Raw genomic sequence first — 72,089 nt, forward strand, 5'->3', positions numbered from 1 at the left:
GTGATTTTTGAAGATATGTGTTGAAGAAGAGAAGTGTTCAACCCAAGAACACTTGAAGAATCACTTGAAAATTCGAAGATCTAACACAATTATGAGAGAGTTTGTGTAAGATATCCATGATTCGAGTAGAAAGAAGTGAAATAATCATAAGGAGAAGGGATTATTCTTACCAAATGTGGAGGAAAATCCCAAGATCAGCCCTTGAATCTCGAGTTCTAGAGAGGGAAAATGAGAGAGGAAAGAGTTTGCTCTTTTTGGTGAAAAGAGAGAAAATGAGAGAAATGAGGAGAGAGGAGGCTTTTCTAGCCTTTGACCAATTGTGGGGTTGGAAAAAGGTGGGAAAAGTACAATGAAGTGACTAGGTAAGGGCTGATGGGGAATAGTGACATGGAGTGGGTGATGGAGGTTGCTTGTGTCATAAAATAAAGGAAAGTCAACACTCCATCTTTGTACTTCACCTACTCTCTTTTGGATAAGGTTTTATCCTTAAAATGTGATAATTTAATAATTATGGGTCCTTATATGTTAAAATAAAGTTTTGGGTGAAAATCCCGTGTTAAAACAATTAAAAACGGGCTTAAAACGCAAATTTAATCGAAAACCGGGAGAAAAAGCATTCCCAGCGAGGCCTCTTGGTCCTAGGCCGAGGTTCGGTCCTTGTTGGTGCCGAGTCGGAAGCGAGAGGTGCGAACCAGAGGCGAGAAGCGAAGGGCGAGGGTCAGTCCGAAGGCTCGGGCCGAAGCAAGTCAGAAGCGAACTAGCCGAGGGAACCTTGACCCGAAATGGACCGAAGGTTCGGGTTCGGGTGTGGCATGCGAGGTTCGGGCCCGAGAGGACCTTTCGGGTTCGGTTCAGCAGCCTTCGGCTCAGAAGGGTTCGGGTCTAAGAGGACTTTCGGGTCCTAAGAGGACTTTCGGGTCCTAAGAGGGGTTTCGGCTCCTTAAGTCCGTTTTTCGCGTAGACTTCCGTTTTTGGGCTGTTTTCGCCAAATTCGAGGGTCGGGATGCCCCGAATGATTATAGACAGTTGGGAGAGATTTTGAGAGAGATTTGAGAGAGATTCCACATACTTAGAGAGATTTGGGAGAGATTTGACATACTTGGAGAGATTTCACATACAAAGAGATATTTAGGAGAGATTTCACATACGTAGAGAGATTTGGGAGAGATTTGACATTCTTGGAGAGATTTCTCATACTTAGAGAGATTTGGGAGAGATTTCACATACTTAGAGATATTTAGGAGAGATTTCACATACTTAGAGAGATTTGGGAGAGATTTGACATTCTTGGAGAGATTTCTCATACTTAGAGAGATTTGGGAGAGATTTCACATACTTAGAGAGATTTGGGAGAGATTTCACATACTTAGAGAGATTTGGGAGAGATTTGACATTCTTGGAGAGATTTCTCATACTTAGAGAGATTTGGGAGAGATTTCACATACTTAGAGAGATTTGGGAGAGATTCTCGATAAGAAGAGATAGAGTGAAAACGATTAAGAGAGGTTTCTTTTGTGATCTTTTTGAGTGTCTGGCTTCGTAATGCAGGGTCCGTAAACCCCGTTAAGCCTTGTTTAAGGATCTTGCATACTCCCGATGAGTATGTAACATTGTTTTGTCGGTTTGGCTCGCCACGTACCACAGATTTAGGTTAAGGAGATCTAGATGTACGTACTTTTCGATTTATGATCTCTCCTTAGAATAGCGAGTTGTTTAGTAATTACATAATGTAAGCCATAGTACACAAGGGTTAGTTGAGTTGACCGGTTTGACTTGTTGACTTTATTTGACTTTGAATTGACCAGAATTTGACGGTTGTCACATCATCCCCCCGTTAGAGGGAATTTCGTCCCGAAATTTGAAATCAGGCAAGGAGTTTGTGAGTGACTAGGGTCGGCTCTACATTATTTTGATTCTGACTAAGAGATGAGTTATTATACATGAAAACTTAGCTTATACACATTATGATATAACCAATACTGGGCGGATAGTAAAATGTGTGATTCTGCTTCAGTTTCACATCCCAACGAGGAAAAGAAACTAAGTCAGAATTCTCACATTCTATTGTCTATCAGGTATCCGTTATATATAACTGGGGAATGTATAAGTGAGGAAATCATAACAAATAACATTCTTAGTAATCCTACTTAATGAACTAGAGTTCCTAGTCAGGGCTATCATTGAACCTAGATGTATTTCGACCGTTCACCTATAGAGTAGAAGTATGTCCTCGAAAGTTTGACCTACATCCCTATGATGCAGTCCTATTACGGGGTAGAAGTAAGTTCGTAAAATGGTCTCATGACGTTTGTCGTTCAAACCGGGTTCCATTGGTTGGTGAATAACATGATCCAACCTTTGAAAGAGAATTGGGAATGATCCTGAAGCTAAACTACTCAAGTCCAACAACTTGACTAAAGTGGGTTTCAGATAGACTCCTATGGAAGTATTTGAACAAAGTGTGTCACAGAATTTATCCGACTGACAACGTCATTGATGTTTAAGATGTAACAAATTAGGGAAAATTGACCTTGTAGAGGGTCTTACATCACACCCAGAGCAGGAGAGTTTTGGCCGACTAAAGGCCTAACTAAAAGTACTTACAATACAAGAAATTTGATTATGGTAAGGAATAACCCGCCTGATGCCACATGACGGCCTTTGAATTTCTTATTGTTTACGCTCTCGGTTTAATCCTTGGCATTTCTACTATGTATGCTTTAATCGATGCTAAATTTAATCATATAAAGAAATTTGGAATTTAAACGTCGATGTTAGAAACACGTACTGATATTTGCGGGCAGTTCCGGGGTGGTCTCTCCTTCGGTGATCGCAAGCACCCTTCCACCACCACTGGCATCTCTTGCACTTGGGCAGTTCCTTTTAAAGTGTCCTGTTTCTCCACACTTGTAACAGGCTGGGCTTACTCCAAAGCCGGGGAACTGGTTGATGGGTCGTACCGGTGCCCTACAGAAACGGGTAGTGTGCCCCTTCCTATTGCAGTTCATGCAATGCAATTCTCTACAAGCCCCAGTGTGATGGAAGCTACACTTGTTACATTTCGGAAGGGTTCCAGCGTATTGTTTCCTGGGGGTTGGCATGGTGAGGGTTGTGGCAGCATGAACAGCAAAAATTGGCGTGGTTGTCGTAGTGTCATGGCTGGCACGATGGTCGATGAGTTGTTGTGCCAACTCCTTGGCACTGTCGAAGGTAGTTGGTCTTGAGGCCAATACACTATCATGAATCTGGGATGATAGCCCCCAAAGGTATCGTTCTACCTTTTTCTCCTCTGGGGTGACCATTGCAGGACAGAGGAGTGCTAGGTCATTGAATCGGGCGGTATAAGCTTCGAGATCCGTCCCCGACATTTTGAGGTTCCAGAGTTCCTCTTCCAGTTTTTGCACTTCGCCTCTTGGGCAATATTCTTTCAGCATTAAAGTTTTTAAATCTTCCCAGCTTATAGAGTTAGCCACTGTAGGAGTAAGCGACTTAACTCTGTCGTTCCACCAAGTAAGAGCTTTTCTTGTGAAGGTGAATGCCGCATACTTGACCTTGCTTGCTTCGGGACAAGCACAAATTTCGAAGACTGCTTCGGTCCTTTCGAACCATTGCATCAACGCGATGACGCCCCCGCTTCCGTCGAAAGGATCGGGTTTGCCATTTGTGAAGTTTTTGTAAGAACACTCCTTAGTACGCCCTGTGCTGTCCCCCTGATTCGAGTTAGTATTCCCGAATTCGAAGCCGCCGGAACCATCTGTACCCATTTGCGACATTGCTGCCGCCACGGCTGTTGTTACGGCAGCTTGAAACATTATGGGATCAAACTGCGGAGGTGGTGGCGGAGGGGGCGGTGCTGTGCTTCCGGAGGGTCTGGACTTTTTCTTTGGCAGCATAGTCCTGTCATAAGTTGGTAGAGATGAACAAATGATAAGTTTCTAATAGTAGTGACAAGTCAGATGTTATCAAGCCAGACTTGTATGTATTATGTTCTGACTTAAAAGTATTTTGTATGTAATTCATAACAAAGCCCCTATGAATGAATTTTAGTGGTAGTGACTCAAATGCAACTTGTGATTTGTTTCGTGCCTGATCCCCTCCTAAAATCACTTGGTATATATTAAGAATTTCTTGGAGTTACCATATGTAAATTGTTTGTAATATAGGGTTCGAGGAAAATAGGTCTACATCTCATTAACGTAAGGAAAATCTTGGGCAATGCTACGGTTCCCTTGAATAGTGTAGTCTCCGGATTCTAAAGGATTCGAATGTCTCCATTTAACAGCCTAGGTTGGTCGTGTTCTTCGCTCCAGGTTTCCAAGCACTCTACCCAAGGAGGCGTCGGGCCTTGAAAAAAAACCGGGCGAGGGTTAGGATTCGGAACAAGGGTCATTGGGGTAGGTTCTCCACTTCAGGGTCGGAGTCAGAACCAACAGCAAGGCCTTCAGCTTGGTGACCATCCACAGGGATTGGGTAATCATTCTCTGGCTCCTCTCCGAGCCATTCAGTATTGCCGTGGTTAGGGTAGTACGGGTCGTCGTGGGAATGAAATCCAGCCATGATATCTTCGCGAGAAAAAGGGAATATAAGAAGTAATTAAGTAGACGTACTATTTAGATAATTATAAGATGATCTTTATCAGGTACTTCAATACATTGTTTAGTGCATACTAGTCACATGTATTTGGGACAGGATAGGCCTTCGAATAAGCGACCCTAACTCTAAATCCCCAATCCAACGAGAACAGGAAGTAAAGCAAAGATTCACAGATTCTAAGTCTATGACGTCCTGGATACATATAATTTTAATGTATCCACTAAGCAATTATTGACCTATTGATAAAAATCTATTTAGTTCTCAGATAAGTAATTATAATAACACCTAATACCCCTATGGTATTTCATTGTGGTAGTGTTGGTAAGTTTTTAGACTTGTTGCAACACCTACGACCACTCCTAGGCATATGCTAATCACTTCTGAGTGAGACATAGTTGATCAGGCTATGTCATTCCCAGACTTGACTATACATCCCCAAGCCTACTCGTATTGTTCAACAATCACCACTTTTGTCCTATCCCACCATGATACTGACCCTAGTGTGTGTGCATATGCTCCTACTTTTACCGAGAAATTATTTGTTTCTAAAGTATAGTTGCTTTGAAAACTTTAAATCAGAGACTTTCAGTCCCAATGTATTTATAGTTTGTATATCTTATGTGCTTCGATATACTGAGTTCACTATAAACAATGCTCTGATACCAATCTGTCACACCCCCAAACCAAGGATGGCGGAAACGTCCGTGGGTGGAGGACTTCATGTACAGTATCACAACAACGTGTATAATAGTGCTCAAAGTAAATACAACCATCATAAATATAATTGAAAAAGTTACACCAAAGTATATGTTTACATGTTTCAAAATCAATTACATTATGATGACAAAAATAAATTGTTGACGGTTTAACGTCCCATCCTCAAAGCGCTGAAGTTTTCCTGTTTCACTGATTTCCTGAGAATACAAGTAGTTTTGAAAGAGTGTCAACAATTAAGTTGGTGAGTTCATAAGAGTTTTGTTTGGAGTAGAAACCGTTTTCCTTATAAAATCGATAGAGTTGATTTCCAGAAAATCCAATATTTTCTTAGTTAAGTGTGAATAGAATATTCCTATATAATACATTAATGAACCCTAGAATGACCCGTAGACTTCTCCTATAATCGTCCAGCGTATATAAGTTATATAAGATTTAAGTTGATAAAACGTTGAATATAATGGGTCTGCCCTAGGTCCACAACCAAACAAGGAACAAGAGATGAGGCGGGCCCACCAATTCTAAGCCAATCACGACTAAATTCTATATAACTCTAGCATATACACTTAGAAATTATAGCTGAAAACTAACAATGCGAAAGTGAATGTGGACTTAAACCCAATAACCGGAACCAATCCTAGTGTAGTGTACGAAATAGTAATAGTGACTGTGAACATAAACTATACATATCATAGTTCATCGGATAGTGATAGTGACTAGTGAACATGAACTATGCATATTATAGTTTACCAAAAGTGGTGGTGATGGTGAATATAACCTATACATATCATAGTTCATCAAATAGTGATAGTGGTAGTGAACATGAACTATGCATATTATAGCTTATCAAAAGTGGTGGTGATGGTGAATTCCTTTCTTGTAATTAAGTTCATAGTGTAGAGGAAACATAAACTATACATATTATAGTTTATCACTTTGTTTGTAATATATATATGCCATAACTATATCGATTATAACTAGCGTGTTCGTTTGTGGGGGTAAAATGGCTTAACTATACTTATTATAGTTTATCATAATTATCCATAGTGGTAATAACTCTTTTGTATGTGTAAAACCTTTAATAATGTGTTTGTTATGTAAAATAACCCTAAACTATACCTATTATAGTTTATTAAATATTTGTGTGGGTAGTGAGCATAAGCCTTACTTGTCATAATTTACCAATGTTTGTATTTTAATGGATATAGCCTTGTAATATCATTTATATATTTACCATACTTGTGGAGGTAAAAATCCATTTGTTTTCTGATGTATGTCTATATAAGAATACAAAATTGTCATATATTGCAACAACACATAATCACATAATGATGTATACCTTGCTCAACATGTTACAAGGTGAAATGAAATTTAGAGTGTTTTTCTGTTAATAACATTTTCTGTAACTGTTATTGGAAAATTTGTAGAAAAATCATAAAATGTCCAAATCAAGTTCTGTAACTTCTGAGAGTTTGGAAAATGAGTCTAGTTTGTTCATAATTTTTATTATAATTTTTAATGACCTCTTACTTGTGTGAAAAAATCCATAATCACAGACTGGTCCGGATTGATGTTTGAAATGATAGGCAGTTTTGTAAAAATCACCATAAATTGTAGAAAAATCGTATGGAGATGTGCAAGTAGTCATTTTAAAGCTAAGAAGGGGAACTATATGAACCTAAAAAAGTTTTGAAAAATAAAATGTTTAAGTTGTCCAAAACAGTCCGTGAATGGAGTTGAACTTTTCTGATGAAGGCTGTTAGAAAAGTTTAGTTATGTTCTTGGTGTTTTAACTTGTATTTCCCCCCTAAAAACTTGAGAAAACATGAAAATGTAGGGGTATGAACTCACCTTGAGTGATTTTTGAAGATATGTGTTGAAGAAGAGAAGTGTTCAACCCAAGAACACTTGAAGAATCACTTGAAAATTCGAAGATCTAACACAATTATGAGAGAGTTTGTGTAAGATATCCATGATTCGAGTAGAAAGAAGTGAAATAATCATAAGGAGAAGGGATTATTCTTACCAAATGTGGAGTAAAATCCCAAGATCAGCCCTTGAATCTCGAGTTCTAGAGAGGGAAAATGAGAGAGGAAAGAGTTTGCTCTTTTTGGTGAAAAGAGAGAAAATGAGAGAAATGAGGAGAGAGGAGGCTTTTCTAGCCTTTGACCAATTGTGGGGTTGGAAAAAGGTGGGAAAAGTACAATGAAGTGACTAGGTAAGGGCTGATGGGGAATAGTGACATGGAGTGGGTGATGGAGGTTGCTTGTGTCATAAAATAAAGGAAAGTCAACACTCCATCTTTGTACTTCACCTACTCTCTTTTGGATAAGGTTTTATCCTTAAAATGTGATAATTTAATAATTATGGGTCCTTATATGTTAAAATAAAGTTTTGGGTGAAAATCCCGTGTTAAAACAATTAAAAACGGGCTTAAAACGCAAATTTAATCGAAAACCGGGAGAAAAAGCATTCCCAGCGAGGCCTCTTGGTCCTAGGCCGAGGTTCGGTCCTTGTTGGTGCCGAGTCGGAAGCGAGAGGTGCGAACCAGAGGCGAGAAGCGAAGGGCGAGGGTCAGTCCGAAGGCTCGGGCCGAAGCAAGTCAGAAGCGAACTAGCCGAGGGAACCTTGACCCGAAATGGACCGAAGGTTCGGGTTCGGGTGTGGCATGCGAGGTTCGGGCCCGAGAGGACCTTTCGGGTTCGGCTCAGCAGCCTTCGGCTCAGAAGGGTTCGGGTCTAAGAGGACTTTCGGGTCCTAAGAGGACTTTCGGGTCCTAAGAGGGGTTTCGGCTCCTTAAGTCCGTTTTTCGCGTAGACTTCCGTTTTTGGGCTGTTTTCGCCAAATTCGAGGGTCGGGATGCCCCGAATGATTATAGACAGTTGGGAGAGATTTTGAGAGAGATTTGAGAGAGATTCCACATACTTAGAGAGATTTGGGAGAGATTTGACATACTTGGAGAGATTTCACATACAAAGAGATATTTAGGAGAGATTTCACATACGTAGAGAGATTTGGGAGAGATTTGACATTCTTGGAGAGATTTCTCATACTTAGAGAGATTTGGGAGAGATTTCACATACTTAGAGATATTTAGGAGAGATTTCACATACTTAGAGAGATTTGGGAGAGATTTGACATTCTTGGAGAGATTTCTCATACTTAGAGAGATTTGGGAGAGATTTCACATACTTAGAGAGATTTGGGAGAGATTTCACATACTTAGAGAGATTTGGGAGAGATTTGACATTCTTGGAGAGATTTCTCATACTTAGAGAGATTTGGGAGAGATTTCACATACTTAGAGAGATTTGGGAGAGATTCTCGATAAGAAGAGATAGAGTGAAAACGATTAAGAGAGGTTTCTTTTGTGATTTTTTGAGTGTCTGGCTTTGTAATGCAGGGTCCGTAAACCCCGTTAAGCCTTGTTTAAGGATCTTGCATACTCCCGATGAGTATGTAACATTGTTTTGTCGGTTTGGCTCGCCACGTACCACAGATTTAGGTTAAGGAGATCTAGATGTACGTACTTTTCGATTTATGATCTCTCCTTAGAATAGCGAGTTGTTTAGTAATTACATAACGTAAGCCATAGTACACAAGGGTTAGTTGAGTTGACTGGTTTGACTTGTTGACTTTATTTGACTTTGAATTGACTAGAATTTGACGGTTGTCACAGATAGTGAACCAGTCACGCCAAACACCAAATTTGAATCATTGACGTGACTCTAAAGGGACTTGTGATTTTATCTTAACTTTGTAGAATGTTTAAATGACTATATAAAAACCTTAATGGAACAAGAATATCAAACTACTTCTAGCAATTAAATGGCATTCAAATACCATTTCTAGCAATCAAATGGCAATCAAAAAACCATTTATAACAGATTCAAAAAATATATAATAAAAACTTAAGCATATCAAATTAAAACACCTACAATCAAATCTTGAATAGATAAAAACCTGATGGAAACCAAATAGATGGATCATAATCGACTGGAGGAATAAGGCCAACACACACAAGCGTTGACGCCCTTTAAACCCACTTGGGAGTCAATTTCCAAGCATGCTTTCACATACACACACACACACTAACTCCACAGGTGCACATCAAGCATATTTTATCACTCAGGGACGCACATACAAGTTCGTTGATTCATCTGAAGACTGCAAAAGCTAACTCAAATGTATAGGAGTTGATTTTAGTTCTGACTTCAACATTAGACAAAGACGTCACTTTCTCTAAAACCTCATCAGAATAAACAACCACTGTTTCTTGCAAAGAGTGTAGAACTAACAAAAACCAATACACATATATCTGTGCATATCCCTACAACCACAATTTTATATATATATATATATATATATATATTACACAAGAGTCATCTACATATATTTGTTTGATAAACACAATAATTACAACTGCAATTTGGTTTATTTTCGCCCAATCTACAAACACATTTGATCCATCATTCTCTAGAGAACCAAGAAATCCATTAATGTAGTCTTTTCGCCTAAGTGTCACATTCGACTCATTTTCCAACCATCGCCGTCTACGAATAAAGTATTCAAAGAGTACCTGATAAGAAAATCTTCACTCAGAAAGAACAAAATCTGGAAATTATTAATTACTAAATAAAACAAATACCATATACAATTATTCATAAATGTAGCACAACTCACCCATGTGATGCAACAATATGTAATCCCCCTTTTGCAACCTGCAATAAGGTTTCAACAGAAAACTCGGTTATGAAAAAAAAGAAAGTTATGGAAATTTTAATGGTGAAACTGAAAATATAATGTAATCAATGCCACAAATCTCTTAGCTTTGTGCAAAAAACAGAAACCCGTGTGTTTCTTCCTAATGCCATCAGAGTAATCGGGCGCATTGCCTAAATAGAAAAATCAAAGAAAAAAAGATGATTTATAGTTCGTTGTCATCAAGAATTTAAAAGAAAAACACAAACCATGATAACCAAATTGGTGTGTATATATCAACATTTAATTATATTTGTCTGTGAGTGAATTCATATTGAGAATATTTTGAAATCTTAAAAAGCTAAATAGCCAGTAGGATAATCACACTAAATCAGGGGAATCAACCTTATTCATGTTGCATAACGATGGGGAAATTATTACTAGTAAATGTATCAACTAAGTCTGACATAAATAATAATAAAGGAAATTAAATTTTCTCAAATTACTTTTTCCTTCTTAGCCATTTTAGAATTCTTTCCAAATTCAAACTGTGTTTTTAGGCTGTGTTTTCATTTAGCCACTTTAATTCCAAAGTAAAAACAGACATATGAGCAATATTTTATTTTTATTCCTAGTCTTTTTTTTTCTTATGCATCGACTGTGTCTCTTTATTAAAATAAATTTCTATGAAAATAATCGGAGCAAAACAACCTTCGCAAGTTTTGTTGATTCATCAACCATTCCAAATATTTGCATATCGAGTACTCTTGGAGCCTGCAACAAAAATCATAATAATGGATTAGAAAACTAGCCTTTTTACAACACATTCACTTATTAAATAATTAAATTGAGTGTAATGTGTTCTATTGAAAAGCAGGGTAAGATCAATTTTAGGTTAAAAGTCGAAAGCACTTCCATGAACTATATAAATTTGGTTCAGAGCTCGACATGAACTCTACTTGTTATTCATCAATGGTACGTCAACATACGAATTTGAAGGAGGCGAGAGAACATTAAAAGACCAGAAAAAAGGATTTAGCTAATCAAGATCAGAACATAAAATATCGAAGCTTATGAGAGATAAGAAAACCTTACAAATAGAGCAAGGCTCGATAATCGAAGCTTATGAACGAGATGCGAATCGGAAATCGAAGACAAGACGGAGATTTATCGCCAGTGAGTATGAGAGAATATGAGTCGGAGATCAAGGATTTGGCGTTGATTTTCTCAAGGCTCGACAACGGAAAGAAAACGAGAGATCTCACACGGAGCTGCTATCAGAAGGGGAATGAGTGAAGTGAGTATCTAGATCCAACGAATATTCAATCGTCGCCGATGAAGGAAAAGGAGGAGCAGACGTCGTAGCTAAAGAGGGAAAGGTGGTGGTGAATGATATGGATTACCAACGATGAGAAATTAGTAGCATTGTTGTAGGTATTCAGTAAATCAATACCTAATTTACCACTATTATTTTTGTTAAAAAACCATATATACCATTGAAGCTATGTTTATTTACCATACTGCCATCTTTGATCTCGACTATTCAGTTTTTTGATTTAGTGGTCCACTTTTAGTTCTTAGATTCTCAGAAAACTATAGGCTCTCAAATGATTATTCCACTATCTCTCTCTCTCTCTCTCTATATATATATATATATATATATATATATATATATATATATATACACACACACACACATGTTAACTTCAAGTCTTTGAGCTGATATGCATATTTCATAGTTAGATTCATATCCGTTTATTATATATATATATATATATATATATATATATATATATATAATCTTTTGGTTTTATAATCTTTTTGATGATTTGGATATATAAGGACTTATATAACCATCCCAATCTATATTTCACTATATATATATATATATATATATATATATATATATATATATATATAATTAATCTTTTATTGATATCTACATATATATTTTCAGCATCACTAGATCTAAAATAACACACACATACACACACACACACATATATATATACCTTTTAACATGATTTAGAATTTTGATAACGATTTTATATGTTTAACAACATATAACATAAAAATACGAGTTCTAGTTCAAACAAAATGATTAGATCATAAAACAAATGATAAGATCACATGTATTATCCCCCAAATTCGTAAAGCATAAAATAGAGGCCATATATTCTCACCCTAGTTGCATAAAATGCGCTATTTTCGGTTATCCGGATTCGACCCGTGTTTTCTCGATTTTCAAATGGTTAAGGGTAGTAAGTGTTATCAGAAATAGGTTGCAAACGGTGGCGAAAGGGGTGGCAGTCAGTGTTATCTGACTTGCTCCTTTTTAGGCAGCCAATCCTCAACAAGGTTGTTTTGCGACTGGGGAAAAGCAACAACAGGATCGCTAGGCAGGTGGGGGTGTTTTGATCGATGAAAGAGGGTTTGAGGAGGGATGGAATCGACGGTAGAAGCCCTTGGTCTCGTCGGAGATAAACATGAGAGAAAAAGAGAAGGAGTTCGAGAGATAGAGGTAGAGATAGTTTGTGAATGAAAGGGTGTGATATTTGGGTGTACAATATGATCTTTCTTTGTACAGAGTTAGATCTTAGAATGATTTAGATGCACAATATATCTATTAGAAGATATTGGTGGAATTTTTCCATAAGATATACACACATGCGTATGCTATAAAAATATTAGAGATATTTGAGATAGAATATGTGATGCAGAGTGTGTACGAGAGCAAATGATTTTTGTGATAAAAAATAGATTTGCAGTTACCAATTTGATTTTTATAAACCTTATATTTCATGTGCATGTATAGTATGAGAGTTAGAGATATAGTGGTGAGAGAGATAGAGATCAAACTAAGAGGGGGAGAATGAGTAAGCATTGTAATCTTGCATGATCTAATCTAAGATACACGCACATGCATGTGTACTTCCCAATCTAGCAATATCTCAGGTATGTGCATATATTTGGACATTAAAATACATAATATACAAGTATTTGAATATTTATAAAAATACATAACTTATACACACATATGTACATGTACCTGGGTATTTTTAATTACACATAACATATATACTCACATCATATTTTAGTGAGATATGTAAATACTTGGAAACTTAATGAATAACTCTAAACATGCAAATGTTCTTATAATTATGTTATTATTTTTGTCATCTCAATTCATTAACTAACAAACTCGATGTCTTAAAATATTACATATGTGTCTTTTGCTTGATTCGAACATGATGAGTTCAAGAACTCAAACGAAAATAACTTCTGATACACGAAACTCTATGAAATGATGTTTAACGTTTCATGTATAAACAATTTTGATTCAACAATTTCCATGGATTTGATTTCACTTTATGTTAAGAATATTATAAAAGGAAAACAAATATTAGGCCTACGCTTGAGTTTGAAATTGAGTAATCTGCAAGAAATTAATGATAATACAACTTCAATTGTTTATAAAAATATAGATCAATGTACAATAGGCCCTATTACAGTAGGGTTCACGGTGGTTTAACCAACAAACTTTGACCCATTTTTACAAATTGTTACATTCTCCCCTTGTTAAAAGAATATTATACCGAAATTCAACTTGCAGATGGAGTGTCATTAAACAGTTAGGAGTGTTTATGTTTCGATTGAACCTCTCATGACCCTTCTATAGTCTTTTCAAGTCGAATAACTCAAGATTGGTTAATCGGTCGAATAGATGACTCTACCTGTAAGTCCACAACTAAACAAAGAATATAGAATAAGGCTTGAATCGATCATTCTATGGTTATCAAATCATATATACAACTTTACCACATATACATAATAATCATGGAACATTAGCATGGTTTCTTAGTTCACTTCATCGAGAGAGATAGCAAGTGTATCATCAGACAAGCACTTTATAAGATTTGGTGCAAGAAGGGCGTCATGCATATTGGTTAGTTCTCAAGTCAATTTGAGTTGATAAGTAACAGGACCAATCCCCACAAGAATTTCAAAGGTCCTTTGTGTCGTGGTTTTAAATTGCCCCGTTCTAAAAACCATATCATTCCTCCAAAAGGGAGGTGTTTAAAGTTACTCACATCACTTTAGTTACATAGTCTCCAACTTTGGAAATCGATCGGCTTACATCTTTCGTTAACATAAATCTCTTGACCTTCATGTAGAGTTTGTAATTGTTCCTAGGTTCACACAATCTTTTCTATAATCTCATGATTATTTTTGGATTAGTATGCAGCGTATCCCCTGCATTATTTTTGTTCAGTTTCGTATCTCTAACCATCATTCAACATATTGAGAATTGACACTTTCATTTGTATAAAACCTCAAATGGTGGGGGCTTTATGCTAGTGTGATAACTGTCATTGTAGGAAAATTTAATCAACGGTAATGAGTATCCCATTGTAACGCCCCGTTCTAGAAGTACTTATTTATGAATTTTCGAGATCAAGAGTAAGGGCGTTTCGGTCTTTTGTGGGCATTGGGTTTCATTCCAGAAGGTTTTGGACCAGGGTATGTCATTGGAAGCATAGGGCTAGATTGGAAGAAGTGCTATATTAGGACTTCGAGATCAAATAGAAGATGTTCCTTTCCATTCCTCATGAGCCACTGATTTCTCTGAAATAAGAGATCAAAGTGATCTTCCTCCTTTTTCCCAATAAGTCGACAGCCTTACACCATTGGGAGACTTCGAATAAACTGGAGTACATATAGGATAGACTGGTGCTAAAACCTTTTCTCAAGATATCTTCCAAACTGTTGGGCTCTTTGCTCCGGATGTTGTTCGTACGGTGTGAAAGTAGTTGGTTATGTAGTTTTAGAATTCTGCTGATCCCAAGTAGTCCATCTCCATCATTGCATATGGCAATATAGAAAGTAAAGAGGAAAAGGCATGACCTGAAGAATTGTGTGAAATAAGTGAACTGATCTAGTTGAGGCATGATTGATTCAGTGATGTGACTTCTCCTGCTCCAGTAAATCAATCTGGAGACTTGCTAATTCAATTCAATTGCCTTGGTTTTTCCAAGAAATACATGGGAAAAATAGGGAGAAAGAAATGGGATTGTGTCAACAGGCCCCTATTCCGACGAAAAACAGCCCCTTTTCTTTTTGTTTAGCATGTTCCTATCAGATAAATTCTTAAGAGAAGAGGAAAAAAGTCATCCGTCATAGGCGGCCGAGGGTACCTTCCTAGAGGTTCTTTTTTAATTTGAATCAGGTCTCCTCACTTATGTTTATGCTTATGATAATATATACCGATCCCTAATCTCACAAATAGATTTCGACCCAATCTCCCATTTGTGAAGCAGACCATGAGTGTATTCCGCCTACATTTGTTAGGTTCTTTGATTCTGTAAGTTTGTCTTCTTAAGATTGCATTGCACGAGAGCGCCCTTTTTTACTTTATATAAAAATATAGATTTACAATAAATAATAGGTAACCTTCATCAATAAACCTTGCATAAGAGATAGATCCTACTGACTTGAACTGAGCACGAATTTCATTTGTATTTGAGCGTAAAAGCAGCATATTGCTTTGATGGTTTCCAACCTACTGGTTCAGCCAAGAACCAGAAACCGAATGAAGGAAGCGAAGATCAGAGTCAAAATATGCTGTGGAGAAGAGCTTACTTATGAGCGGAAGACGAAGTCGCAGGGGTTGGATTGAATCCTTCTCAGGAAGAGCTAATGCTTGCTGGGTCTTTTTGTCTAGCAGCTATGGAAAAGCCTTTTCGTGGATATAAAGTTCGTCGGAAACGGACTTAGGATGAAGGATTTATGACATTTTAAAGAAAGTGACATTTATGGCCCTTAATGGAAAAAAGTTGTCGAAGCAGGCCATGCATGCAATTGGGACATGTGTGGGTACTGTAACGCTCTAAAAATTTCAACATTTAAACTTTTCAAAAACAACCCGGTTTCATAAAGTTATTACAAAAAGGTTTTTAATACAATTATTGTTAGAGTCTTCCCAGAACCACTTCATAAAACATAATCATGAGGAGCGGTACAATCACGCCTTTGCCTTGCCACCGTCTCCTGAAGAACCTGAAAAACATTAAACCACAACTGTAAGCCCGAAAGCTTAGTGAGATACCCCCAAAATACCAACCACATATACCATACACGCACAACATGCCATAACATAACAGAACACAGAACAGCCATGCACTTCGGGTCTATTGTGTGACTGGTCCGCCGTACCGGGCCTTCAGTCCACCTGGTCCACCGTCCGAGTCTAGCCATATACATCAAGTCTACAGTGTGATTGGTCCGCCCGCACCGGGCCTTCAATCCACCTGGTCCACTCTCTGAGTCTACAGTATGACTGGTCCGCCCACACTGGGCCTTCAGTCGGCCTGGTCCACTCTCCGAGCCTCGGCACGTCTGGTCCGCCCTCTTAGGGCCTACAGCCTATCCGGACCGCTCGCTGGGCCTTCGGGATAACCGGTCTGCCCTAGGTATGTTGGCCTACAGCACAAAGCAGGACCTGCCTCAACCCAACCCCAGTCCAACAACCATGTGCACATAAACATTCAAACATATAACAATTCACATCCAATCAAACCAATCTAGCAGATCACATAGCATAATATCATCCTAACCAGTATACCGACCTAACCGGTCACTAGCATAGCATCATCCTATATACTAGGATACCGACCTTAACCAGGTGTCTAACATATACCATCCTAACTACCAAGATGCAACATAGCAAAGCAACAACATAACAACGATACCCGGATCACAATCCGATAAAGGGTCGGCCTTGGTGCCGTAGACCCTGTCGATATAGTGAGGATAACTCACCTCGCAACTGCCGACTGAAAAGATAAGACCAAGCTGCTCCAACTACTGACATGATCTCCACCACTAGCCAACACCAAAACATTGAACTCAAAACAAATGCCAATAATTACCAAAATGCCCCTGGAAGTCAACTGGTCGACCCTTGGTCAAATTCAAAGTCAAAGTTAACCTCCTGACTAACTCTACTCACCAAGTCAACCCGATGACTCATCGAGTCCCCATGCTCAGAACTTCCCCAGTCCGCGACTCAACTCGTCGAGTCACCCCGAGACTCGCCGAGTCCCACAACTTTAGGTCCCCTCGCACTCAACTCACCGAGTCCTCCCTTGACTCACCGATTCACGGCTCAACCAAAAGAAGGTTAGGACCTCACGACCAGACTCGCCGAGTCCAAGAACAGACTCGTTGAGTCCAAGGCTATCTTCAACCAACTCGCCGAGTTGTTCTTCCAACTCGTCGAGTTCCAGCCTATCTTCATGCCACTCGCCGAGCACACCCATGTGACTCGTCGAGTACCACTAGATCTGAATCCTTAAAGAGGCATTCCAAGCCATGTAGATGCTCTAAACCATAGATCTACCTTCCACAAGCCATCCATCACGTAAAGTGGAAAACTTTACGTGAATCCAAGGAGATCTAAGCATTTTACACTCTAGGGTTTGGGTTTGGGACAAAAGGGCTTCATCAACCATTCTTGGGCAGCACCTTTACAACAAATAGGATCATTACAAGCTTGGATCTGAAGTTTCAACTTCAGATCTAGCTTCCAAACTTGAAATTGATTCCACTCAAGCCATAATCCCCAAAATAGCAACTAAGAACAAATCTAGAAGAAGGAAACTCAAGGTAACAAATTGTTACCTCAGAAATGATCCAAAGGAGGAGTAGATCCCTGATCTACAATAATATCCAGATGCTAGCCTCTTGATCTTCAACCTTCTTCTTCTCAATTTCTCTTCCCAAGCTCTAATTCTTCATCAATGGAGGTTATACACGATTTTAGGGTTTTCTGGGTATTGGAGGGTAACAAAGAGGCTGAGGGTGGGTTATAATGTCCTTTATATAGGGCCCATCCTCTGAAATTAGGATTTTCTCCACACAGCACCAACTCATCGAGTCCAGCCGCCGACTCGCCGAGTTGGCCACTTAACACGCAACCAGAATCGCGACCCTACTCGCCGAGTCCACCCAGAATCGAGTTCCCCTTTCACATTTACACTTTGGACCCTGAACTTGCACTCCTGAACTCGGGATGTTACAGGTACGCCTAGTGTAGGCTGGGTTACGCCCAGCGTTGTAGAGCGAATGGTCATAGGTGCAAGGACGCGTACGCCCAGCGTACTAGAGGTACGCCCCGCGTACGCTCAGAGTCCCTACACCCTAATTTGAGGGTGAGCCACTATATAAAGAACATAATGGCTCAAACCCTAGCCTCATTATCAGCCTCCCCAACCTCAGAGAAACCCTAGAACGCCTCATCCTTCCTTTTTGTGAGATCTTGGCCATGGGAAGCTCATTTTGGTGGTTTAAGCTTGGAAGAGGAAAAGAGGAAGTTGCCAAAGAAGGACTTGGGAAGTTGGAGCTTATAGATCTGGAATAACATCATCTTCTGGAGCCCTTTTGAGGTATAAAGTCTCTTTCTTGACATTTATTTTGTATAGATCTTGGTGTTGTGAGGTCTTGACACCATTTCTTGTCCCAAAAGCCCTAAAGTGATGCATGTTGCGAGTTGGTTGAGATTAGCTGTCCTTTCAGACCTTTGGAGAGATCTTAAGTGAGAAAAATGAGGTCCCAATGGCTTTGGTTATCTCATGTGTGATATAAGTAGGTCTTAATGGATTAAGACCTTGGGTTAAGAGCTTTATGGACGTCCTAAGTAATAAGGTTTGAGACTTTATGAATCGTAGGCATATTTGGTCTATGGATCTGAAGTTTGGGCTTAAGAGCTTAAGCCATTAAGCACTTATGAGGATTTTTGTGGAACTCGCGTACGCCCCGCGTAGGAAGCTGTACGCCCATCGTACAGGGTCAACAGCCTATTTTCCAGTCAACCTGAGTCGGAGTACGCCCAGCGTACGCCCTCTATTAGGTTTTTGATTTTGGGCCTTAAGTGATTGGGCTGTTGTTGGGCTAGTGGGGCTTGGGCCATGACTGAACATTATGGATGGAGTATTTTGGACTCAATAATTATTATGGACCTTGTACCTAGGCCCATTTGGTGAAGTGGGCCCAATTTAGTAAATTGGGCCAATATTGCGATTTGCATGAGGATTTGATTTTGAGACTTGGTCCAATAAGGGGATGATGGACTTAATGAGTGATGTGGGCCCTTGGTCTAGAAATTCATGATCGGACTCTAACTTGGTGATTATCATGTGATAGTTGGGAGTCCCGGTGAGTCAGCGGTCGGAGATTTGCAGGATTTCGGCAGTTACAAGGTGAGTTATCCTCACTATAATGACAAGGTCTACGACACCAAGGCTGGCCCTCTACCGAATTGAAATCCAGGTATTGCTTTTATGTTATTGCTTTGCTATGTTTGCATCCTGGTAGTTGGGATGGTATACGTTAGGGACCTGGTTAAGGTCAGTCTCCTGATAGTTCAGATGGTATGTGTGTGACCGGAAGGTCTTACGTGCTATGAAGAGTATGAGATATATGTCGTTAGATGTTATGAGAGTTGTATGCATTATGTTACGATATGAGTAGTATGTTATGGACCGGAAGGTCATCATGTTATATGCGGTTATATGATATGCAAGTGCTATGTATGCTATGTATGGAAGGACCGGAAGGTCAACAGAGTATGGACCAGAAGGTCAACAGAATTATGGGATGGAAATCCCCTGAGACATATGGATCGGAAGATCCTATGGAGTTATGGCCTGGAAGAGCGTATGTGCTGATATGGCCTAGAAGGGCATATGTGTTGATATGGACTGGAAGGGCGTACGTGCTGTTTATGGCCTGGAAGGGCGTATGTGTTGTATGTAGTATTTTGGGGTAACTCACTAAGCTTTCAGGCTTACAGTTCCAGTGTATTATTTCAGGTACTTCAGGAGATTGTGGCAAGGCGAAGGCGTGATCGTACCGCTCCTCAGTTTTATGTTGATGTTTCTGGGATACTCTAATAATAAATGAATTGAAAACCTTTTTGTAATAACTTGATGAATATGGTTGTTTTTGAAAAGTTTAAATTGGTTGTAAATATTCTCGATGTTACAGCACTTCCAAGGTTAATCACGTAGGCTCGTAGCATATTTCCCAAGGTTTGGATGGTTCTTTTGATTTGACCATCGGGCATGGTAAGTTGTGTTTATATTTAGGCGTTCCGCAAAGGGTTATAATGATTGTCAAAATTGCTAGGCGAATCTTCTATCTCTGTGAAAGATGATATAAATTAGCACCTCATGCAGTCTGACAATTTCATTGATATAGTTACTGGCCAACTTTTCCATTTTATTTGTTTCTTCCAATTTATTCACATTTGGTCAAAGCCTATATGGATGAAACCCTTTAATTTGTGAGCTTCGTCTAAGACTACGCTCTCGGTTTTACTGTACTTTGGCGTCTCGATTTTGTTCATAAAGTATTATGTTCCGTATCTCTAATCTTGACTTGCTTATTGAGATGCACAAATATACCTACCAGTTTTAAATTTATAACCTAATGAAACTTATCTAGTAATTCATTTATAGGTAATGTACCTAGTTAGTTTATATTATAGAAAAATAAGTCGGGTTTCGATCTCAGGGAACATAATTTAGCTAATAAAATACCTACTAAAATTTAATTTAAGAAAAACAACTAAAATGGGAGGGGGGTTATCTAATTTTTCAAGTTCAGATTAACTTAATTTACTCAAATCACTAAAAAAACAAACGCAAATAACTAACTAAATACAATTATAATCAAGATAACAAAGAGAATTCCTTTGAGCTTTGAATCCCTGTTTTCCTATGGTTAGTTTCAAGACATGGATTAATATTAGTTGGTTACCAGTATGTTAATTATTAGGAGTCTTGATCTGATCTCCTAAAGTTTTCACCAGTTCATGAACTATTATGCAATGGTCTTACACAAGTGGACACTTAATTGATTATTCAATATTATTAACCTATGTAAGATAAATATAAGTTTAATTATCTATGCTCAAGACAAATAAACAAAGACAATTATGATCAAATTATGTTCTCTAGCACAATTAAAATTATCACCTTTATTACCTATTAGGAGCCGACTCTTGGTCTTTCAAGCACAATGCATAGGGCTAACCCTCAGGTCTTTCAAGCACAATGCCTAGGGCTAACCCTCGGGTCTTCCTATCATACATAAACTAAATGGGCCGCCATTGGTGCCTAAGACCTATACAAACGGTGAGGAGACTCACCTCACACTGCTGAAGTCCCGTGGATAAAGTTGTGGCTGCTGGCTAACAAATTCCCGAATCTGTCAACATCAAAATAACACCCAATCAGCAATTGGGTTCCAACATATACCCATAAGTCCATGCTTGGGGTAGAATACTGCTTTACCCCTATCTTAGCTTGATTCAAGCCCAAGGCTCAATCCAAAGGCCCAAAAGTCTACTATGAGTCAAAGCCCAACATATGGCCCAATTTTCCAAATTGGGCCACTTTGTACCATACCATATAACAAATACCCCATATCGAAACCTATCCTCATTGATTAGGGCACTCAGCCAAACCTTTACATGGTCTTATTCTAAGGCCCACCCATTTAGTCAAGTCCAAACATTTAGCATTTCTAATGACCCAATATCTCATAATCATAAAGACCCAATTATGGCCCCTCTATGGCCTAATTTTCCAAATTGGGCCTAAACCCCTTACATAGGCCTTACCCTAAAGCCCATTAAATTATTCTAGTCCATACGCTTGATTTTGGATGGCCCATTAATAGCCCAATCACCAAAGCCTAATAGAAAGGCCCAACTTAAAGCCCAAGTGAAATTAGGGTTTTCACATAAAATGACGATTAGGGTTAAGTGTTTCTCACTTAAGCCATTAAAGACTTAATCCATTAAGTCCATCACTCTTCTAAATAAATCATATGGTATGATCGGGTGTAATTCACAATTCCATTCCAATGGCCCAATATGTGGGTCCCGATAAGTCCAAACAAATAATTCCAAAATTAGTGTTTTCTAAACCCTAATTAGGGTTTTCAACCCAATTAGGCCCAATAGCTAAGTCTTTGATCCAATTAGGGTTTCATTAGGCCCACTAGGGTTTCATTAGGTCAATTAGGGTTTTTCCTAAGTCGGGAACCACCAACTACCACCTCGGGTAGTGGTAGTCAACGACGGCTCACGGCGGCCGCCACCACCTCACGGTCGTGGTTACGAGTTTCTTTTATTATTCTAGCATCGGTTACAATATTACAAAGAAAAGACCCAAATAACACACACACACACTAATACAAACACACACACACATCCACCCTAGTGGTGGCCGACGGTGGCACATGGTGGAAGCCTCTCACGATGGTGGCATAGGGTTTTCCGGTCAAATAAAACACATACCCACATGACCTACACTGCAACACACCCAACGGTACACACACACACGTGTACCCGTAACAGTAACACCACTATCCACCTAGCGGCGTACGGCGGTGGCAGTGGGTTGAGTTTGCAAACGGCAACAGCGCTAGCGGCCGGCATCAGTCATGACGATTAGCAGCAGCTCGTGGTGAAACAAATGCATGGAGGCGACGACAACATTGAAACCCAACAGTAGACAGTTCAACCGGTCCCTCCCATGACCACAGTATCAGTTCTAACTCTCGCCTTCGCCGGCGAAGAGAGTAGTGGTGGTGGAGCGTCTACAGGAAGAAGGAGGAGAAAGGGAAATGATCAGAATAACAACAACGACAACCACACACTCCGATGTGGCTCCGTCCTCAACAGAAGCGACGCGGCGCCAGGTGAAGATGAGAACCCGTCTTCGTCGTCGTCGGTGCAGCAACGGCAACAACCGAACGGTGGCGACCCTTCGTCTTCGACGGAGACAATGTTCTGTCATGGTCTTGGTTTATCGGGACAACAAGGGGTCAGGTGGTGGCGGCTAGACGATGGAGGATGGAAAGGTGGCGGCTAAACATCAATTAGGGTTAGGGTTGGACGGGTGCATGTGGATTATGAGGCATAAATATGGAGGCTGACGAGGGTGATGGGTTCACCCGTATACCATACAATTTCATATGGTTTTTACACTTCCAGCCCCTCCTCCCGTTAATCTTTTCAAATAAATCCTTAATTTACCATTTAAACCCTGCCTTCTGAAAACTCTTACAAATCAAGTCCAAAATTTTACCAAGCAGCCCCTGCTTGACAAATTCTTACATAATTTACCCTTTTAGCCCCAGCCATCCAAAATCCTTTCATGCTAAGTCCAAATGATATCAAACACCCCCTGTCTTCAAAAAAAACCTTTAGAAAACAAATCTCGGAACTTACACTTTTAACCCTCAACTTCTAAAACTGTGACCGTTAACTCCTCGAGACCAATCCTTGATATATAATTATTGATTTTAGGGCTATTATCCGTTTATTAATTTGTTTATTTATTTATTAAATAAACAAGATGTTAGAAATTCCATAAGATATGTAACTCCTAGATAGTGGGATCCTAAACAACTATTGCTTATATTGGCATGTTTGATCCCGTATATATCTCAGACCTCTCATGCTTGGGTGACCTTTATGACACAAGATTCTGATCAAATCTTCTTACTTGAAACAACTTGTAGTATTGCAACTAACTTGTGACAAGATGACACTTACGTCATTGGAAAAATACAAAACTACCTCAAACATTATAAGACAATCCTAGTGGTTAGGCGACCCATCGCCCACTAAGACCATACAAATGATTCCCACGTGTTTTTCAAAAGGATGACAATGACCATACAAATGATTCCCACGTCTCATAAATATTGTATGTATCCAACAATTCATGTATCATTTTGTAAAACTCATATCACTTGTTAAAAGGTTATTTATGTATCAAATAAAACTTCAATTTATTTACCATTAGCCGCAATCAATTATAAACTAAAATGCGGTATTTAAAGTTTAGTTGTAGACCGTTTAAGAACCGATAATAGTCTTAATAAAACTATATTTTATACTTAAGACTTGGAGTTTTGGATGAGTTCTAAAATTACTATATTAAATCTCATTTTATCAATCAGAATCTTATGACTTCATGAATTTGTAGAATAAACTCATTTTATTTAACCCAAATTTATACATCTTTTGGTAAAAGTCGTATTTTAATAAACCAAAACTTTGGTGATGATATTTATGTTTTAAATCTCATTTGGCATGCATAAAACATAATATTAACATGTTACGTTATGTTTAAAACACTAATATTATATATTAAGTTTTGATGCAACAATAATCATTAGTTTTATTATTTGTCATTATAACGTTATAAACCGATTTAGTTTTTTTAATAAAAAATTCTTATTTATTATAAATGCATGTAATTTATATAATGTTTAAACACCTTTTAAACCATTTCAAATATTTTAAAGTTAGCGATTTATAAGTTTTACAATATAATTATTTTCAACAAAAAAACGATTTTTAACCGGTAACCGGTAAATACGTTTTTATAGTCATTTGTGAACATGTTATGTTATCTTTTAAATATTTTTTTCTCAAACTCCAGGTGATATTATTTTATTTTAAAATGTTATTTTACATGTAAAAACTATTTTCATACATAAAACACAACATACAACAACATAAAATAAACATCACATGCATGCATTAAAATGTGTATAAACCAAGTCATGTCTAGTAATAATTTTTGTGAGTCATCACAAGAATTATTAAGTCTTTCTTAAAGAAATTAAGGGATATTTTAAAAGGTTTTCAAGCTCCCACTTGCTAAGACAACTCTTGGTTGCAAAAAACTTTAAATCTTCATGTGTAAAGGTTGTAACACTTCAACCATTAAAACTATAATTAAGGCCAAAACCAAAAGTAGAAGCTCATGGTTGGGATTATGGTCTCAAGTGGTTAATTCATCTTAAAAGTGGTCATTCCTTCATCTTGTTACATTTAAAAAGAAATACAACTAGCTTAACTAATTTATTACAACAAATAAACAAATAAAAAAATACATATTTATCTATTACATCTTATGAATAAATAAATATCAACCAAACACAACACAAATATCCAAATGGATTGTTTATAGACAATAACATATCAAATATAATAGCAAACAATTCTTTTTTTCTAAGACAACTTTTATATAACCAAAATGCATGAAAAATAGTTATATATAAAAATAAACAATTTTAAACAACAAGTTGTCAAAGAAGACAAATATGGACTTTTCTTAACCAAAAGAAATTTATGCTTTTTTTCTAAAAACCAAATATTATTGAACATAAAAAAAAATCATTCTAGCATATAAAAGATGGCTTTGATACCACTGATGGGTTTTGATATAAAATATAAGTTAGTTTTTCATAAAAACCGGCAATGGAAGCTTTAAAAATTATAAGTTCATTTTTGAGTTAATAACAAAACCAAACCATTTAGGATCGATGTTAGAATGATATTAAAAAACCCATAGGGTGTTTTAGAATGACAATATTTGGAGCCTTTGAACCCAATTTGTTTTGGGGTGTTAATGAAGATAGAAAAATCAAAGTGTATGATTTTCTCTACAAGTATATGCCATCAAGATAAGACACTTGGAATTCTAGTTCTTTCTCGTATTCTTAAGTGTATTAAGCATTTAAGCACTTAACTCAAATAAGTACTAAATGACACAACTCAATGAATCTTTAATTCACCAAACTAGCTTCAAAAGAGAAAGAAGGGGGACTAATTCACTATTTGATATGCTGTTGACCGAGTCAGGTCAGACGCTTTTGGCTGACTCGGTCAGCTGAACCTGTTTGATAAACCTTCTGAGCGGGAAATTGAAGTCTGACCCGGTAAGAAAGAAGGATTCGACTGACTGAGAAAGGAAGACGTCGTTTCCACTTGTGCCCTTGTGTGTGTATCCGTATTCGTGTGCGTGTGTATCGTATCCCAGTAGGAAGAATCGATCCAACACCCCCTTTACGTCTCGTTCTTAATAGAAACTCAAAATTGATCATCCAACACCCCCTTTGCTTTCATAAAATCGATCACACCCCATCAAGAATTGCACCCTATCCTTCTCTCCAGATCGATCGATGGACTGCTTCTCTACTTCGGTTCCAATTTAATTGCAGGTATGTGCGTTTATATCTCCAGCAGTAGTAAGAAATCGGACCCTGCCCCTTCTTCTAAATCGAGTGTGTTTGTTATATTCTTATACTAACAGTTGATAAAATTGGATATAACTAGATATAGTTGTTGATTAAATTAGATACAATTGATGATTCACTCAACAAGTTTGATCGGTGTTGTCAAAATATGATGGTGCTGCTACGTACATGTAAGACGTTGGATGGATACACTTGGATTTGTTTGACCACAATACCTCTATCACGATTATTGCCCTACAATTCATGTGCCCTGGGATATATCACAAAGTTGCTGGTAATTATCTTGATTTGGACAATTTTGCCCCTACACAACTTTTATCTGGAAAAGCCTTTTGCACCCATGTTTAGTACAGTTTGGTTATATTAGAAGACCCATCTATGCAAATGAAACTGTTTGAACCAAGATATGATCTATTTTAAATGAGATTTCATTCGAATTAAATGGAATGATTATCATGCTATTTGTGGGTATATATGTTTCTAACCTTTTTGGTATTAGATTTTCACAAAGGTTATCTCACAGATAGATCCTCTGCAGAAAAAAATATCAAGCTTCCAATCGAGTTTGATTCATCAAAATAAGTGTATGTCCTTCATTAAATCTCATTTAATCTGTAAGTAGGATGTTGTTTTCATATTTATATGTTTTTGTTGATCACAGAAGTCGATAATAGATAAAATATTAACATGTTATAAAAAAACACTCTGGTAAATATGCAGAAAATAGCATTCTACTTTCAAAATAATATGTAGGTAAGATATTTTTTCCCATTTAAAGGATTTTTGCTGATCAATATATCCTTATCTTCCAATTTAACCCTGCGTTACCTTATTATTTAACTGATATTCCTGTTAAATCAGCTTAACATTGATTACCCTTTTCATCCTTCATTAGCTCAAAAAATTGTGAATAATCGTCAAAAGAGCGTTCCTCAGGTGCAGGTTGTGGTCGGAAATTGGAGGTGAAGAGAACATAACGGCAATGGCTGCATCCAATGCGAGTGACATCAAGATCTTCACAGGTCTCCATCAAATTGTTGAATCTCGCCATTACAAGGTATACTTTCAACTTCTATCCTTGTTTGTCCGATTTACAAATTAAAATGTTCCATACTATTCGCCATATTCAACTTCTATCCATCTTCACAAGGGCATTTTGGTATCATATCCAAATTATCACCTATGCAAATCGGTACCTGAATCAAAAAATCATCTCCTGGTGGAATGTAAAAGTGCACAAAGTTGGGTGGATTGGTGTTGCTGTCCATTTTAAATTACTCTTTATTAAATCTAGTTTCTCTTTTATGCATTGTACTATCTACACTTCTCCCCTCTAGCTCCTTGCTATTGGGTCTTTTAATTATATATATTTACCTTTTCCAAAAAAAAAATAGATTGTTTCTATATATCATGTTATTTGATCTTGAAACGACTGTGAGTAAAAAAATTAAGTTTGAAATATATAACGAATTGAACTGAATATGAGATTATGAGCATTCAACATAAATTCATAGCTAGGATGTTGAACTTTATATATATATATATATATATATATATATATATATATATATATATATATATATATATATATATATTAATATTTTTAAAATTAAAATTGTTTGGTGGCAATATCTTTCTAAATATTAATGTTTTGGAACGAGGGTAAAATGATCATTTGTCATCAGTCAGCACATCCAGTCAGATGTTCAATCAAACAACATGATTTCTTACTCAGTCAGGACTTCTTATCCAGACAGACCTTTCTCAGTCAGCACTTATTCAGTCAGCAACTATCAAACGGGACCTAAGAAGGAGGCTACGACTTCTTCTAAAATGAGAGAGTATTAAGACTAAAAAAATTAGAAACTTTTGAGTAGAACACTTTCTTATATATCTCATGTATGCATAAAGACTACCTATTATTTTATTCAAAAGAAATACTCTACAAAGAGACATGGGAGACAAGGTATAGAGGTTGACAAGCAAACTCCCTACATCTTAAAAGTTGTGTGAGTATGGTCTCATAAGGGACAAAATGTGTTTTTTAGTTTATTAACCATGGTATACAAACTCACGAATTTGATCATGGTTAACCAAAGTATACAAAACTTTGTACATGACTTATTAAATCATATTATATGATATAATAACTAGTTATAATCTATTTTAATTATTATTTTCACAAAACAATAATTATTCCCTAATTAAATACAAGAATTCATATTATTTATTAATAATCATATTAATAATAAATATACAAAATATGTCAACTTCATAAAGGTGTAACCTTATATGATCATATATTACTAGCAATACCACCCAATGATGATTCTTGGGCACATATATCCAACAAGTTGGGCCCTAGATTCATCGGGCTATTTCAAGTCGTGGCCAGGTGGGCAATGAAGCCTATCGGTTGGATTTACCACATGAGTTTCGTCAGATTCGTAGCACTTTCCACGTCTCTCACCTCCGAAAGTGCTTGGTAGATGATACATCAGTGGTTCCATTAGACGACATTTAAGTCGATGGGTGTCTGAATTATGAAAAAAGGTCGTTGGCGATTTTGGACTGGAAAATGAAGACTTGTGTAACAAGGTCATAAGGAAGAAACTTGGTGAAGTCCTACCCAAATTTAAGTGTGTTGTTAGGGTAGTAAAGAAACTATGAAAGGTGTCTGGTTCCAAGTATTTATCCTCGTTGGTGATTCTTGAGGAGAATGGGAAGACTATGGGTATCATTGTTGATGTTACTACCCCTATGAACGCAATGGCTTATTATTTGGAGTATATGTCATCTAAGACAAAGACTTCTTTCACATCAGATAAAATAGAACAAATAGGTGATATATGTAAGGTGATATACATCATTTTCATTCACCATGAGGACAAGGTAAATGTATGGGCCGCTGGTATTGATAAGCCCCAAGAGTTCAGATTAATTCATGCTACTCATCTGTGTGATTAATTTGCTCTTAGTTTTCTATGGTTGTGGCGAAGGGTACCTCAATAATTTTTACTTACTTTACGTGTTTTATTAAAGATGGGACAAAGTTAATAGGGATAGCACCTTGAACTGTTACATTGTTATTCCTTTTTAGTGGTAACATTTATAGTGGTTAGTAGTATAACGAAGGCATTAGACAAATATCTATAGAAAGTTCTCTTATGAACATTGAGATTACCCCCTCTCGAATGTGTCTTATCTTCGAATATTAAGTTAGCTATTTGATGTCGATTTTTTGGGTTTCACTGTCTTTCTAGAGTGATTGCTTCTTGTGAATCTTTTTATTCAAATTGATTATGAAGGGTATCTCAGTTATGTGTTTGGGTTAGTGGGACAACCCGTCAATATGTATTATAATTTTTTAAGAAAAATATTTATTTATAAATTATGACTTACGAGTGCATTGCGATGTCTCATACTTCATCAAAAACAAAATTCTTAACTCCTTGTTATTCAAAAAGACCACAGACTATTCATTATCCTTACCTTACTACCTCATCACCCCTTACCCACCGGTACCACCTCCCATTAGCGTCACACACCAACAACCCAACGACGCAAAGCCACAAACCACCAGTACACCTGCGCTCCGCCAGCCCACCACCACTCGTCGCTTTATCCCTAAACAAATGTTGTCAGTGAAATCTACATGTGAACCTGCATGCCTTTATAACTAAACAGGTAATGTGGGTTGGGTTGTGGTGATATCTCTAACCCATCAACTCGTAACTTGCCAACTTGAATACAAATATAGGTTGGGTTGGATTGATGTATCCCGACTGCAAATAGTATTTCCTCTCTCTCTCTCTCATTCAATAATTGTAAAAGCAGACAGATGAGAATTGACATAGGTTAGTGTGGATATGGTGGTAGTAAATTGGGCTACTCAAATTATATAATTTTGTACATGAGAGAGAGAGAGAGAGAGAGAGAGAGAGAGAGAGAGAGAGATGGAAAACATATGACCAGAAACACAAAAACCCCCCCACCCCCACATTTGTACACGACCATTCATCCTCTGTCATTGTTGTTTGTAAATTGTGATGATCATCAAAATTCATTTTTGATTTATTTAAAATCTAACAGCTTAAAGCCTCATATTTGACGGGAATAGGACGGTTAAACCCTGCTTGAGACAACAGATTGCCAACCACAGCAAGGTCTCTACAGAACACACCTTGAAACGCATTATTTTTGTTTTCAACTTGATGATGATGATGATGATGATGATTCCGCTTCGCCATTTTAACATTAACAGATTTTGGTTTAGACGATGATATTGAATGCTGCTGCTGATGAAGTTGAACATCATTTGCTGCACAGCTCTTCTTCCTTTGCTTCTCGGAGGCTTCTTCATCCAAAACTAGTCTCATCAGATTTGTATACCCTCTTTGAATCAATCTGAACAACAATAAAGCAGACATTTTTGCCCGATCTTTTATGGAATCAATGTCGCGTTCGTCTGCAAACTGGCACCTATCGATGAAACTAGTGGATTTATCTGGTTTGTGTCGTAGGGTAAGCAACAAATGGGCTCTCTCTAATTCGGATCTGGAACAACCACGTCTCAATCCCATCAAAGCATAGTAATCCACGTTCCCTAATTCTCCTGAACCGACCCTTTGTTTCTGTTCTTGGATTTTTACTGCGATCGAACATAGCTTCCCGGGAATTTCTCCATATCCAACATTTTGACGCTTCCATGCCGGCCCCGGTAATTTCCGATCACGAAGTATTGAATTGTAAAGCAGTTTCAGGTGTTCAAGGTCGTGAAGCGAATCAGGGAGACAACGGATGGTTTCGAAAAGGGAAGCCCTGGTGCTTAGGGCTTCGATACAACTAGGATCTAACGCTAGCGTCCGATTACAATCCGCTATGGCCTCAGCTATTCGACCCGATGACCTGTAAGCGGAGGCACGGTGCATGAAACATTCCGCCAGGAAGCCCTGAGGGGCTCCGCGTCGACCATCAACGATTTTCGAGAAGTGCCTGATGGCTTCGCTGTGAAGACCGGCCTCCGCAGCGGCAATTGCTGCGGTCTTCCGCCGCAGGAGGAGCTTGATGTGACTTACTAGGTTGCAGATACTCTCCGATTCTGCCCTTGGAGGCGTCTGTGGCTGGTTGCCGAAAGTGAATGTCACGGCGGACGAGGTGAAACTGTCATCTGTCCAACAGACACTTTCACGGCGGAATGCGGCGGAGGCAAGGCGTTTTCCGGTCTGGAGAAGTGCCATCGCATCCTCCATTAATCCTAGGTGGCAACATGCTTGACCTAGAACCAAGTACCTGAATTGGATCGTAAGACAGGCTCAATCAGAACGCGCTACAAACAGATTCCACACACAAAAGTTGTTGAATTTCAAGCTAACATTGCCACAGAGAAGAGACGAGTATACCTCCATTGACCTTCTTTATCGCGATTTTTGCCGATGCCAGCCATGACCCTCTTCTTCAAGTCGGAGACAGAGAAGCACTTGAAGGATTGCTCGGAGCGAGTAGGCGCAGACAAAAGCTTGACTCGTTCTCTGGAGAGTGGTTGCGAGTTGTTGTCAGATGATGAAGACGAAACGGATGAATCGTCGGAGGCCATTTTCAGACTAAGGCTGGGTATGTAGTCCTGAAGCATATCTGCAACTTCCTTGAACCTTCTCAGATGAAGGAGAGCCGTGGCTTTCAGCTCCAAAGCCATTTCAAACCGCGGTGATAAAGCAAGAGCAGCATCAAGCAAGTTTAGAGCAGACGCAACGTTGCTCTGTTCTTGAGAAGCAATCAATGATCTTGCATCTTTCACATACATATCAACGATCTAAAAACGCATCGAAAACACATAATGAATACATAGGAACAAATCGATCAAAATCGTCCATTATCAATAGGATGAAGAATTTGAAGTACCTTTTTATTAGTAAGCCACCAGTGCTTCTTTTCAATACAGCCACGAGAGGGAGATGAAACCATGTTTGTTGTTGATACGTAGTGATGAATCATTAAGAATCTTCACTGCGTAAATTCGTCATATGTGCAGAGAAGATGAGATTATGGAGAGGGAGAGGGAGAGAGATTGAAGATGTGTGAGTGAGAGAGAGAAGGGGGGTTATAAATGTAAAGCAAGTGCCAGCTTTGACCTCAGACAAAGCTTTCATCCTTGCATTTCATCGCTGGCATATATATGTATATTATATAATATTTTTATAAACAATATTTTATTTGATATGGAATTAACATTCATGATATTTAGTTGACTAATAACATCTCATTACGCAATAAATAACATTTATACTTATAAACAAATCAATCATTTTAATCCTACCAAATCTGTTCCATCCACGAAATAAATCAGGACGATGAATTTTGATAGAATAAATTATGCTAGTGGTTCCTATGGTTTGGGATAATCTACGTGTTTAATCTTTAATTTTTTTTTTTGGTAAATGTCACTATAGCCCATTCAAATATCGTCATTTATTTTATTTGGTCACTAAAGTATTTTTTTTGCTCAATAGGTCATTAAACTTACAACTTACATGTCTATTAAGTCATTTTCGTTAGTTTTTAACAGATCTTCCGTTAACCAGTTATTATAATTTACAAGAATGGTCCCTATGATCTAAATTTCTTTCGTGGTTGGTCCCATACCAGCATACTTCATCACCGACGTCGCCACCGTTCAATTCCGACAACCACCACCCTTCACATTGGGCAACCCCCATCAACTATTATACTCAGCCTTTCTCTTACACCCAATTTATATATATCATATTTCTCTCTCTATATATAAAACCTCATTCTTCTTCTTGCTACTCTCTCCTTCAATAACACTAATTATAATGGAAGGAAGTTCCACTGATGATCAAAGAACAACTACGGAAGCAACTTCAATAGTTGCAGCACCGGTGACTATGCCTCCACTGATCGGTAGTGGGGGCAGCATGGTTCTTGACACCAATGAAGCGGGGTTGGAAGCTAGTTTCTTGAATTCTCATTCAAAAGCTGAGATCGTTGATATGTTGAGGAAACACACATACAATGATGAACTAGAACAAAGTAAGAGAAGCTGCAGCTTAAAAAAACTTTTACAAACGGGTATAGATCGGGTGACAACCTAGTCAACGCCCGGGAACAACTTTTTAAGAAGACAGTCACCCCAACGACATTGGAAAAATGAACCGGTTAGTGATACCAAAGCAACATGCAGAGAAGCACTTCCCGTTGCAAACTGAAAGCACTTCCAAAGGTGTTCTTTTACATTTCGAAGACATCGGGATGAAAGTATGGAGATTTCATGATTTCGTTACTCATACTTTAATAGTAGCCAGAGCTACATTTTAACCAAAGGTTGGAGTCGATTCGTGAAGGAAAAGAACTTAAAAGCTGGTGACATTGTGAGCTTTCAGAGATCCACGGGTTCAGACAAACAACTTTACATCGACTGGAAGACAAAAAACGGGCCAGGTAGTTCCAATATTCAAGAACAAGCAACTTTACAACATGTTCAAGAACGGTAGTGGTGCATGTGACGAACGATGTTAGCAAATGACCAACCACAAAAGAAATTGAAATCATAGGGACCATTCTTGTAAATTATAATAACTGGTTAACGGAAGATCTATTAAAAACTAACGAAAATGACTTAATAGACATGTAAGTTGTAAGTTTAATGACCTATTAAGCAAAAAAAATACTTTAGTGACCAAATAGGATAAATGACGATAGTTGAATGGGCTATAGTGACATTTACCTTTTTTTTTTTTAACTCGGATGGACCCTAATATATATTTCTATTGTGTGTTTGGTCTCTGATTGTCCTTAATAATTTTTTTCAATTTTTGTTATTTGTTTATTCATTTATATATATTACATGGGCCTATCCCCCGTACCATTTCCCCTTGCTCTCCTCTATTTTCAATATTTTCTTGTCGGATTATAAAAATATACACTGACACTAGACTTCAATGCTCGATGGAGCTAGCCGAAGTCAACAACCAAAAGTCCAAAACACTTCCCTCCTCTCCTTTTAGTTTTTCTTGCTGGTTAGATTCCCACTCTTTCTCTCATTCTCTATATTCCTTACCTCCTGCAACCAAAATAGAAAAACAAAGAACTGCTATAATCAAATCAAACCTCAAGATCAAAACTAAAATCAAATCAAACATCAAGATCAAAAAGAAAATCAAAATGAAATAGATTCAAAACCTTGAAAACCTTGATTTTTGTAACCCATAGTGAAACCTTGAAAACAGAGGTGTGAAAAGGCATGTCGTTGGTGGTCCAGTAGTTGTTGACAAGAGAAATCACGAAACCTAATCTCAAATTCTTTCTCACTCTTTGATTTCTTGATCAAAGTCTTTTCCTCCAAATCCCTTTTCATCTCACCTTCCAAGCTCTCAATTCTAGCCCTCAAACTCTCGAGTTTCTCCTCCACCAGTTGATTCACCTACCCAGTCACAAAAGCAGAAGCTAATCCCTTCTTAATCTCCTACATCCCTACTTTTTTAGTCACCCCATTTATCTCTAATTGCAACAAGCTTTTAGCCATTCAGACCGCCTCAACTTGGATTTCAGATGACCGTTCAACTTGGTTAATGAATCGACCCGCTGAAAATCAATTACAATGGAAAATATCGATTTTAGAAAACATTTTTTGGTGGCAGTGACTCCGAACAAGGTTTAAATAAACTAGTAAATGCAGTGATGGTGGTGTTATCGCTTTGATTCACGTCATTAATGGTGGTGGTGACTCTGATTCGTGATGTTTTACTCAACAGTGGTGTTGTGATGATGTTGGTGACCGAAAAGAGGAAGAAGTCACCAAAAAGCGAAAATAGGTGACCGGTGGTGGGTTTAGGTTTTAGGGATGATATTTTTTTAGTACATTAATATATAAATAATAAATAATTATAAAAGAAATATGTAAATCATAAAATTAATTATAACAGAAATTAATAAGGGCATAATAGTCTTTTTAGATCAAACAGGGACCAAACGTGCCACAAACACATATAGTAGGGACATTCTGAGTTAAATAAAAAACAACTAGGAACCAAACGTGCAAGTTGCCCCAAACCACAGAAGAGACCATTCGTGTAATTTACTCAATTTTGATATTAACTTTGTTATCTTCTTCATATCTAATAAAATAGGCACACCATCTAATAAGTCCCTTCGAAGCATTTTTTCAGCCAATAAATTTTCAAAGTCAATTTCTCAAAATACCCTTCATAATATAGACGAAACGAAAAAATAGCATCAAATGTGGTTTAAGAAATCAAGGATGTATTTTCTGCTTTAAATAAGACCTTTGTGTCCATGTATCTAACATCAGTTTTTTCTCTCATGTCGATCGATGTCGGTGAACTAAGACAAATAATTCTTTTATATGTGATTTAGTTTCTACGGGTTTTCATTGCTATAAACATGTGATTAATAACAACATGTTGCAGGCTTCGATAAGTGGTTTTGGTTATTCACCCCTAAGATTTGGGTATTTCATCTTCATATAAATTTCAATTTATAAAGCCTGTTAAGGAGCGAGAAGGGAGGAGAATGGGTTCTTGGAAGCATCAACTAGGGTTATACGTTTTTTTAAGAATCCATAAGTATCATCTGTTGGATTAGGTGTCTAAGTTCATAACTATTTCTGGAATGTACTTGACCTGATTAGCATGGTCCATTTGGGTTGCATGGCATCATTAGGGATGTCAACGGGGTCCCACCCCCAAAATTTTCCTATTCCCCCGCCCCCGCCCCCGAATCCCACGATTACCCCCGCCCCCGCCCCTGTTTAGGTTGACTTTTTTTTGGGCGAACGCAGGTGTTGTTTAGGCTAAAAGAAGTTATTTTTTGAGCTAAAAGAAACCATTTTAGATAAAAATTGTTATTTATAGCACAATTTTATATATTTAAAATAAAAATATTATAACAACTTAAAAATGTTATAATATAAACTTAAAAACATGATTTTTTATTGAATTTTGGAAGTTCAAAATCATTACTATTATTTATTATATTTTTATAATTAATATATATTAATATAAATAATATATTAACGGGGTCCCCATTGGGGGTTATGTTAGCCATTGCTGCATTTCATGATTATGAGATATGGAAAATGGATGTCATAACCGCCTTCCTTAATGGAAAGTTAGCTGAGGATGTTTACCTGAGTCAGCCAGAGGGTTTTGTCAGTACAAAGTACCCTAATTGAGTGTGTAAGCTTGAGAAATCCATTTATGGATTAAATCAAGCACCTCGCAGATGGAATATTTGCTTCGATGAGAAAGTCAAAGAGTTTGGCTTTTTGAGGAGTGAAGATGAATCTTGTGTATATGTCAAGGCTAGTGAGAGTATAGTCAGCTTTTTAATACTGTATGTGGATGACATACTACTCATAGGAAATGAGATCCCAACTCTATAAGAAGTTAAGTCCTGGCTTGGGAAGTGTTTCGCTATGAAGGACCTTGGAGAAGCTGCCTATATCCTAGGGATAAGGATTTTGAGAGACAGGAGTAAAAGACTAATTGGACTTAGTCAGAGTACTTACTTGGAAAAGGTGCTAAATAGATTCAGCATGCAGAATTCCAAGAAAGGAGAGTTACCGATCCAAAGTAACGCCAGACTGAATAAAACTCAGAGTCCGAGTACAGAGGCTAAGATAGCAGAAATGAGTCGAGTACCATATGCTTCCGTTGTAGGCTCGATCATGTATGCTATGACTTGTACTCGTCCTGATGTGGCCTTTGCATTGAGCATGGTCAGCAGATATCAGGGGAACCCTGGCAAGGCTCACTGGACTGCGGTAAAGAACATTCTCAAGTACCTGCGGAGGACTAAGGACTGGGTCCTTACCCTCGGTGGGAGTGTTGACTTGAGAGTATTTGGGGTATAGTGATGCTAGCTTTCAGACTGATAGGGATAATTTCTGCTCTCATTCAGGCTAGGTCTTTACCTTAAACGGAGGAGAAATTTCTTGGAAAAGTTCCAAGCAGGAGACAGTAGCTGATTCAACTTGCGAATCAGAGTATATAGCGGCAAGCGAGGCAGCAAAGGAGGCTATATGGCTAAAGAACTTCATTGGAGACCTTGGAGTTGTACCAGGTATTAAGGATTCGGTAGAAATTTTATGTGATAGTGAAAGTGTAGTTGCTTTAGCCAAGGAACCAAGGGATCACGGGAGATCCAGACACATCGACATAAAATATCATTTCATCAGACATCATATAGAAGAATGACTCCTCGTGGCAAAGAGGGTATCATCGGATGAGAACCCGACAAATCCCCTCACGAAGGGAATGGGCAGGGTTAAGCATCTCCAACATGCAAGAAGAATAGGGCTGAAGGATGATATTAGTTTTAGTAGTTAGATAACTTTGAAATGTGTAAAGTGTAATTGACATTTGATGATGAATAAAAGTTGTATTTATTTATGAGTAAAGTGTTGCTATGTTTTGTCAATCGTTTACTATCCTTTCATTTTGCATGTTTTGACTTCCAAAATAATTATGTTATGTTGTTTCATATTATTCGAATTCTCCACAGTCGGTCATATGTTGGAAGTAGGTATGAATCAAGACTGTCATGAGTTGGTTGCAGAGGTCCAATATGTTGGACATGGATAAAACACTCATGAGTACTCATAAGTTCTGAGTATTGAATTCAACCTACGCTTACTGGTATCACTTCATGGAATTTATCTCGAGTGATCGTGAGACGGTAATATCATATAGGTCTTCAAACCTAGAGATATGACTTGTTGCCTATGAGCTGGTTATGCATTGATTGTACGAAAACGCATTGGTAACTCGATGTTATAAAACATGCCTTTGTGTATGATTCAACCAGTAGTAGAACAAGCATATGAGTCGAAGTTTATCTGTTCCTTCTTGGATTAGAAGCGATATTTGGGCCCCTCGATGATTTTGTGTTGACCCATGTATCGGGCCCGGTCAGAACTAAGTTGATGTGTTCAATTAAGTTCTATATCAAACAAATCAGGAATCGAGAAACAAATTGTTGGACAATAAGCAAGACATAGTTCCATGTATTTGTTTGGCTGATATCTAGAATAGAGGATTATATGATCACTTATCTTAAATGGAGTATCATCATCATCTTAGTTCCACGAGACTTTGAAAGAGCTACGATTGTAGATCGATTCTTGAAGTCATTCTTGCAGTTATAGTTATTAGACTTATCCAAGTGGGAGACTGTTGGATTAGGTGTCTAAGTTCATAACTATTTCTGGAATGTACTTGACCTGATTAGCATGGTCCATTTGGGTTGCATAGCATCATGCATTTGGATAGACTAAAATGAGAGAAATAACACTTAAGGTTTATTAATATATTATAATATAAGTTCTAATATATTAATAGTATTATTTAATTAGTATTGATCAAGAATTAATTTGGAATTAATTAAGTGATGAAAAGAAGACTAATTAAATATATGGGTTGATTGTGTAAATCACTCATACTTGTATAGTGGGCTAATGCTCCATGGATTATCAAGTTGGGCTAAAACCTATAGGATGCTCCATGGTGTTTATAGAACCCAAGAGTCATTGAAATGAAAGATCATGACAATTAGGGTTTACATGGTGTAACCCTAATTGTAACACACTATATAAGGACCCTTACATTCACCAAAATCGGCACTTAAGTAAGAAAGAAGAGGGCTAGCCGATTTCAGGTATTGTGACATTTCTCTCAGGTTTATTCCAAGTGCATTTGGTGTTGTGTGAGAAATTTGAGGCATCACACTTGAGGTGCTAGGCTCACAAGGTTATCAAGGAATTCAATCTACTACAAGGTATGTTTTCTTGCTTACATTTATGATTAAAAGTACCTCATGTATGCTAGATAGGATGTAAAACTTGGGAAACAAAATTTTCATGTATCATAGATAAAACATAGATCCAAGGTTTATAGGGTTGCATGTACACCATAGGAGTGTTAGAATGCTGAAAACCATTCATCATCATCTTCATTCTTGGTTTAACAAATAAGTTTCTCTGATTTTACATATAACTTTCAATAAGTTTTAATTGATATTGGCTTATAGCAACCTACAATCTTGTTTTAGGTTTGAACTTTTACTCCTCAAAAATACATAAAATATAGCTAGCCACTATATCAATTATTTTAGAGATTGTAGTAATGTTTTTTTTATAGTTGTATCTGCTTTTGTATATGAAATTGTTTCTGTAAACTATTTCGATATGTATATTTTTTTAGAATAGTTTCTATATTCATGTCTATTAGATAGATGTCTTTTAAGGTATGAGCCCGGTATACTTTCTTTTCATCTATTAACGTGTTTTAAGGTTTTGAGTTTACCATTCATGGCTTAATGAAAATAATAGAAAAGAAACAATATGTACTACATACATGTATCATTTTAGCACCACCTTTAGACAATTTAGTACATGATTAGCTTGATTTATTTATTCTTTAGGTCTTAAATTTTCAAGGTGAGAGTACACATTTTTTCATTTTTTTTTATCTCTTTTTGACTTTATAAGTTATTTCTTCAAGTAAATACCAAAAGTAGTTTTTAGACAGGATGGTACGATGTTGGCTTATAGTGGAATGGCCCGTATATATATATATATATACATATATATATATATATATATATATATATATATATATATATATATATATATATATATATGACTTGAGTATTTGGAGCATTTGGGTTCAATGGAGCACTTGAAACTCAACGGAGCATCTAAGAAATGAACAAGTCATCTTAGAAAGGAATGACACATATAAGAAAGGAATTGAGCATTTGAGAATGATGATCAATGAAGCAAGGATGCACCATTTTGGAGTAAGTGTGCCATTCGAGAAGGAGGATGCGCGATTTGGAATGTAAATGCACCGTACTAGAAGAGGAAATGTCATCCGTTGCACAAGATATATCTTAACACGTTGTAGCAGGTGTATTAAGCAAATAATATTTCACTGTTGGTATCCTCTGACAACTTTTATTGGAGTCACATCCTCTTCCAATAATAGATGCATGTTTGTTAGGTGTTCAATTTTTAAGCAGATATCGCATTGTTTCTTCGCAACTGCTTTTTCCTTCCTCATAATAGAACAACTTTTGCCAGCTCACAAATTTAGGACTCAGATGAGCATTGCTGACTTCTTTTACTCCTCATGGCTGATAAGTATACCGCTCGTCTTCGTTTCCGGATTGCTTCGACTCTATCACTAGTTTCTCAATCAGCTCCCAAATTTTTGTTGGTGTCATATCGACTAAGGAACCAACACTGGAAGCATTTATTAGACGCCGCTCCATGTGTATCAAACCTTCACATTAGCAGTTATACAACTGATAATCACCGATACCATGTTGTGGGCACCGAACCAACATCTTTTTGAATCTCTCCCAATAGGTGTGTAGAGTTTCTCTTTTTCCTTGTTTGATACCAATGATTTTTCTTCTGAGATTTGAAACTTGCGTTTATGGAAAATACGTCTCTAAAATAACTTCGCGAGTTCAGTCCATGTGGTGAACAATCCAGATGGAAGCTCGTACATCCATTCTTCTTGAAAAAACCACATGAAATTCCTTAAGGAATTTATTAGGGTCTTCGTTTTCTAGATCTTGGAATGTGGGAAGAAAATGTATCAGCCCAAATTTAAGTTCGAAGTTGTGGGCTTCTAGAAAAGTAATGCAAATAGGTTGTTGATTGACCTTTTTGGTGGCCCACTCTCTAAAAGATTTCTCTGCTTTGTCTCCTATGTCACTCATGGCTGATTTTTTAGATTCTGAAAGTTATGGTGTTTTAGCTTTTTTAGATTGGGTTTTAGAAGAACTTGTTTGCTCGGATTTAACTGAGGATCGTGGGGAGTATGTTTTAAATGGACTATCAGAAGCTGAAGATAGGGATACTTTTGGGAAAAATGGAAAAGTTGGATTTGGTTCGTTCCACAAGGTACTGCCTTGTGGTGTGGTGATTTATGGAGGTATTGAAGAGGATGAACCAAAGAAACCAACTGATTGTTTTTTCTTTGCTGCTTCTTTCTTCAGTTTCCTTGTAGTTCTTTAAATAATTTAGTAATAGGTTCTATAGGAACTGGACGATCTTATTTTGTTAAATACCTAGCGAAAAACTCCTATCTTCCTTTCATTACGTGATTTGTTTCTAGGTCAAAAGCTAGAGGTGTACCTGTACAAAAATTTCTTGGCATAAAACTATTAGAAGCACTGTGTCCCAAGCAACAACGCCAATTTCTTAACATGCTATCGTGGGCGTATTAAGCAAATAATATTTCACTGTTGGTGGCACTAAAAGAGCATAGAGAAGTAGGGTCGAATCCTCAGGGACACAACCTAACACTTAATGCCTTTTTACATTAGACACATTCTAGTCAATAAACAAAAATTATAAAAACGGGGATTTTGATTAAAAACTAAACTAAAAATTGCAGTGAAAATAAACTAAATAAAACTCAATAATAAAAACAGTTTCAGTTCTGCTGCGACTTTCCTAATCATGCAAACAATCCATATCTGGTTATTTAGATTGTGTTCTATCTAAGCTGGTACTGAGAAAAATAACGAGCTCTAGTACAATCTCTTTTAACTAGTTAAATTAACCAAAACAAGCTCTTCAGTTAACCCTAACTTTTTATTGTCTAAATTAAATAAGCTCTTAATTAAGATCAGAAAAGGTGCATTAAGTTTTGTGTAAAATTCGCAGCAATACCCAATACTTTTCACAAGATTAGAAGCATAAATATACAATATTTCAGTTTATACCAGAGTTAAATCCCAACGCAGAACCAATCTGATATTTGTTACTTTATCACCCGTTGACAAGAACAATTACGGTTTCTATTAACAGATTAACTGGAGTGATAAAAACCCTAGCTAAGTGACAGAGTTGTAACAGACGGTAGGGCAGCATGGGTGATACAAAATTTTAGGCCCCATTTTATGTATCTACTTATATTATTTTAGAAATAAAAAAGTTTTTGGTATTAAGTCGTCACATGTAGAGGCAAAAAGGGCCTCATTTTTTATTTTGCTCGGGGCCTCAAATCGACTTGAGTCGGGCCTTCTAGGTGATCAGAGTAACAAGAATTAAAAATCAAACATTCATTAAGTTTAAAACTGAAACAACTAGATAGAAACACACAATGAAAACCAAATATGATTACTGATCACATGAAAAGTACTGGTCAAATGCAGAACTGAAAACTAGGGTTTTAGCCATACGTGGTTAAAAATGAATCTAAACTAGTAAAAAGAAACATTAACTGGATAATCTTTGTAAACTAAGTGTATGAGATTATTCACAGACATTAGATCTTCAGAAAGTGCTGAAAAGTGTCAGAAATTGCATTCAGAAGGGTTTTTCGTCGCCTGGAACCGTCTACCGCCGAATCTAATTAGGAGGGTTGTATTTATATGCAAGTAGGAATCTTTCAGAACAAGTTGGCAGAAAATGAGATCACAGATATCAGATATGCGATCGCAAAATAGTTATTTTTCAAGATTTTTCATTAAATGAAGCACAATGCTATTTCTTAAGTTTTTGGAGTTGCGTCATAAGAACTCTATCGCAAAAGTGTAAATACGATTGTAGATTTTGATTTTTTTTTCCTTCCAAATGGATTTTTCAACCTTGTAAAACCTCGAAACATTTATACGATCGCAGATATCCAAATTTTCGATCGCAGATATGGCTTTTCGGCTCGTCTTGGACGCAATTCTTTAGTTTAAGCATTCCAAGTCGTTCCTTAGCTTCCTTATTAAATTCCAACTTCATTTAAGCTCTAAATATGCATGCAGTTGCTCCGAAAGTACCGCTCAACTCAAATTTTCAGAAAACGTCAAAAAATGTTAACAGTACGAGAATTCTGATAAAACACATGAGCATAACATTATTTAAATTAATGACATGCAAATGTTCAAATTATGATGCTAAATGCTATTAAAAACTACCCTAAAAGATGCATAAAATGGCATCTATCAATGTGCCATCTTGGTGCAAGGGTGCACCACATCTATTCCAAATGACACATGATATCCCTTGATGAGCCATTTATTGTAACACCCAATCATTGTAGGCAAATTCCTTCCCTTTATTTTTAAGTTTTGATGTTGGGTGTGTATCTACGTAGGGCGTAGATAGCCTTCTACGCGCTGCTAGAAGGGTATCTTGGAGACAGGGATTAATGATCTATGTAGGGCATAGATCTAGGTGCGTAGCATGTACCTGCCCAGAGCCCAAACCCGAATCTTGGGGTTTTAAGCCGTATTTAAGTGCTATGACTCTTTTTAAGCCCTTCAATTCACAATCTCCATTTCCCCAAATGTTCCCTTTGAAATACTAGTTCCCTTTTGGTGTATTTGTGAGCCTAAGAGTGTGTTTGTGTGCTTTTGAAGAATGAAGATGGTGGTGGAGTTTATTAGAAACTTGAATCAACTTTGGATCCAGAAGTTCCTTCCCCTCATCCATCCCCAGGAAGTCTCCACCTTAATGACTTTTTATAATAAATCTAGTTTATGTTGAAGAATTTCCATGTTTTGTCCCTATAACCTTGTTTCTTATGATTATGAGCTACTCTAGGCCATTAGGGTATCATTTCCAATATACTTTGGAGTTGCTAAGTCATAAAAATGAGAGTTTGGTCACTCTCGTCCATCCATGTATGAGCTTTTAGAGCTTAGAGTGAATTATTGGACTTAGGTTATGAGTTTGTGCCCTTGTTTATCTGTTGCATATGTCGACATCTTGGTGATTGGGTTGAGGCGGAAGGCCAAAAAACCCTGGATGATTGGGTTGAAGCAATATGCCAACAAACCCTAGATGGTTGGGTTTAGGCCACGGGCAACAAACCCTGTATGCATGTATTGTAATTGTTAATATATTATTGTGTGGAGTATTTTGGGGAACTCACTAAGCCTTAGCTTATAGTTGTGGATTTCAATATTGTAGGTACATCAGATGATCGAGGAAAGGCGAAGTCATGATTGATAGATGATTTTGGGATACTATGATTTATTATTATGGCTTTTTGGAAACAATTTTTTGTGCAATTTATGGGTTACTAAATGGTTTTGAAAATGAAAATTTTACTATAATTTTTAGGATGTTACAAGTTGGTATGAGGGCCCTAGTTTGAGAGAATTAGATGAACAATTGTGGGATTCCAGACTCAAACTAAGGACCTACAAAATATTTTTCAAAACTAACCTTAAAAAGACCAATAGAAAGGATGAGATGTGTACAACTAGCAGGATCCAAGGAAAGTATTCCTTAAGATACCCACACTTGTTCTGTGAATTTATGATATGATTGAATTGCATGCTAGTTGTAGGCTAAGGATCTTCAGGAATTGCATGATAGAATTGCTTGATTTATGATGTCTTATAGCCTTGGAGAATTTCTTGATATGTTATATGGAACTGACATTATTACTGTGATTTCTTAGTGTAACCATCATAGTTGTACATAACTAAGATTTTATAGCCTTAGAATGTTTGATTTAGCCTCATTTCAGGTTCCTTGTCTGGTTGTGGTCTTAAGGTAGAATCTAGTATTCGACTATGTATCGAATCCAATGTTATGTATGATTAACATTGTAACAGCCCGAAATCCAGAGAAGCTTTATGACCATTCTATTTTGGAGAGTTGGCAAATTAGTCCCTTAAAGTTGTATGTTGGATTGGTGAGTACGTTGGGCGTACTGAGGTGTACGTCGCGCGTACTTACACGCTTAAATTGAACGCGGACTCACTCGGGTACGCTGGGCGTACCCAGGGGTTACGTTGGGCGTAGTGAGCCCAGATGCAAACCCTAATTTCTGGCTTGTGCACTATAAATGGAACATGCAGTCCTTTGCCCTAGCCACCATATCCCCTTGAGTGAGTCCTTAGAAGGCTGACATTCGTGCTTTAGCTTGTGTGTGTGTTTTTGAGCTTGAAGTTATCTTTTCAAGGTGAAGAAGGAGAAGAAGGAGCCATTGCTGGAGCTAGAAGTTGAAGAACAAGTGTAGATCCGAGTTCTATAGTGGTTGCAGATCCCTTCTGAGGTAAAAAAAACTCAAAGCTTTCCTTGTTCTTCATAAGTTTTGCTTTTTGGACCATTTTTAGGGTTTTTGGTTCAAAGTTGGAGACTTTGTGTGCAAAGAGTCTCCATGAGCTTAGATCTGACCTTTTATAGTGTATATTGTGTTGAGGATTCATAAAAATCCAGTCTTGGACGGGATCTTGTGTCATGCATGAGTTATAGTCTCATTATGGAAAGAGGAAAGATGTTTTGAGGACAAAGTGACCTTTACAGCCATGCAAAGGCTTAAAGGTTTCAACTTTATGGATTAAGTCATATTAGAGGAGTCAGATCTGAATTTTGGATGCAAGTCTTAACCGATTAAGACCTGAATGAGATGGATAAGGAAGCTGGGTATTACGCTGGGCGTAATCTCAGTACGCGCGGCGTAAGGGGCCGTGTACCCCGATTCTGCGAATGCTCCGGGTACGCCCAACGTACACGTTTGGTACACGCAGCGTAACCCGGAGGGTTGGCTTTTGTTAACTTTTAGGGTTTGGTCAACTTTAGTGTATTTGAGCCAAGTGAGGGGTAAAATGGTCTTTTACCTTTCCTGAGAGTGATTAGAGGGAATGGTCTAGCCTTGGGAAATATGTTGATGATGAGTGTTTATTTCGTATGATTAGGCGGAGGCTAGGTCTTATTTCACTGAGTCCGAGATTTTCGAGTTACCGAGTTACATGAGGTGAGTCTTATCACTATACGTTACCTAGAGTGATATTAGGTGTTGACCAGAGGGTCTTATGTGTTATTTATGAGATTATGTGCTATGTGATATATGTATGTTGTATGATTTTATAGACCGGACCGAAGGGTCCAACGATACAGACCGGGCCGGAGGGTCCAACGAGCTATGACCGGACCAGATGGTCCAACGAGCTACGGGACTGGAGGGTCCCGCTGAGACACATCGACCGGAGGGTCATGCTATAGCCTCGAGTGGCGTATGTGTTGTATGCGGTATTTTGGGGAACTCACTAAGCATTTATGCTTACAGTTGTTGTGTTATGTGTTTCAGGTATTAGCGAGGACCGTGGGAAGGCGCCGACGTGAACCGTACACACATAATGGATATTTGTCTATGATCTTGGGAATGTGTTTTGAGTAATAACAATTGTGAAATACTCCTTTGAGAATGATTTTAAATGTATTTTTGGTTGTTGAAAAAGGAAATTTTTTTTTGAAAATTACGTTGTTACAAGTTGGTATCAGAGCCTTGGTTTGAGGGACTCGGATGCACCTTTGGGCGTATCTGAACTCAAACTGAGGATTTGAGAAATTTTCAACGATAAAAACTAAATTTTCTAAAAGAGCAAGGAGTTTTGAGACAACCAGAGTAGAGCAGTGTGTACGGTCAGCCAGCGCCCAAACGGTGAATCCCTAAAATACCCTTACATTATGTGTTATGAGATATGCTATGTTATGTTATGCATGCTAGAGTAGGCTAGGTATTCATATTAGGACTAGAGTGGTATGATTTGTGATGCCTTAGCCTAGGAGATTACTGCTGCTATGAGATGCCTTGAGAGCGAGTAGGTAGCAGTTAGGAGCTTATGAGAGGTCTATTGGAGGGTAGCCAATGCATAGCGAGAGTAGAGTACTTGTGATCCGGGATCCAAGGAGGAGGACTTGGGGTGAATGCTGATGTGGTGTGGTCAGTAGTATAGGGCCCGTACTACTGAAGACACCGGATCAGTGAGCAGTCCAATTAAGAATCCTTTGGATATTGGAGGACGAGTAGGGTTGTGTTATCGAGTGCGAGCATGCTCGATCGAGTCTCAGATATTTATATGTTGTATTTCAGAGGCATCATGGTTGGGTCACGACACACACCTGAGAGCAGCGGTGTTAGCGACGAGGAGATCCGTCGATTGATTCATGAGGAGGTGGCTGCTGCCATCCGAGCTGAGATTCCAGAGATGTTCGGGGACATCAAGACCACATTGATTAAGACCTTTGGTGAGCGGTATGCAGCAGTGACTGGGGCTGCGGCTGCTGCAGCTACTGCTGTTGTTGCTGCTGTCAGACCTCAGGGAGGTGACTCGTTGTTGTTTCGGGAGTTCAGCAACACGAAGCCACCAGAGTTCGATGGGACGCAGGACCCGATTGCTGCGATGAGATGGATCTCTGACATCGAGGGATGTTTCTATACGTGTTCTTGTCCAGAGCACTTGAGGGTATGGTTCGCTCTGAACCAGCTCCGTTTGGGAGCGAAGGATTGGTGGAAGTTCGTGACGGCGAGCTTCACTCTGGCAGATATTTCTGAGGTGACCTGGGAGAGATTCACTGCCATGTTCAGAGACGAGTATGTTCCCCCGGTGGAGGGGGAACGGTTGATTCAGGAGTTCTTGACCCTCAAACAGGGTACTGATTCTATTACAGTTATTATCAGGAAGTTTCATGAGAGGGTGATGTTTTGCTCTGAGCAGGTGTCTTCTAAGCAGGCTCGCATGAGCCGGTATCTGAGTGTTCTGAGGAGAGATATTCGAGAGTTCGTGGCGAACTCGACTTACCGAACATTTCCTGAGCTCCAGGAAAATGCCCGGAAGAGGGAGATTGAGTTGGAGACTCAGTCCAGGGAGGAGGCCGAGTCACAGAGGATGGATCGGCGATCGGCTCAGTCTCAGCCGACAGCCAAGCGGGCCAGACCCACTGATTCGAGATCTAGGAGCGTGAAGGGCCGCACTTGTGGGAAGTGCGACAAGATTCATGAGGGGTCGTGTTGGGCAGGAGTATGCTACAAGTGCGGGAAGGAGGGGCATATCACGAGGGATTGCCTCAAGGGATTTTCGGTTTGCTTCCATTGCAACCAAACCGACCATCGGAAAGTCGAGTGCCCTCAGCTACTTCAGGGATCAGTGTTGGGATCTGCGCCTACTGCTAGGGCTACCGAGGTTCGGCCAGTGAAAGCCGAGGCACCAAAGGCTCGTGAGAGAGCTTTCCAGTTGACTGCGGAGGAGGTCCGCGTAGCGCCCGATGTTGTGGCTGGTATGTATTCTGTATTTATCTTTTATTTGAGTTAAGATATTGTGCTTATATGATGATATGTGTAGGTACTTTTCTTGTGAGTTCTGTGCCTGCTTTGGTATTATTTGACTCGGGTGCGAGTCAGTCATTTGTTTCCTTGGCATTTAGTCAGCACATTAGTATCCGTCGAGAGGCGTTGATTCGACCTCTGCGAGTTTCCATAGCTAACGAGCGAGCGGTGTTTGCTACATATGTGATTCGAGGATGTATACTTGAGATCTTCGGTGTGGAGTTCCCGATAGATCTGGTCCCGATTGCGATGGGGGACGTGTGTGTTATAGTGGGCATAGATTGGTTGAGCCGATTTGGAGCTATCATAGACTGCGAGCGTCAGTTTGTGACAATACGAGACCCTAGTGGGGGAGTACTTATGGTGTATGGCGAGGGAACCCGATGTGGGTCAGCGTTTTGTTCGGCTGCCAGGGAGAGGCAGAGTTTGCAGCAGGGTTGCAGCAGATTCGTTGCCTATGTGATGGACACGAGAGTGGCCGCTGGGAGGCCAAGTTCGATTGATGTGGTTCCGATAGTGTGCAAGTTTCCGGATGTTTTTCCCGAGGAATTTCCGGGTGTGCCTCCCGAGAGGCAAGTGGAGTTCCGTATCGATTTGGTTTCTGGGAGCAGCACCTATCGCCAAGGCGCCTTAACGCCTCGCACCGCCTAAGATGCAGGAGTTATCCTCGTAGCTTCAGGAGTTGTTGGGGAAGAGGTTTTTTAGACCGAGTAGCTCACCTTGGGGAGCGCCGATCCTTTTTGTCAAGAAGAAGGATGGTTCACACCGGATGTGTATTGATTAGCGGGAGTTGAACAAGCTGACGGTCGAGAACCGTTATCCATTATCGAGGATTGATGATCTGTTCGATCAGTTGCAGGGAGCGTCTTGGTTCTCCAAGATAGACTTGAGGTCGGGATATCACCAGATGAGGGTTTGGGATGAAGATATCCAAAAGACAGCGTTCAGGACTCGTTACGGGCATTACGAGTTCGTGGTGATGCCTTTCGGGCTCACCAATGCACCAGCAACATTCATGGACCTCATGAACAGGGTGTGCAGGCCGATGTTGGATCGTTCGGTGATCGTATTCATTGACGATATCTTGGTGTATTAAAGATCTAGAGAGCAGCATGAGGAGCATTTGAGGGAGATCCTCGAAGTTCAGAGATCGGAGAGGCTTTACGCCAAATTCTCCAAGTGTGATTTTTGGTTACGAGAGATCCAGTTCCTAGGGCACCTCGTTAACCAGAAGGGGATAGTGGTCGATCCGGCAAAGATCGAGGCGGTGATGAGTTGGGAGGTGCCGAGGTCACCTACCAAGATCAGGAGTTTCCTTGGGTTGGATGGTTATTATAGGAGATTTATCAGGGATTTCTCTAAGATCGCCGTGCCACTCACCAAGTTGACCTGGAAGGGGTTTGCTTTTTCATGGGGCCTGGAGCAGCAGACCTCATTTGAGACACTTCGTCAGAGATTGTGCGAAGCTCCGGTGCTCACACTCCAGGAAGGGATGGAGGATTTTGTAGTGTACTGTGATGCATCGATATCAGGGTTGGGAGCAGTGCTTATGTAGAGGGGGCATGTGATAGCATATGCATCGAGGCAGCTAAAACCTCATGAGTCGAGGTATCCCTGTTGGATTAGTGTCTAAGTCCATAACTATTTTGGTATGTACTTGACCCGATGGTGCATGGTCCTTTTGGGTTGCCTTCACCAAAGCAACTTGATAGGATGAATTATGGAGAGAAAGGATTAATTATCATTTATTAATATATTATGAGAATAATATATTAAAGGAAAAATCATATTGTTTAATTAATATTAGTCAAGAATTAATAAGAATTAAGTTTGTGGCTAAAAGAGATTAATTAAACTTAAGGGACTGCAATTGTAATTATAAGATAATTGCAATTGGGCTATGGATTACCTTATAATATAAGGTTGGACGAATTCTATGGGGAAACCCATTATAAATCATCCAAGGCTTATTAAAAAGCGGTTCATGGGTTGCTTAGGGCTTAAACATCCAAATTAGGGTTTCCTTGTTAGATAACCCTAATAGCCTCACTATTTAAAGAACCCTTATGCCCCAAAAACGTGGTGAACTTGCTCTCTAGGGTTTCCACACGTTTTGGGCAGCCTTCACTCTCCTTGTTCTTCATCCTCTTGCTCTTGGTGTTTGTGAACCATTAGAGGAGTGACATTTGTGACTCTAAGCTTTCTAAAGTCAATACAAGAAGGATTTGAGATTGTTATTGCTACATAACAATCAAGGTATGATCTAAACCCTAATTTATATGTTATATTGATTATCATGTACGAGATCTAGGGTTTATAGTCTTGGATGAATTGCATGTACAATAGAGAAACCTAGATCCAAGCATTAGGGTTTGTATGAGCACATAGGATGTTCTTATGGCTAAAACCCATCAGTGGTATCAGAGCCTTGATTGGTTTCTATTGTATTGATGCCTTGTATGTTTGTTCAAGTTGCAAAACGTTTTTTGAGCTCCCTGCCTGATGAACTCGGCGAGTACCACCGTGTACTCGCCGAGTAGGCCTCAACTCGGCGAGTCCAGTGTGGTACTCGACGAGTTCGAGCGTCAGAAAGAGGGGATTTCGGGATTTCTTGTTGTTTTACTCATGGATACTTGCCTTATCTATTTTAGATCATTAAAATCCGATTTTATACAAATTTATGAGTATATCCTTGATTAAACAAAAGATAATTACCAATTGATTAGATAATAACTTCCTTATATGATTAAAGTTGATTATTTGTATTAATTGGGTAACTAATTTTTCAAGATATTGAAATTAGGTCAAATATAGATAATGATAAAATTAATTGTTTAATTTATATTATTTGTTATTTGATCCTTGTGTTATGAAAAGTTCCAATTTTCCCCTTTAGGTTTTATAGTTTAAATTTGAACTCAAAAGTTTTTGTTTTGGAATTTAAATAGTTGAAACCCTAATGTTTTGAAAAGGTTTCAAAACTTGCCCTCAGGTTTTGGAATTTAAATTTTGATTAAAAGTTTAATTTTGATGTATATTTAAATTCTAAACCCTAATGTTTTGAAATGTTTCAAAACTTGCCCTCAAGTTTTGGAATTTAAAAGTTGATTAAAAGCTTAATTTAGGAATGTTAAATTCTAAAACCCTAGTATTGTTTTGAAAAGTTCATATCACACCCTTATGGTTTTACTAATTAATTAAAGTGTATAATTAAAAGAGGTTTAATAAATCCATAAAAGTTTTGTTTTACAATTTAATTGAATTAAAAGTATAATTGTTAAATTTGACCACCTAGTATTTTAAAAGTGTAAAATACACCCTATACTATATATATAACATTAAAAGTCTAACATTATATATATGTATGAGTAAAAGTCAGTCTTACCGTTAGTAGGCCTCATTCACGAAGCTGGTCTATAAGGGGTGTTTAAGGAAATTGCCTATAAAATGGCGATTGAATGGGTATCCACTCTTACCCACCGCACTCTTGACTAGTGGAGGGTCGTTAGCCGAACGGGTAGGATAGGACAGAAACCTTCCATTATAAGTATAATGAAGTATAAAAGTAACTAAATGCTTTCATAAAATTCCCAATCTTAGTTACTTTAGGCAAAAGTGAATCGATGCAATTCCATGAAATTACACTTTGTGCCCTTGCGAAGACGTTAGTGGAGCGTGTGTGGTTAACCAGCACACTAAATGGTTCTAAGCAAAGGTAGCGAAGGGTGACTCAATGTTTGTCATAGTTCGGTGGAGCGTGTGTGGTTAACCGGCACATTGAATAGGTGACTGTAACATGTGAGGGCACCATGTAGATTTTCATGGTTATTCATACCCGCTTTGTGATCCTCGGCATCCCAGTCACAAACTAGAGGGGCATATCGAGATTTAAACATGCCATTGAAAAGGTTCAATGAATCTCAAAGGATCTAGGAGTTTTCAATACATTTAAGACTTAATATGTTTTTCGTTTTTCATGGTGGAAAATTAGTGAATCGTCATTCACTTACCTTCAAATTTTCTGCAATTTGGGTTACGGCATCCCTCTCCCAAGTTGTGGAATGTTGTGTTGGGTCCTAGCCTTAATATCTCATTTGGGTGATTTATTAAGGACTCAATCGATCAACTAACTTGAATTTGTTTTCTCCCGTTTTGTAGATGTCAAAGTACGACAACTATGGTCTTCCCAAATCCCGTGGAACAAGCATTCCACATGAAGATGATATTCCACGATTCGATCGAGGAACAAGAAATCATGCTTCACTTGCTCCCCTTCCTCCCGTTATTCTCCCAAACCCACAAGATTGAAGAATTGAAAGGTCCAATGTCACTAAAGCCCTATTGGAAATGAAACATGAAGATGGTAAACCCGTGTGTGCTCACGTTCTAGGAATGAAATCACACATCGATAGGTTGATAATGTTGGGTGCGTCATTCCCGGATAAGTTGGCTGTGAACTGGGTTCTGCAGTCACCTCCTGAATCATATAATGAGTTCAAAACAAAGTATTATATGATGGATCATGACGAAAACCTCATTAACCTAACTTACATGCTCATTGCTGCTGAATCAGAAATGATTTGGCAAAGCAATGGAGCGTATTTGTTGGGAAAGTCAACCAACCATGCTTCTGAGGACGTTCTAGGAGAACCGACCTGCATTTGCTGCCAAGAGAAAGGGCGTTGGATACAAGTCTGTGCTAAGATCCTAAAGAGTCCAGAAGATGGGAGAGTCAAAGAGTATGGCTGTTCTTTAGGTAAAATCCACTATCTAACTCCTTTAAGTTCCTATTCGTTGATTCTTAATACATAATGTGATGAGATTACATTTGAATGTTTTGCAGGATCAGTGAAAAGAGAGGAAGCTTGATGGAAAAGCAAAATGAGTCTAATCACAAAGAAATGGATCTCGATCGCATGGACTTGAAGGTTAGATTTTGAGCTTAGAAAGTTATGATAGAATTGTTAGGAATATTTGATTACATAGTTTTTCAGTTGATTTTGCATTGTAAGGACAAATGTTTTCCGCTGCTGTTATAAATAAAAATAAATTTTGGTTTGACTCATTTATTTATTTATTTATTTCCTTGCAATGAAATCGTTATGAAAAATTGATGTTTGCATATTTATACAACGAATGGATGTGATTCTAATTACGTTAATTGTGGAAATGTCAAGAATTTACTAAATAGGGAAAGATTCTCATTGCCCAAGTTTCATTTGGACAGAAACTTGGAATCATATAACATGGTTGCATGATGAATGAGAAATTTCACATTTGGGAAAGTTAGACTAATTCGTTGACAATGTGTCAAGTGAAGGACTAGGAAATCGAGTACACAAAGTTGTGTGTTGATCAAGTCCACCACAAGAGTAACAAAGATATTCGTCATGATTCACTAAAGGTTTAGTAAATATGATTATACTCGTAAGATTAAGTGTAATTCTGAATTGATTGAAAAGGTTTAAATCAATAGCAGAATGAATAAGAAGAATCAAGTAGGCAGAAAAATAAAAGTTTCTCTATTCTAAGAAGAAGGGAGAGTACCTTTTATACTTTATGATATGTCTTAATGATTAAGAACCATATTTCAATTGATCATCTGAATAAGTCATAGTACAAGTGTATGTATAAGAAGAGGAATCAAGAATTGAAGAAATGGTTAAGTCAAGAAGTCAATCATACTTTGTTCCAAAAACAAGTCTTAGAGTTAAGATTGAGTTATTGAGTTACAAGTCTTAAGAAGGTTTATAACATTCATCAAATGTTGAATTTGGAAAAGGGCTTTCCTATTCTCGCACATTTGAAATTGGTAAGTTGTGATGTCTTGGATAAGACAAAGACCAACTAGGACTAATTTTATGAAATGTTTTGTCTTGATAAAGGCTACACTAACTCTTGAATATTTTTTTGTCAAGAAATGTTTATTGACAAGAGAATCTTATATGTCAAGGAGTCAATGGGAGTGTTAATGGTCTTGAAAGGTTTCAAGAAAAAATCAAGAATAAACCTTATTGATCATCACTAGCACACGAGTTGAGGTTTACAACCTATCGTGTTGACACTATCTTGTTTCTATGTCGTTCCAATTGAGTTAATTATGCATGTGGGTCCTATGAGTTCTCATTTGAACGCATAAAAAGGTAAACACCTTGATCAATGGAAAGTACATTGATAGGAAAGGGTGAGCTGCTTAACTACTTGGAAGACATGGTGGGAAACTGTGTTACCATAAGGCAAGAAATCAAGATTGAGAAAGTTCGGTCCATATGAGTTTGAATTTGTCGTAAACTTTGGTTTTGACAAAATTCACATGAATAGGAACACATACACCATTAAAATCTAAGTGTCATAAGATTCCCTCCTTCATGAAAATGACTGTGAGGAAATGCTTTCACTAAGAAAGATTTTAAGGAGATAGTGATTGTGAAAATTGTATTCTCGAATTCGATTATGGTTACGGTATCCCTTTCCATGATTCAAATTATGAGATTTGGCAATTAGTCTGAATTGTTTAAGACACACACATGAGCTATCTAAGGCAAAGGTGTATAAGTTTAAGAAGCCTTGATAAAAGATTATCAAAGCATTGGGTATTAGAAATATGAACTTAAAGAAATTCAATAGGCATTGTTTTTCTGAAAGTTAAGTTGTTTCTGAATACATGTCAAAGCTAGTGGGAGCATAAGTGTTATGTTTATAATAATCATCATGATAGTGGGAGCATAAATGTTATGATTGCATGATTATTAAGGCAAGTATTGCAAGTTAGCAATATTAATTATAGAAAACAAGAGTTATACTTTGCAAAGTCGAAATGGTTGTAAAGTTGTTTTGCTATTATTAAGGGAGAGAATATTATGCTTCATTTCAAATCTAAAGGCTTAGGTTATGGAATGTTAATAAATTTAGTCAATGAAACATAGTTCGTTCTTAAAATTCGATTATGATTACGGCATTCCTCTTCATATTTTGAATTGAGAGAACGTAGCACATAAATATTATGGCAGAAGATTGATAAAGTATTAAATCTTCATGTAAGACATTATGTATCGTGTCCCATACGCTTCGGGTTTAGGATCGATTGCAAATGCTATAATATTTGACCATTCTAAAATTTTCCAAATGTCTAGTGCATTTAGAGGGAAAAGGACAAGAATCGGTTTTGACTAAGATAATTAGACAAATATCAAAGGACAATCCAAAGTTCGCCGAGGATTGGTCGCTTGTGAGTAGTTGGAAGTATAGTATTGGATGGACCACATCGACATTATTATGAATAGAAAAGATTCTATTAAGAATGAGTTGTCATATGGAAAATATGGAAACGTTTCCATATTGGGAATTGGATATTGAGAATCAATGTCTAGATTAGAAACTTTTATGCAAAAGGATGTTCAAAGGAATGTACTTTGAGTGAGAGACATCACATCTATGGAATTGTCTTGTAACAATCTCCGACAGAGGACTTTGTAATTCCATTGGCAATAGTCATTGTGACTTTAGTGTAGTGACATTGCGAAAGGATCATTGCATAAAATGTTAGAATCTAACATATTCTATAAGTGGCAAGAATTTGATATTCTTTCAATTATGAAAAAAAAGATTAGGAGTTGTGAAATGAGTATGATTGAGAATGTGTTCATTTGATATATTTCACTAAGTAAGAACCATAGGTAAACATTGTGTGCATGCTAAGAGCATGGGACAAGTGTTGTAATAATTCAAGAAGTTGATTACCCGAAACAAAAAATAATGTGTAATCAATATGGTGATAAATAAAAGGTGTTTTATTTATACTCAAAGGTTTGAGGTCATATGGGATTAGTATTATTCTTGTGTTTCACTTTGCATGTTTTGACTTCCTGAATAATTAATTATTTTAGAATAATCGAATTATTCAAACGGGCCACAGTCGTTCATATGTAGGAAGTAGATATGAATGAAGACTGTCGTGAATTGGTGTGTGGATTGTCTAAAGAGCATTAGACATAAGCAAATGTTTGCTGCAACGTTCATGAGTGCTTATGAATATGATTTGAGCATTGGATTAAACCCACGCTCACTTGGATCACTTCATGGATTTTATCACGAGTGATTGGTGAGACGATAATATCTTATATTCTTGAAACTGAGATGTGTGAGTTGTATCTTGCGAGTCAGTTGCACATTGATAATATGTAAATGCACCAGTAACTTGGTGTTATAAAATATATTGTTGTGTGTGATTCGGTGAGTGAGTGCAAGCGAGCATTGAGTCAAAGTTTATCCGTTCCTTTTATTCAAAGTAGGATAAAAGCGATATATGTGGGCCCCTCAATGATTTAGTGATGGCACCTAAGTGCTTGGCCAAGCCGGGACTAATTTGATGTGTTCAAATTGTAGTCTATTGTCAGTCGTCATAAATCTGAATTCGGGAAATAGCACATAGACAGAGAGAGTGATTTAGATCCATGTCTCAGTCTATACGATATCTAGAATGGAGGAATATATGATCCCTTATCTAAAGGACACGCGTATCTGATAAGATCAGAGTTGACAGGGGCTTTAGAAAGCTACGATTGCAGATTAGGATCTGAAGTCATACGCGGAATAGTTATTAGACTTATCCAAGTGGGAGACTGTTGGATTAGTGTCTAAGTCCATAACTATTTTGGTATGTACTTGACCTGATGCTGCATGGTCCTTTTGAGTTGCCTTCACCAAAGCAACTTGATAGGATGAATTATGGAGAAAAAGGATTAATTATCATTTATTAATATATTATGAGAATAATATATTTAAGGAAAAATCATATTGTTTAATTAATATTAGTCAAGAATTAATAAGAATTAAGTTTGTGGCTAAAAGAGATTAATTAAACTTAAGGGACTGCAATTGTAATTATAAGATAATTGCAATTGGGCTATGGATTACCTTATAATATAAGGTTGGACGAATTCTATGGGGAAACCCATTAGAAATCGTCCAAGGCTTATTAAAGAAGGGTCCATGTTCTCTAGGGTTTCCACACGTTTTGGGTAGCCTCCACTCTCCTTGTTCTTCATACTCTTGCTCTTGGTGTTTGTGAACCATTAGAGGAGTGACATTTGTGACTCTAAGCTTTCTAAAGTCAATACAAGAAGGATTTGAGATTGTTATTGCTACATAACAATCAAGGTATGATCTAAACCCTAATTTATATGTTATATTGATCATCATGTACTAGATCTAGGGTTTATAGTCTTGGATGAATTGCATGTACAATAGAGAAACCTAGATCCAAGCATTAGGGTTTGTATGAGCACATAGGTTGTTCTTATGGCTAAAACCCATCAACCCCACCCACGATCTGGAGTTGGGGGAAGTGGTGTTCGCCCACAAGATCTGGCGTCACTATCTTTATGGGGTTCGGTGTACTACATACACGGACCACAAGAGTTTGAAGTATTTGATGGATCAGGCCAACCTGAATATGCGCCAAAGGAGATGACTGGATGTGGTGAAGGATTACGACTATGAGATCCTGTACCACCCGGGCAATGCTAATGTTGTAGCCGATGCCCTGGGCCGTAGGGCGGAGGGAGCCTCGATACGAGATGTTTGCATGAGCTTGACAGTGATGACTCTGGTATGGGACACCATTCGAGGGGCCCAAGCGGAGGTCATGAGACCGGAGAGCCGCAAGAGGGAGTGAGTGATCGGGCAGGTATTGGATTTTGTTACCGATATTCGAGGACTTATGACCTTTCAGGGTCGGTTTTGGGTACCATTTGTGGGCGGAGCGCGTACCATCTTGATGGAGTAGGCGCATATATCGAAGTTCTCGATCCATCCCGAGGCCACTAAGATGTATTTGGACCTAAAAAGGGAGTATTGGTGGCCCTGTATGAAGAGGGACATCGCATGGTTCGTAGAGAGGTGCTTGACCTGTCGCAAGGTTAAGTCCGAGCACCAGCGTCTGCATGGTAAGTTGCAGCCATTAGAGATTCCCGAATGGAAGTGGGAATAGATTACCATGGATTTTATCACCAAACTGCCGATGACGGCTTGGGGTGTCGATGCGATTTCGGTGATTGTAGATAGGTTGACGAAGAGCGCTCACTTCCTTGCCATCAGTGAGAGCTCTTCCGCGGAGAGGCTGGCAGAGTTGTACGTTAGGGAGGTGGTATCGCGGCATGGAGTACCAATCTCAATCGTCTCAGATCGAGACGTGCGTTTCACTTCCAGATTCTAGAAGAAATTTCATGAGGAATTGGGTACAAGGCTGCATCTTAGTACCGCATACCACGCACAGACCGACGGGCAGAGTGAGCAGACGATTCAGACGCTCGAGGACATGCTTCGGGAATGTGTGCTGGATTTCGGCGGGAGTTTAGACATGTATTTTCCCTTGGCTAAGTTTTCCTATAACAACAGCCATCACTCGAGCATTGGTATGCCACCTTTTGAGCTGTTGTATGGAAGGAGGAGTCGTACCCCCATTTGCTGGGGCGAGGTAGGGAAACGTGTGATGGGTAGTACGGAGATAGTGCTTCAGACGACAGAGTAGATACGACAGGTCAGATAGAGGTTATTGACCGCTCAGAGTCTCCAGAAGAGTTACGTGGATAGTTGATGATCCGAACTCGAGTTCCAGGTCGGTGATTTGGTGCTCCTGAAGGTATCTCCTTGGAAAGGAGTGATCCGATTCAGGAAGAGGGGCAAGCTGGGACCCCGGTATATTGGGTTGTTTAGAGTAATCGCAAGGGTGGGCAAAGTAGCGTATCGCTTGGAGCCACCTGCGTAGTTGGACCAGATTCATGATACCTTCCACGTGTCGCAGTTGAGGAAGTGTATTGCCGATGAGTTGGCAGTGGTACCATTAAAGGATATCCAGGTGGACGCAAGTCTGAATTTTTTTGAGAAGCCGATCGCAATCTTGGATCGGAGGATCAAGGTTCTGAGGAACAAGGAAGTGCCCTTGGTTCAGGTCCAGTGGCAACATCGAAGAGGTTCCGAGCTAACCTGGGAGCCAGAGTCGGAGATGCGGAAGCAGCGTCCGGAGTTATTCGCGGCATGAGACTTCGAGGGCGAAGTCTGGTTCTAGTGGGGGAGAATTGTAATAGCCCGAAATCTAGGTAAGATTTATGACCCTTCTATTTTGGAGAGTTGGCAAATTAGTCCCTTAAAGTCGTATGTTGGATTGGTGAGTACGCTGCGCGTACTGAGGTGTACGCCGTGCGTACTCACATGCTTAAATTGAACGTGGACTCGCCTGGGTATGCTGGGCGTACCCAGGGGTTACGCTGGACGTAGTGAGCCCAGATGCAAACCCTAATTTCTGGCTTGTGTACTATAAAAGGAACATGTATTCCTTTGCCCTAGCCACCATATCCCTTTGAGTGAGTCCTTAGAGAGCTGAGATCTGTGATTTAGCTTGTGTGTGTGTTTTTGAGCTTGAAGTTATCTGTTCAAGGTGACGAAGGAGAAGAATGAGCCATTGTTGGAGCTAGAAGTTGAATAACAAGTGTAGATCCAAGTTCTACAGTGGTTGGAGATCCCTTCTAAGGTAAAAAGCTCAAAGCTTTCCTTCTTCTTAATAAGTTTTGCTTTTTGGACCATTTTTAGGGTTTTTGGTTCAATGTTGGAGACTTTGTGTGCAAAGAGTCTCCATGAGCTTGGATCTGACCTTTTATAGTGTATATTGTGTTGAGGATTCATAAAAATCCAGTCTTGGACGTGGATCTTGTGTCATGCATGAGTTATAGTCTCGTTATGGAAAGAGGAAAGGTGTTTTGAGGACAAAGTGACCTTTACAGCCATGCAAAGGCTTAAAGGTTTCAACTTTATGGATTAAGTCATATTAAAGGAGTCAGATCTGAATTTTGGATGCAAGTCTTAACCGATTAAGACCTGAATGAGATGGATAAGGAAGCTGGGTATTACGCTGGGCGTAATCTCAGTACGCGCGGCGTAAGGGGCCGTGTACCCCGATTCTGCGAATGCTCCGGGTACGCCCAACGTACACGTTTGGTACACGCAGCGTAACCCGGAGGGTTGGCTTTTGTTAACTTTTAGGGTTTGGTCAACTTTAGTGTATTTGAGCCAAGTGAGGGGTAAAATGGTCTTTTACCTTTCCTGAGAGTGATTAGAGGGAATGGTCTAGCCTTGGGAAATATGTTGATGATGAGTGTTTATTTCGTATGATTAGGCGGAGGCTAGGTCTTATTTCACTGAGTCCGAGATTTTCGAGTTACCGAGTTACACGAGGTGAGTCTTCTCACTATACGTTACCTAGAGTGGTATTATGTGTTGAACAGAGGGTGTTATGTGTTATGTATGAGATTATGTGCTATGTGATATATGTATGTTGTATGATTTTATAGATCGGACCGGAGGGTCCAACGATACAGGCCGGGCCGGAGGGTCCAACGAGCTATGACCGGACCAGATGGTCCAACGAGCTACGAGACTGGAGGGTCCCGCTGAGACACATCGACCAGAGGGTCATGCTATAGCCTCGAGTGGCGTATGTGTTGCATGCGGTATTTTGGGGAACTTACTAAGCATTTATGCTTATAGTTGTTGTGTTATGTGTTTTAGGTATTAGCGAGGATCGTGGGAAGGCACCGGCGTGAACCGTACACACAAAGTGGATATTTTTCTATGATCTTGGGAATGTGTTTTGAGTAATAACAATTGTGAAATACTCCTTTGAGAATGATTTTAAATGTAATTTTGGTTGTTGAAAAAGGAAAATTTTGTTTTGAAAATTACATTGTTACAAACATACACGAGTGGCAGCTTGGTTAGTGGAAGTCTTATGAGTGAACATGGTTCGTAGTAGGTCAACTTGAGGAATGAATAGCCACTATCGAGAGAGTGAGTATAGGATGTATGCGTATCCGAGTAGTTTGGGCTTAGTGGCCATGTGGTCTATGATGACCATTTGAGACAAATATGGGTTAGTGTGGAAGGTAGTATAGGCTCATACTACTGGAAGCATATGACATGTATATGTATCAAGGAAGTCATGAACGATGAGGGTCTTGTGATCCCATAGTATTGTAATAGTATGAACTGTGACTTTTATTATGTATTCCAGTTTGTTTTTTAGTATGCTGATCACTAGAAGTTCTAGATCTAGAGTTGGTGGCCTGGAGTGGCCAGGAATTACTGACGTTGAGATTCGTGAGATGATCACCACTCAGGTGACCGTGGTTGTTAGGGAGGCGATCCCGTAGATGTTTTGGTCTTTTGCGACTATGATGATTGAGCTTTTTGATGAGAGATATGCTTCCTTCATGGAGGTTGCTACTTCCGCAACCAATACAGTTGTTTCTTTTGTAGGGCTCTAGGGGAGAGGGATGGTTCAGTTCCGGGACTCAAAGGGGACAAGGACCTGATTGTTTCTATGAGTTGGCTATATGATGTGGATAGTTTTTTCTTCACTTGCTCGTACCCAGAGGAACATAAGGTAAAATTCGCCTTTAACTTTCTTCATTTGGGGGCGAAGGTCTGGTGGAAGTTGGTGACCAGTTCTTATTCTTCTGTGGAGAAGGTTTCATTGACATGGGAAACGTTCACAGAGATGTTCCATAATGAGTACATCCCATTGGTTTAGATGGAGAAATTAGCTTAGGCTTATTTTTCGTTGAAGCAGGCGACAGAGTCGGTGGAGATCACCAAGATGTTTACTAAGAGAGCCTTTTTCTGCCCCGGGTATTCTGCTTCGGAGCAGGTTCATATGTCCCATTACTTGAGCATGATAAAGACAAAGATCCACGAGTTTGCATCGTCAAAGAGGTATAGCTCTTTCTCCGAGTTGAAGTTTTTCGCTCGGGGGAGAGAAATTGAGATTGAGACCTAGAGTAGAGAGAAGAGGCAGACCCCAGTTCAGATACAACCAACATCGAAGCAGTTCAAACCCGTTGATTCATGGTCCAGAGCGTAGAGGGGTCATACTTGTGGCAAGTGCAGGAAGGTACATGACGGTGTATGTTGATAAGGGACTGTGTGCCATAATTATAGAAGGCAGGTCCATTTTGCAAGGGAGTGTTGTCAACTGCAACAATAGGCCCCATCGGCAGGCACTCATATTTTTTATCACTATGATTAGGTAGGCCACGTAAATGCCTAATGTCCTTTACTTGCTTTTAGGCCCATGTAGGCACCGACCCATCGACTCTTTGGATCACGGACGGACGTTAGGGGGAGTTGACGCCCCGAAGGCCAGGGGTCATACTTTTAAGCTGACAGCAGAGTAGGCTAGAGCGGCACCAGATTTCGTGAATGGTATGTTTTAATTTATTATTTTGTCAAGTTAGTTCTTGTATGCTTATGATTGTATTTTTGCTAGGTACATTCTTAGTAAATTCCTTTCCTACTCTTATTCTTTTTTACTCGGGTGTGAGTCGGTCCTTTGTGTCTCAGTCCTTCAATGGATGTTTCAATATGACTCTTAGGGAGTTGGAGTGTCTATTGCAAGTTTACATCACCAACGCTTCAAGTGGTATTCAGGATTTTACTTTGGAGATATTCAGGGTGTATTATCTGACTGACTTGATTCCCATTCCTATGGGGGATATGTGCATGTTTGTAGGGATGGATTGGTTGAGCCGGTTTGGAGCTTGATCGACTATGAGAGATATTCGGCGATAGTTCGAACCATGGTGAGGGTACCAACGTTGGTTCGACCTCATTTTTAGGTGTCGGGGTTCGACTAAATCTTCAGCATGGATGTGTGGGTTATTTCACATATATGGTATACAATTGGGATGAAGAGAGAGCTTCGGTTTCACATATGTCAGTGGTCAGAGAGTTTCTAAATGTATTTTCAGAGGATTTACCCTGTGTGCCTCCTATGAGGCAGGTGGAGTTCAGGATCAATCTGATCACTAGTCTGGCCCCGATTGCTAAGGCGTCATATTACCTCGTACCCCTAGAGATTCATGAGTTGTCCTTTTAGCTTTAGGAGCTACTGGGCAAGTAGTTTATCAGATCGAGTAGTTCACCCTGGGAGCACTGATTATGTTTGTGAAGAAGAAGGTTGGGTCTCATCATATGTGCATAGACTAGCGAGAGTTGAACACATTGTTAGTGAAGAATATTTACCCACTCCCTAGGATTGATGACCTCTTCGATCAGTTGCAGGGTGCATCTTGGTTCCCTAAGATTGATCTGAGGTCGGGCTACCCCTAGATGAGATTCATGGAGGAGGACGTGGAGAAGACATCTTTCCGAACTCGTTATGGTCATTACGAGTTTGTGGTGATGTCGTTTGGGCTCAACAACGCACCTGAAACGTTCATGTATATGATGAACTGGGTATGTATGTCGACGCTCGACTGGTGAGTTATTGTTTTCATTGATGATATCCTAGTCTGCTCGATAACCAGGGAGCAACATGAGGAGCACTTTAGACAACTACTTGGAGTACTGAGACAAGAAAGGATTCATTGGAAGTTCTCCAAGTGTGAGTTTTGGTTACGACAGGTCCAATTTTTGGGACACCTTGGAAATCAGAATAGGATTCTGGTCGATCCAGCCAAGATTGAGGCAATGATGCAGTGGGAGGTTTTGAAGTACCCATCTGAGATTCAGAGTTTTCTGGGGTTGGATGGTTACTATAGTTGATTGATTTAGGATTTCTCCAAGATTGTTGCTCCTTTGACCCGTCTGACGAAGAAGAGTGTGGATTTCCATTGGGGCCCTAAGCAGTAGGCTACATTTGAGACTATAAAGTGGAAATTATGTGAGGCCCTAGTATTGACCCTTCCTGAGGGTGCTTGTAACATCCAAAAACTTAAGACCAAAAATTTCATTTTTAATTTAATAATTATAAAACCATTTGTCTGAAAACATCTATAGTATTAACTCATATCAAAACCCGTGTATCAATAGTCAAAACATGTCATGATAAAACAACATCGGAGTATAAATCCCAAAGATCTCTTATGCAAAAAACGTAGTGTGGTGCGCTGCGATCATGTCGGTTCCGTTCCCTTCAAAGAGGAAGTACCTGAAACCAAAACTAAAAACCGTAAGCAGAAAATATTAGGGAGTTCCCCCATCATACCATATAGCATACAATAAACATAAACATACTGCCTAGCATATTTGGGTGTTGGTCTACCCTTCGGTCTCTTTCAACCGGTAATCGCCTAGCATATCAAGGTGTTGGCATACCCCTTCAGTCTGTTTCAACCGGTAACTGCATAGCATATCTGGGTGCTAGCCTACCCCTTCGGTCTCTTTCAACCGATAATGGGGACTATTTCACCCCTATCACTACCACATATCATCCTAGTATAATAACACATAAGTCACATACTACTTAGCATAGCTGGGTGCTGGCCTACCCCTTCGATCCTCTTGACCGGTTACGGGGTCTATCCCACTCCTCCTACCACTATCACATAATATCATAGCATACTAGCACATAAAGCATAATAAATAGTGGAATACCAGGAAATTATCACAAAGACAATCATCTCTACTATAATCAGCTATTAGTGGGTCGGCATTGGTGCCTTCGACCCACTTCTACTGGAAGGTAACTCACCTCAAATGTTGTAAAGTAGCTAAACTGTCATCGGCTCTGAAATCAACCCCACTCAAACTCTTACACACAAAAGATTTCCTTTAACTACCCTTTCATACTCATAACCCCTTAAGGGTTAACTTTGGTCAAATTCAAAGTCAACATTCTAGTCGAAGTCAACATTCTGGGTTGACTCAACTCGCCGAGCTCCAAAAATCATAAAACCCTGAAATCACAACCCAACTCATCGAGTTCTTTCATGAACTCATCGAGTTCCTCCATATCAAAAGAAATGGGATATATCCAATCAACCCGTCGAGTCCATCCTTGAACTCATTGAGTTCTTCCTTTTATAGAATCGGGACATTTCGACCCAACTCATCGAGTTCCTCTATGAACTCGTCGAGTTCTTCAGTCTGTTAAGCTTTCTTAATGTATTAAGCCATTATTCTTCGAATCTAAGTCCCATATTCCAGATCTAGGTCGAATAGACATCTAGGAGGGTAAAGTTTCCGACTTTACCCATTAAGACCCATCCTAGAAGAAATTAGTTCTAACCCTAACTCAAAGTGGCTAAGATCCAAATCCAAAAGTCATCAAAACTTCAAGATAAACCAAAGGGTCATAGATCTGGACTCTAGGGATAGTTTGATCACGTTGCCTATCTTTACTTACATGCATGGTCTACCTGGCTCAAAAGACCAAAAACATGGTCTACAAGTTGCATGAGAATTCCATGGCCATAAAGTTGTCACCTTTATGCCATGAAGTCCCCTAAAGACCCAAGATCCGAAGGGTTTGCCCACATGGGATGTTCAACTCCCAAAAACTATCATTCTTGGACCAAAACATGGAGAAAACATCGTAAAACTAGATCTAAGCATACTATAGGCAAGGTAGGAGCTCTATACCTCAGATGAACCAGAAATGAAGCCTAAGTTCTGGATCTACTCTCTTCCTACACTTCCTTGCTCCTCCTTCAAGTGTCTTCTTCTTCAAAATCACAACGAATGCACAAAATTGGCTCAAAACTCTAAAAACTGAATTAGGGTTTCGTGGCAAGGGTTTGGGACAATGGAGGCTGTAAATGAGGCCAACTTATGGGGGTTAAGGTGTTTAGATAGGGTGCAAAACCATGAAAATTAGGGTTTCATTCTACCACTCTACTCGTCAAGTTGAGGCTTCTTAAATCGTCAAGTAGACTTTATAACCCGTGTCCCAAACCATCTCTACTCGACGGGTTTGGGGCCTCAAACTCGTCGAGTTTCTATACAAAAATGAATAAATTATGAATTAAATACATGCCAGGAAATGGGCGTTACAAATCTCCCTCACTTATCTCAGACTTCGTCCTCGAAGTCTGCTGTGTCTGGAAATAGCTTTGGGTAGTGCTCCCTCATCTCATCCTCTGGCTCCCATGTCCATTTCGAGCCCTTGCAGTGTTGCCACTGCACCTTCACCAACTCTACCCTCTTGCTCCTCAGATCCTTCATCTTCCTATCGAGAATGGCTACTAGTCTCTCAATGTAGTTTAGGCGGTCATCCACCTGAATATCCTCTAAAGGCACAACTGTGGAGTCATCTACATAGCACTTTTGTATCTGTGAGACATGAAAAGTGTTGGATCTGGCTAAGCTCGGCTGGCAGATCCAGTCGATACGCAACTTGGCCCACCCGAGCCAAGACCCTGAATGGGCCAATATATATGGGGCCCAACTTTCCCTGCTTCCTGAACCGGATGACACATTTCCAAGGTGACACCTTCATGAGGACCATATCCCCTACCTGAAACTCTAGGTGTGATTGGCGCTTGTCCGCATAGCTTTTCTGCCGACTCTGAGCAGTCTGGAGCACGCGCCGGACCTGTTGGATCCTCTTAGTGGTCTTGAGCCCCACCTCAATGCTCCCCATGACTCTCTGCTCAACCTCACCCCAACATACTGGGGTCATACACTTCCTCCCATAAAGCATCTCGAAGGGACGACGACCGATGCTGGCATGGTAGCTATTTATGTAGGAAAACTTTGCCAAGGTAAGGTAGGTATCTCAGCTACCATCGAAGTCTAGAAAGCATGCCCGTAGCGTATCCTCCAAGATATGGATGGTCCGCTTGCTCTGACCATCCATCGGCGGGTGAAAAGTCGTGCTAAAGTGTAGACGAGTACCGAACTCTTCATGAAATTTCTTCCAAAATCTGGAAGTGAACTATACATCTTGGTCAGAAATCATTGAAACTGGCACCCCATATTGAGCTACTACCTCCCTGATGTAGATGTCAACCAGCTTCTCGGCCGATATGCTCTCCTAAATCAGAATGAAATGAGCACTCTTGGTCAACCGATCCACGATGACCTAAATCGAATCCATTCCCCCTAAGGTCCTGGGAAGCTTCGTGATGAAATCCATAGTAATATCCTACCATTTCCACATAGGGATATCCAATGACTATGTCTTGTCGTGAGGTCTTTGGTGTTCGGCCTTGACCTTCCTTCAGGTTAAGCACCTCTCAACATAGGAGGCTACATTCCTCTTCATGCAGGGCCACCAGTAATCAGGACAAAGATCTCTATACATCTTCATCGCCCCAGGATGGATGGAAAATCTGGATTTGTATGCCTCCTCCATCACGATTTAGCACACACCACCCGGGTACGGAATCCACACTCTGCGATGGAGTGTCAACAAACCACGACTATCATAGTTGAAGGAGGAAATCTGACCCATGATTCGCTCACTCTTCCAGTGTTTTTCCTTCATAGCCTCCTGTTGGGCCTCCCAGATCCACTTCAATAGCGGAGTCACTATTCTCATCCTCAGTCAGATGTCTCTAATCGCGGCTGCAAATGCCTTGTGGCTAAGTGCATCAGCCACAAAATTGGCCTTCCTCGGGTGGTAGAGGATCTCACAGTCGTAATCCTTCACCACATCTAACCACCGTCGCTGTCTCTTGTTCAGATTTGGCTAGTCCATTAGATACCTTAGGCTCTTGTGGTCCGTGTAAATGGTACAACGGACCCCATAGAGGTAGTGTCACAAAATCTTGAGGGCGAGAACAACCGCCCCCAAATCCAGGTCGTGCGTTGGGTAGTTCGTCTCGTGAGGCTTCAACTGCCTCGAGGCATAAGTGATGACGTGCTTTCTTTGCATTCACATTGCACCCAAGCCTGAGACAAACGCATCACAGTACACCACGAAATCCTCAATGCCCTCTGGCAGGGCTACGATCGGTGGCTCACACAACTTTTGCCTCAAAGTATCGAATGCTGACTGATGCTCAGGCCCCCAGTGAAAGACAACAACCTTCTTCGTCAGTTGGGTCAGGGTTACCACTATCTTGGAGAAATCCTGAATGAATCTTCGATAATAGCCTGCTAAACCGAGGAAGCTCCGAATCTCATATGAAGACTTTAGAATCTCCCATCTCATCACGTCCTCCACCTTGTCCGGGTCGACCAAAATACCGTTTTGGTTGACAAGGTGCCCCAGAAACTGCACCTCGCGCAACCAGAACTCGCTCGTGGAGAACTTGGCGTACAAGCTCTCCTCCTCAGGGTATCTAACAACTCTCGCAAGTTCTCCTCGTATTGCTCCTATGTCTTGGAGTAAACCAAGATGTCATCAATAAAGAGTATCACAGACCGATCCAACATCGATTTGTGTACGCGGTTCATGAGGTCCATGAACACGACAGGAGCATTGGTGAGCCCAAAGGGCATCACCACGAACTCATAGTGACCATAGCGATTCCTGAAAGCAATCTTCTGTACATCCTCATCTCTGACTCTTATCTGGTGATAGCCTGAACGCAAATCGATCTTGGAAAACCAAGATGCCCTCTAAAGCTAGTCAAAGAGATCGTCAATCCTTGGGAGTGGGTAAAGGTTCTTCATTGTTACCTTGTTCAACTTGCGGTAGTCTATACACATCCGATATGACCTGTCCTTCTTCTTCACAAAGAGAATCGGACCTCCCCAAGGCGAACTACTCGGCCTGATAAATCCCTTTTCTGACAGCTCCTGCAGCTGTGTAGACAACTCCTGCATCTCGGGAGGAACCAATCGATATGGTGCCTTGGCTATTAGTGCCACACCAAGAACTAGGTCAATCTTGAACTCCACTTGTCTCTCTGGAGGTATCCGAGGCAACTCCTCCAGGAACACATTTGGATACTCCCGTACAACTGGCACATCACTCACAGTCGCCTTACCCCCTCCTGGGTATCAATAACATAGGCGACATAACTTGTGCAACCCTGCTGAAGCCAGCACCTAGCTCTCGCTGCTGAATACAAAGTCGGCCCGCGCTGTGGCCTCTCACCCTGAATCACCAACTCTCCCCCACTTGGTGTCCTAACACGAACCAACTGATGCTCACAGTCGATCACCGCCCCATTAGGGCTCAACCAATCCATGCCTATTATGACCTTGTTCCTACAAAAAGGAATGGGAACCAAATCCACGAGGTAATCTCTGTTCATACATCCTCAGGACACAATCACTGTAAACCTCTGATGCTCGGACGGATCAGCCGTTCGCAATCTCGACCTCTAGTGGACAATCCAACGTGCCTAAAAACTCAGTAAACCTTTTGCCGAGTGCAAGAGATATGAATGATCGGGTAGCCCCCGAGTCAAATAATACATGTACTAGGATTCCGTTCACATGGAATGATCCTAAACAAAACAAATAGAATATAAATATCAAAACTGACATGTAATAAAAGTTAAAGAGAAGAAAACATACCCGTCACCACATCTGGTGTGGCACGTGCCTCCTTGGCGGTCAGCTGGAAGGCTCGACTCCACACCACTGGAGCATCTGACTTGCCCTGTCGGCCATCTGTGATCCGCAATTGGCCTTTTATGGCCCTTCTGATTGCAATGGAAGCAAATCAGGTCTGGTGTCTGAATAGTGGTGGTAGGGGCAGTACAATCCCTGCCAAAGTGTCCAAGCTTTCCGCACTTATAGCAACCCGATCCCCCTAATCTGAAAACCCCCTCATGCGTCTTGCCTCATTTCCCACAGTGGCTCCGACCCTGTTGGCCCTTCGACCTTGAGTTCAATCCCTTGGATTTCTTTCCAGAAACCCCAATCGTCTGTCCAGTCTCCGCCTTCCTCTTCCTAATTTGCTCTATATCAATCTCCCTCTCCCTCGCCCTTGCTATCATAACATCCAAAGTTGGGCATGTCGAGTAGCTGACATATTTCCAAATGTCAGCTCTCAACATATCATGGTACTAGGTTTTCTTCATCTCCTCATCGCACACGTACTGATGCACCAGTAAGGCCCTCTCCCTGAACATAGTGGTAATCTCCGCCACTAACTCAGTAGTCTGTATCATATCCAAGAACTCCCTAGCTAGTTGCTGAATCTCCATAGCTGGCGCAAACTCGGCTCAAAATTTGGTCACAGAGTCAGACGAGGTCATAGTCTCAATGGTTGGGGCTCCTAAAGTATCATTGACACCCTCCCACCAATCTCTAGCCTACTCTCTCAAACAACCAACAACAAACCTGACCTTCGACCCCTCAGGACAGAAGCTCATCACCTACACAGACTCAATGTCCGCGATCCATCGTCTCGCCATAATGGGGTCCTTCACCTCGCTGAAGTCTGGTGCTCCACCTCCCCTGAAATCCTTAAAGGAGAGTGTTCGAGTCCCTGACTAGCCAGTTTTCATGTCACTCCTAAATTCCCTAAGGCGATCCTCCATCAGTTCAATGATACCTACCTTGATTGACCCGAAAATCACTGGGGTCGCCTCAAGGATGCCTCTCGTAATCTCGGATGCAATGAACTTGTGTAATCTGTCATCAACTGTCTCGGAACCTATACTCGAACCTGAACCATACCCCAAACCTCCTGCTCCGTGATGTGTCATCACCATTCTGAAACAAACCACACAATCATCAGATTCATACATAATATCGAGAGACCTTATACTCACCACAATTTCAATAGGTTAATCTTAGCTTTCCTTGATTCGAGTATGGATCCTTTTCTTTCAGTAGTACGGGCCCATACTCCCTTCCACATCTATCCGTACTTTCCTCAAGAATTGCCTTGACTCCACCAAGTCCCTTTCACTACTACTGCTCTTACCGTTAATCTCATCCTAGGCTTGCCCTAGGGTAATCTCCGACCCACTATCGGCCATTAGTCGCATAAGAAGTCCTTGCTATCTCCCCTAACTAGCTTTTGAATACCATTACATATTACTAAGGCTAGATAATTCTTCAAATGAGAGGTCCTACCCTACAACGGTTGGACTTAGACAAGAGCTGCAAAATAGGGATAGACCTAACCTTCTGAAATTATTTAGTGATCGTAATATGTAACTTAAAGAATTCGCTTAATAGTTAATTAAAGATAACTAGGACTCCTAAAAGCACAAAGAAAGTAGCATTAGAGCATTGAGTAAACAAAACCAAGCATATCCTAATCAGACCATCATATTACTGACTAATCAGTACTAGCATGCAGTTCAATAAGCACATACAACAGGCATATAAGGCATCTTCTTAGATCCTTAGCCCTAATCTAGCATGCAATTCTTAGACACATATGGTAGGCGTATAAGGCATCCTTCCTAGATCCTTAGTCCTATTCTATCATGCAGTTCTCATAATCATATCAGATATCATAGCAAACATGTATGGTATCTTGGGGAAACTAACTTGAACTCGGCGGATTGCACACATCACACTCCTTTCTCTTTCTCAAAACACTTAATTTTAAGTTTAAGAAAAATTGTTTTCATTGTAAAAATTTCTCAAACCCTCAATTTGAGTCCAGACACCCCCAAAGGTGTGTCCGAATCCCTCAAACCAAGACTCTAATACCAACTTGTAACATCCCAAAATTTAAGACCAAAAATTTAATTTATAATTTAATAATTATAAAACAAATTTTCTGAAAACATCTATAGTATCAAATCATATCAAAACCCATGTATCAATAGTCAAAACATGTCATGATAAAACAGCATCAGAGTATAAATCCCAAAGATCTCGTATGCAAAAAACGTAGTGTGATGCGCTGCGATCATGCCGACTCCTTTCCCTTCTAAAAGGAAGTACCTGAATCCAAAACTAAGAACCGTAAGCAGAAAGCTTAGTGAGTTCCCCCATCATACGATATACCATACAATAAACATACTGCCTAGCATATCCTCGTGCTGGCTTATCCCTTCGGTCTCTTTCTACTGGTAATTGCCTAACATATCAGGGTGCTGGCCTACCCTTTTAGTCTCTTTCAATCGGTAATTGTTTAGCATATATGGGTGCTGGCCTACCCCTTCAGTCTCTTTCAACCGATACCGGGGACTATTTCACTCCTAT

General features: G+C 39.3%; 1 protein-coding gene and 1 pseudogene across 1 annotated transcript; one reads left to right on the top strand and one right to left on the bottom strand.

Annotated features, from left to right (window-relative positions):
- Positions 1-30,009: 30,009 nt before the first annotated feature.
- LOC145072494 (uncharacterized) lies at positions 30,010-32,264 on the bottom strand. The gene is made up of 3 exons (XM_079018929.1): positions 32,035-32,264; positions 31,536-31,945; positions 30,010-31,425 (listed from the first exon to the last, which is right to left on the bottom strand). Exons 1-3 carry the CDS (start codon positions 32,125-32,127, stop codon positions 30,219-30,221), a joined length of 1,710 nt encoding a protein of 569 aa, XP_078875055.1. The 5' UTR covers positions 32,128-32,264; the 3' UTR covers positions 30,010-30,218.
- Positions 32,265-32,966: 702 nt separating this feature from the next.
- Positions 32,967-33,644, top strand: LOC145073047 (AP2/ERF and B3 domain-containing transcription repressor RAV2 pseudogene; annotated as a pseudogene).
- The last annotated feature ends 38,445 nt before the right edge of the window (positions 33,645-72,089 follow it).

This window comes from Lactuca serriola, chromosome 9 (assembly GCF_051521515.1).
Source record: "Lactuca serriola cultivar US96UC23 chromosome 9, Lser_US96UC23_V15, whole genome shotgun sequence".
Lineage (NCBI taxonomy): Eukaryota > Viridiplantae > Streptophyta > Magnoliopsida > Asterales > Asteraceae > Lactuca > Lactuca serriola.

What these genes read in the sequence shown, in the direction of transcription:
- LOC145072494 (XM_079018929.1), bottom strand. Translation starts at nt 32,127, where the DNA reads ATGATTCATCACTACGTATCAACAACAAACATGGTTTCATCTCCCTCT. An exon ending in GGTGGCTTACTAATAAAAAG is followed by an intron (nt 31,946 to 32,034) that starts GTACTTCAAATT and finishes ATGCGTTTTTAG; the next exon opens with ATCGTTGATATGTATGTGAA. An exon ending in GATAAAGAAGGTCAATGGAG is followed by an intron (nt 31,426 to 31,535) that starts GTATACTCGTCT and finishes GATCCAATTCAG; the next exon opens with GTACTTGGTTCTAGGTCAAG.